Source organism: Euphorbia lathyris, chromosome 4, assembly GCF_963576675.1.
Source record: "Euphorbia lathyris chromosome 4, ddEupLath1.1, whole genome shotgun sequence".
Lineage (NCBI taxonomy): Eukaryota > Viridiplantae > Streptophyta > Magnoliopsida > Malpighiales > Euphorbiaceae > Euphorbia > Euphorbia lathyris.
This window is the reverse complement of record NC_088913.1, coordinates 97,578,725-97,650,813: the sequence shown is the minus strand read 5'-3', so window position 1 is coordinate 97,650,813 and position 72,089 is coordinate 97,578,725. Positions and strand designations below refer to the sequence as shown.

At 35.2% G+C, this 72,089-nt stretch overlaps 4 protein-coding genes across 6 annotated transcripts; 3 read left to right on the top strand and 1 right to left on the bottom strand.

Moving 5' to 3' along the window:
* Window positions 1–21,677: 21,677 nt before the first annotated feature.
* Window positions 21,678–26,538, top strand: LOC136226466 (expansin-A8). The gene is made up of 3 exons (XM_066014963.1): window positions 21,678–21,922; window positions 23,857–24,169; window positions 25,717–26,538. The coding sequence occupies exons 1-3, from the start codon at window positions 21,769–21,771 to the stop codon at window positions 26,018–26,020; spliced, it is 771 nt and encodes a 256-aa protein (XP_065871035.1). The 5' UTR covers window positions 21,678–21,768; the 3' UTR covers window positions 26,021–26,538.
* Window positions 26,539–29,810: 3,272 nt separating this feature from the next.
* Window positions 29,811–44,647, top strand: LOC136227691 (uncharacterized). The gene is made up of 7 exons (XM_066016419.1): window positions 29,811–30,187; window positions 41,105–41,153; window positions 41,251–41,353; window positions 42,608–42,703; window positions 43,069–43,143; window positions 44,149–44,218; window positions 44,387–44,647. Exons 1-7 carry the CDS (start codon window positions 29,834–29,836, stop codon window positions 44,456–44,458), a joined length of 819 nt encoding a protein of 272 aa, XP_065872491.1. The 5' UTR covers window positions 29,811–29,833; the 3' UTR covers window positions 44,459–44,647.
* Window positions 44,648–51,278: 6,631 nt separating this feature from the next.
* On the top strand, window positions 51,279–59,781 carry LOC136227459 (uncharacterized). Of its 2 annotated transcripts, none has more exons than XM_066016139.1 (7): window positions 51,279–51,557; window positions 53,683–53,731; window positions 53,807–53,909; window positions 54,876–54,971; window positions 55,082–55,156; window positions 57,098–57,156; window positions 59,531–59,781. In XM_066016139.1, the coding sequence occupies exons 1-6, from the start codon at window positions 51,393–51,395 to the stop codon at window positions 57,144–57,146; spliced, it is 537 nt and encodes a 178-aa protein (XP_065872211.1). In that variant the 5' UTR covers window positions 51,279–51,392; the 3' UTR covers window positions 57,147–57,156; window positions 59,531–59,781. The 2 variants fall into 2 exon arrangements, with proteins under 2 accessions (XP_065872211.1, XP_065872210.1); XM_066016138.1 differs by having other exon boundaries at window positions 57,087–57,156.
* Window positions 59,782–62,122: 2,341 nt separating this feature from the next.
* LOC136226902 (reticulon-like protein B16) lies at window positions 62,123–68,265 on the bottom strand. Of its 2 annotated transcripts, none has more exons than XM_066015582.1 (6): window positions 68,107–68,265; window positions 67,841–68,018; window positions 64,761–64,938; window positions 64,521–64,662; window positions 62,664–62,733; window positions 62,123–62,549 (listed from the first exon to the last, which is right to left on the bottom strand). In XM_066015582.1, exons 2-6 carry the CDS (start codon window positions 68,004–68,006, stop codon window positions 62,383–62,385), a joined length of 723 nt encoding a protein of 240 aa, XP_065871654.1. In that variant the 5' UTR covers window positions 68,007–68,018; window positions 68,107–68,265; the 3' UTR covers window positions 62,123–62,382. The 2 variants fall into 2 exon arrangements, with proteins under 2 accessions (XP_065871654.1, XP_065871655.1); XM_066015583.1 differs by having other exon boundaries at window positions 67,841–68,013; window positions 68,107–68,250.
* Between the last annotated feature and the right edge of the window lie 3,824 nt (window positions 68,266–72,089).

The window sequence follows — 72,089 nt, the reverse complement described above, 5'->3', positions numbered from 1 at the left end:
TGGATTAAATATTCTTATCTGATACAACTGCAGTAAGATTGAAAATTATTTACAAGTTTATATTTACCAAAAACCTTATTTGTATCCCGAGTTATGCACGGAATCAAAACCAAAGAAATCTAACTTAAGTTTTATTATTATTTTTAAAACAAAACTATTTCACAAACCTATTTATTTATTTTCTATAACTAAGAGAAAATGAATTAATAATTTAATCTGTTATAGTAGTTAATCAGCGTTCTCGGTGGGAACGATATCTTATTATTACTACAAGCGGAGCCGTGCACTTGCGGAATTCGCCTAACATAAGGACTGTATGATTTGTCTTGACTAGGATGGTGGTTTCAGTCCCAATTGTGAGTGAGGGGGCTTCGAGGTTTTGCTTTTGAGGGATCCCTTGCCACTTAGCCTCATTACTTTTAGTTAACTAACTAACCATCAATTTTGAGTCTTTTTCCCTGATAGCCTAATCAGGCTTGATGTTGGGAGATTGAGTGAAGTAGCATACCTTAGTTTTACTCAGATCGGGATTTGATGATATCCCAATGCAGCATCTAACATCAAACAGATAGGGTGCCTGATCGTAGGATCTATGAGCTTGTCCTTGGAGGGAAGCTGGTTTGAGTAATTTGGATGGGCTTTGTTCAGTTCCTTGGAGTCGACATGTAAGCCATGTTTCCCCTCTACAATAGAAAGAATTCCTATTGAGGTCTGTGATGCTTTGTGCTCTATCAGCCAGGTGGACTCCAATGCCCTGACCAGCTCTGTCTCCTCCCTCTCTTCCTTAGCGGGCTCAGCTTCCAATGGCTTTATTTCGAGTGATGGCATATACATTTTGTGTGCTACTAATTGATCTTCCTAGGGAATGTCTATTCCCTCGGATGTGGGGATTTTCCATGCTATGTGCCGAATGGACAAGGCGCCTCCCGAGTCCAACAGTAGGGGTCCTACTACCATATTGTATGGTAGGCCAACATATATAACTAGAAACTCTAGCTTTCGGTCACCAAGTGGTTTGTGAGTCATTGATCTCGAATTTCATCAGCATATTCCCTAATACGGGGACCGAGTGTCCGCTGGTTCCTATTAAAGGAGATTTTATGGGGTTCAACTAGCTTGGTTCGAGGTGAAGTGCCTCATAGGCTTTCTTTGTGATGATTTTGGATGAACTCCTAATGTCCAATAATACCCTACGAATCTTGAAGTCGTCAATTAGGATTTCAATCACTAGCGCATCAGCATGCGATATCATGGAGGTATTCCTTGTTCTACCAAACGAGAAATTCGACCTTAGCGTGTCCGGCTTCTAATTTTTTTGGAGCCTTCTTTTGGATGATTGCCCTAGACCCGATCCACCAGAGATGACACTAATAACGCCACGTGTAGCTTTATTCTTGCCTTGTCTCTACTCCTCCTTGGATGCTGAGCTTTGTCTAAACTTTTTAAGGAAATGGTCTAGCTTTCCCTGGCCTGCCAGTTTATATAGTTCAGCATTGAGTTGCATGCAGTCTTCCATGTCATGCCCTTCACTTTTGTGAAAGTTTTAGTATGCTCCGTTGTTAGGAGAGAGAGAATTCATCATTTTTGGAGGGTAGGTGATGTGTACCATATTCTTCTTTACCAAATCTCTTTGAGTTCTTTCGTTTATGTTTTTTATCTGAGTCCCTGTCGTTTCTGGGTAGCTTGTTGGGGGAGACCTTCTCGCTCAATAAGGGATTTAGCATGTGGGCCTCCTATTTATATAAATTCCTTTCCCATATCATAAAGTCCTTGAAGGTTTGAGGTCTATTGGTGGTTAGTTCTCGAGATAGCTCTTTATTGAGTCAGTTGGCCACCATGATGCTGAATGATCCTTCCACATTCAGTATTTTAACCTGCATGCCTTACCATTAGAATTTTCCACGTAGTCCTTGAGGGTTTCTTTTTCATGCTGGACCAGGTAATTGGGATCTTGCATGGTTGTGCTCTTGGGGATGGATGTTACGAAGTAGTCGGTGAAGAGCCTTGACATCTGCTTGAAGCTGGTGATCGTCTCAGTGCCGAGTTTCTCTTACTAATAGAAGGCAATGCCCTTTAGGCTAGTGGGGAATATACGACACATCACAACATTTGTTGCAGTGGTAGTTTCCATAGCCTGCCTGAAATTTTTGATGTGGATAGTAAGGTCTACTATCCCGTCGTACACTTTTAGTAGTGGGTATTTGAACCCTCATGGCATAGGCTCGGTCATGATCTTCTTGTATAATGGTATTTCTACCTCCGTTATGTTAGGTTTCTTTGAGTTGATCCTTGCTTCAGCGATTGTGCTTTTGAGTTTATCCAAATCTTTTTGGATTGCCTCAAACTTGGCCTCAGAATCCTCTCCTTTTACTCGGAGGTTCCTTTCCTTGGGAGACCATTTATCCTGAAGCCTAGGTTCAACTTTCTTTCATGGTTGACAGCTTGAGACTCGACGAATCTGTGTGAGGTTCTTCTTTAGTTTTTATATGGGGTCCTCCTGTTCTGGGAGGATAGCTTTTCTTCTCTCAACCGTGTTGATGTTTTGGGGGACTACTCATTGGCATTCTTCGCCTTTCTTGAAGGGGGAGTTTGAGATCTGGGACGTCTTATTGGGGAGTCTTCTTTTCCCCTTGACTGTGCACCTGGACCCCTTAACTAATCCTTTGGCGATCCGTCTCGCTGATGATGGCAACTTGACACAGTATGGTGTCCGATTGAGTAGTTGGTATTCTCAGGTTTATTCATGTACCTTCTGCTATCTCTAGCTTCTCTTTGACCTCAACCATTTGAATGACGTGTTCTTCTTGCATGACACTAACCATGTTATGGATAGATCCCAAGCTTTTTGTCATTCATCGGAGATTGCACCTAAGAGCCTTTGATGTTTGGTTTCTAGGGCTTCACTATCTTCTGCTATATCAAGTCACGATCGGCCTGAAACTATCTTTATGCTTCTTCTTCCGCCGCGATCTGGGTTCCGGTTGTAGGGAGTGTGTACTAGAGGATGGAAGTAGGAGGGAACTACTTAAGTGAGTCATTGTTATGTCAGATCCACGCTCATCACGCCAATTTGATGTGGTTGAATCTTGAAAATCCACTTGGAAACTTGCTATTGGACAGAAATGAGGTCAAAGGGGGGCCATTGTCTGGCTATCCACTCTGTCAATTTGAGGTAAGACTTGAGAAAGAGCACAACGATTATGAGTTGAGGAGCAGGATGTGCTACGTGTCGCCTGTTGATAGATGCACGTGTGCCCTTATATCAGGACCTGATATTCCTCAATCCCACTAGACCCGTGACCCACGTGATCAGACGTGATTGCCGTAACAGATAGATCCTTAACTGTGTCTTTTGAGACTTCTCGAGTCGAGGTCTCTAATACAGAGTTATATTGTTCAGTTTAACTATGAAGACACCACGTGTTCTTAAAGTGCTAGTTCAAATCTCTTAAATGTTACGTGACGAGTTTATATTCACCTGATATCATCAACATTAGGGACAAATTTTTTTTTTTTTTTTTTTGCAACCTATCCCTTTATTAATGTCTTCTTGTTATTTTGTCTTGAAATATTCCATGTTATTATGGATGTCATTTTCTAGTTTAAATATGCATTAAAGGAGAATAATAATCTCAAAATCAAGGTCTTATATATATATTGTTTATTTTTATTTTCTCCTTATCTGTTTCTTGATGTGTTCTCTTGACTCGACAAGTTGTCCACTATTTTTAGTTAGGAAAAGCCACAATTCTTGACTTTGCTAGTACAAAAAATTAACTTGATAATTTAATTTGGTTGTTGTAATAATAATAATAATAATAATCAATGGTGAATATATGATTGTTCGGTTGGAGGGCCGAATTTATATGTGGTGTGTAAATTTTATTTTTTTCTAAATTGAACTTGTTCTTTTTTTTTGGTATATATATGTGTTATAATCGGAGTGGTCAAGAACCAATGCGGGAAGACAAATTTACACATGGTGTGTAATTTTTTTTTTTTTTTGCTAAATTGAACTTGTTCAATTTTTTTTAGTATATATACGTGTTATAATTGGAGTGGTCAAGAACCAATTTTTAAGTATTAATGTAAAACTTTTCAAAATTAAACTATATTGACCTAACTTTTAAAAAAAAAAAAGTGTCTAATAGAAAAAATCAGATTTAGGGACGGCCTAATAGGCTAAAAAAATTAGAAATTTGGATTCAAGAATAACCTAATAGACAAAAAAAATAGAATTTTGGATTTAGAGAGGGCCCAACAGGCGAAAACAAATTGGAATTTTTGATTTAAAAATTGTCTAACAGGACTTGTGCCAATTTTGAGGTATCATTATTTTTTAGAAGGGAGACTAGAACCACCACAACCTCAAATTTCGTGGAGATGGAGTGACTAAAATTACTTGTGGTCATGGTGGTTTTGGCGGCCAGAGGGGCTCGGGCCCCTATCTCCACCCCTGATAATAATTATAATAATATGCTTGTTTAAAAATTAACATATATAGCCGAATGCATATTTTATAATATAGCAAAATTAATTAATTAATTTTAAGCATGTATATTAAATAAATAATTGTAAGTTAGCATTATTCAACTCTATATTATATTGAGTTTAACAACTCCCTACGTGAAATGAATTTAATTTAGAGTTGATTAAAATGAAACAAAATATTATTATTTAACAATAAATAAAATAGAGCATGCAAAAAAATAAAATAAAAAATAAAAGTCTTTGCTATTATATTTAGTGACTTATTTGATTTTTTTTATATAGTTTATATAAAAGTATTCAATTAAAATTGAAAAATAACTACTGATTTTTTTGAAAGAAAAACGATTAATATCTATCTGCTATCAATAACAATAATTGATAATTTTAGAAATATTTCTGATGATCAAATCTTTGAATCTTCCTTATTCTCTAGTTACTTCCTGCAAAACAAGATGGATGTCGACAGTTTGATTGGATGCTAGGTTTTTAGCACATATCTTAAAGCCTCTCATAAGTTATGAGTTATAACCCTCTTTTTATAATCCACACATGGTCTCAATTAGGATAAACCTGACATTGTATTGGAGAACCAATATCCCAATAAGAACATACCACATGCACCGTACTTTAGGAGATTCGTCCATGTTGGATCCCGTAAGTACATGTTTTATGACAGTCAACTCTTGTCCAAACCCAAAAATACAGTTCTGGAACATTTGAAAAGTTATATATCCGTTGTTATCCGGATCCATGACATACCGTCATGGGGTATTTGGACAACCTATTATCAGTCTCTGCTTGGATTCACACCATACAGTTTTGAGGCATTCAACCCAGGCTTCTTGTGGAAGCATCAATAGATGACATTCTCTTTTATCTATAAGGCTCGAAATGATGCTTCAATTTTCACACCCAACTGCCCAAGTCGTGGTTCGATGAAAATACCTCTAAGGTGTCTAAATGTGCAACAAGTGTATGGTTTTAGGGATCGGATAACTTAAAGGTCTTTTACTTTTCCGCTTTTCAACACTCTCCTTCTATAAATGGGGGTACTTCTTCGTGTTTTGCACATTTTCCTTCTCTCTTCTTCAATCACTTTCTTTAATTCAAAAATCTTTTCTTTCTCCTCATATTGCTTTTCCACTAGCGATCAACCTTAAATCATTTTGCATGAAATTCAGTAAGTTCTTAAACTATTTTTCCTTTTAGTTTCTTTGCTCTTTAATCCGCATTTGCTTTGTCCTTCTCATTTTCTTCGTTTTACTAAGTAGTTATATCATGAGCCAAAACAAGAAATAATATATTCCATAAAACAAAATTCCACTAGTGTTGACCATATATTCATCGGCCACCTAGTCTAACCATCAAGCCTTACGACACATTGAAAATTCTACCACCTCCCCTGAGCGGGTAGAAACTAGCAAACTTAAAGCCCCCAAAAAAGTATGGTTAGGAATTCAACCCTAATGGTTGAGGATATGTTGATTAAGGTCACTATTAAATATGTCACTGACATGTAAACCACCTACTCTTAACTGAGCATAGTCACCTTCTGGATTTTTCTGTCTAGATCTAGGGTGTATAACGTCCCCTCTTTAGGATACTTCACTATTTACCTAGATAAATGGATCCCATAGTCTCTATCCCGAAGGGACATCATCCTTATCCAAGATAGATTCATTTGAATGCCTAGATAGACATGGTATGCCTCCACTGGTTGAGTGATGGTATGGGTAGGTCTCTAAACCCCCAAAATTTTCGTAACATTTGAAATAGTGGCTTTAGTCATCAACAACCGAGACATTTAACTGTGCGCACATCGCCAAATCTAGGTGGGGATTCATGAGCCCTCTTCCTATGGATGTGGTGTGTGTTACACTGAACTGTCAAATATTCCCCAAGGGTATCAGGGAACAAAAACTCAAGGTTTAACCCTAGGCCAACATGCCGCCTTGAGCACAGGTTTGAAGCGTGCTAACCATCTGCACTCCGACATTGTGCTTATGTATATATGGTGGTGGGGGGGGGGGGGGGGGTTATATATGTTTTCCTCAACTAAGAGGCGATTTGAGAAAGAAACGTAAAAAAGGTAATTGAATCCTCCAGCCTTATGTCGTAAGTAACCAACTGAAGGAATTTGTAGATGGATTTCGGGGCAATGTGGTATATTGAACGATTTTGGAATCTTCATTGTTCGTGATGTCTTCAATGAGCACCTCATTGCTATCGTTATCGGAACCGCCACATATAACTGTTGTCACTAGAGCTGATGAAGTCATAGTGAAATCTTAACTCCATGCTCATCGCACCAAATGAAAATTTTAGGAATTTTTTGGATGATTAAATCCTCGAATCTTCCTCCTCTAATTACTTCCTGCAAAACAAAAGGGGCATTGACGGTCCTATTAGGGACACTCTGATATTTAAGTCATATATCTTCTTAGGAATTGAGAAAAATAGTGAAGGCTAAAGGCTCTTTTAGCCCTCTTTTTATTTCTCACTTTCTATTGGAGGACCAACGACCCAATATGAAGCTACCACATGCATCGCCTCGTAAGGGAATTGTCCACGTTGGAATCTTGCTAACTCTTGTCCGAATTTCAAATATATTGTTCTAGAACATTAGTACAATTCTGTATCAACTGTTATTTGGATGCATGACGTACATCCTAAAAATTCAGACAATCATTTATCAGCTTCCATTCGAATCAACATCATACTGTTTTGGGGGCATTCAGCTTATGCTTTTTCGGAAACCTATAGAGATAACATTCGTTTGTTATCAATAATAATAAAACTGTAAATAACAACAACTGAATCAAAAAATACTAAATATATATTAAATTTTAAATAATTACAATTAAAAATTCCACCTCCCCAATATCCAAATTCAAACGAGAGAGAATTTGGTAACAAGAAATTCTAGGATGTGACTTTTGAGAGTAGAAATGTCAATTTAAAAATATATCATATGATCCATATCACATGAATATTATATACATGAATTCTATTACATAACAAAAATATATGCTCAATGTTACTTTTTCCAATTATCATAATGTCACCATCTTCAAACTATTTATTTTATTAAAAAACTTTAGAATAAAATTTTGTTATTAAAAGTAAAATTTAGCATATGAAAACGATGCACGAATACAAGGGACCTTAAATCCCGGGTATTGCATGTGCATGTAACGTGGTAGGTCCTAATTACATTATCAACCAAGTTTGAAATTTTAAGAGTACTTATCATTTTATAAAATTAAAATAACATTTAATTATTGGGTTAGGTCTTTTTGTGAGCCTCGAACTGAAAAATTAGACAAATTAAAATAACATTTAATATTTTTTCTAATATTTTTTGAATGAACGCTGGGACTCGAGGGCAGTCCGGAGAAATGTTTTTTCTAATATATTTTTATACTTATATTTAATTTTAGGGCTAATTTAAATAAAGGGTAAATAATTATAAGGTTCCAATGTTTTTACTTAACTCGCTAGTTAGTCTACGTATTTTTAGAAAGGATTATATAGTTCTTTGGTTTTTATTTTTGTCAACTGTTTAGTCTTTATATTTAAGTGAATGGTTAAATAAGAGTAAATAAAATTTAAAATACCAAAATTACCCTTTACTATATGGGTTAATAATAAAATATCTATTTTTCCTATTTTATATTTTTTCCTTCGTAATAATAATCTTTTTACTATTAGTTAATTGTTTTATTAATTTTCATATAACTATAAATTTAATTTAGTAGTGTAGAATTTATTCATTAAAAAATGAATAAAAAATATTATAAAAATTATCAAAATAGGAGTATAACTATATAAAATTATTAAAGTTATTTTTTTAAGAGAATAGCAAATATAATTTTTTTTTATAATTAATATACATAAGTATAAGAATTTCGGTGTATATATACTACACAAACTTCATTATAACTATTTTGATTAAATTTGAAAAATAGAATGAGAAGTTATTTATTTGTATAATTAGGGGCAATTTTTTACTTTTATGTATAAAAATAAATAATGGGACGAGTTGATTAAGATAAAACTTAAGGACCTTATAATAACATGATGTACCTACTATAGCGGGTTAACATGATGTACCTACTATAGCGGGTTAAGTAAAAACACAGTGATCTTATAATTATTTGCCCTTAAATAAATGACAAGTAGTTTCACATTTTTTTTACAGATTGGTACATGTGGTTGGTAAATTTTTTATTTCGCTAAATTTGATCGATAACAATCTCAAAATAAAAAAATTCAAAGAATTAAAGTTAATTTTTTTTTTGTAAGAATGGAAGGCTTACAAGCCTGGACAAGCAAACAGAAAACAAAAGCGAAAGCAAGAAAGCGAGGAGAGAAAACTGAGCTAGATACTGATCATTCTAGCCGAAGCTCGGCCAGTCCGATCAACATAAAGAATATCCTGGAGGCCTGCAGGAGGCGCACCACACTCGTGATGACCTAAGGCGAAAGAGCCTGTGAAATTTGCCATCCAGTCAGCTGCTTTGTTTCCTTCCCTGTAAGTATTAAAGTTATTTAGTATCATATTTACTGCGGAATCAAATTACGTTGTAGAAATATAAATAATGTTAAGCAAGAAACATATTTTGTATAGAAATAAAAAAAATAATTTTGTCAATATCAAATAATTATGAAAAGCTCTAAATATATTTGCAGTTTCCAGATAAAATGTTAAATGTTGCAGTTATATAAACCTAACAAAACGCTATATTTTCTGCGGTTTGAAGTGAAATATTAAACGCTTATCGGAAAAACTGAAACAAACCCCTAAGGGTCCGTTTGGTATGACGTAATGCAATGTAATTTAATCAAACTTGTAATGTAATCAATCTTGTAATGTGATGGAATGGAATAGTGATTCCATTACCATGTTTGGTTGACAAACTAAAAAAAGATGAAATTTAATTATCGTTACAATACTTATATTTGCTTAGTTAAAATGTAATCATAAAATTTTATTCATACAGTTAAAATCATCGAAAAACATAAAAACGTGAAAAACGCGAAAAATGAAAACCACGGAAAACATGAAAAAATTCAATAAAAAAAAGACGACCTATATTTCATCACGTTTTTTGTGTTTTCCAGTTTTCACGTTTTTTTTTCATTTTTCGTGTTTTTCTAGTTTTTTTTTTTTTGTTTTATTGTTTAATAAGAATTGTGCATAATAAGTATTAATAATAAAAATGCAAGAGTTAGTCATAATGGGAATTCATGTCTATTCTTTATGTAATGCTCATTACATTAATTTGTAAAGAAAACTTGAGTGATGTATTTGTGATTCCATTACGGCAAAACAATATGACTAATCCAAACATAGTAATGGATCTCCATTGTAATGTGCATTCCATTACGATGCTCATTACGGCATACCAAACGGGACCTAGTATTTACCTTGTTAATTAATTTGACATTTAAGATAAAATTAATCTAAAATAATGCCACATATATATTGTTAGTAGTTTTCTTATACATGTATTTTTTATGATGACACGTGTCATCAATTTTTGACTATATATGCCATATTGAAAGATGAAAGTATACCTAATATATTTAGTTTAGGATAAATTGACCCTTCAAACCAAAATTGAAGGGTCAAACTAATTTGTTATTATCACCTAATTTGGTTTACAATGCTAATCAATATGAATTAAGGCATAAATTAGCAATAAGTAATTACCAAATCATTACGTACATTAATTTAGATTAAAATTAAAAACTAATCTTCGATACATTAAGTGTGTTTGTTTTCCATTTTTCGAAACTGCTTTTTGCTTTTAAATCTAAAAAGAAGACAAAAACCGTTAGGCAAAAATTCGAAACATCTGCTTTTTAGATAAAAAAAACCAATATATCTGCTGCTTATCCGCAACAGCAAACAACAAATAGGAACAGCTGAAACAAATGGGCCCTAACACTGGTTTTCTAAGAGCTAAGTTGAAGAGTAATCCCAGTTTTTTCTTCCGTAGCATAAGGGCGGCCAAAAATAAGGTTAGATAAGGAGCTTGATGTCTAGTTGGGATCAGTGTAAATATTCGAGTTTGGTGGCGATTCTTGGTCTCTTAATGCTGATTTTCCCTTTGTAGAAAGTGATATTCCCCAAATAATGAGTTTTTTTACTGTCTTTAATATTTTTAGTAGCTCTCGATGTTGTTGAACTGTATATATAAATTGCATTGTGTCTTTTTTTTGTAAAGGATACTAATCTGATCCTTCAAATTCATTTGAGTAGACATGCTAGTACTGTAACATCTGGTCCAATACCTTGTAGATATTGTCCATTTTAATCCAAATCTAACATCTTGGCCCTCATAGCTTTAAAACACGTCTGCATGTATTGGATTATCATCTTACTAATAAGTCTCGGTCTCTCTCCCTTTTCGATGTGGGATTCGGTTTATTTCTGCCCCTATCATCATCCCTTAGGGTCGCTCCTTGCTGAGGTCTTCTGCTCCGACGCCACCCACTCCGGACTGGGTCGTTACAAGTACAGATGCTTAGTATTGACTATGAGATAGGGTGTTACACTGTCAATGAAGGATATAAGATTATCTCCAATTAAGTTCAACAACAAGTTGAAGCTAATTCTAGTTTTTGGGGAAAAAAATTGGGAGATTGCAGTCCCCACTCGAGTTCAGGATCTCGTTTTGCAGTCAATTTCTTCATGTCTTCCTATGAGAGCTGCTCTGAAATCACGTCATGTTCCTATCTCTGAGGTCTGTCCTTTGTGCGGTGTTTATGGTGAAACTGCTTATCACATTCTTGTAGCTTGTTCGATTACTAAACAAGTGTGGAGTTTTTCAGCCGTAGGCGATATCAATCCCTGGTGGATTCCTGGTCTTATATTTTGTAAAATATCCATGGTTTTACAATGGTGTTTGTTCTCTGTTGTGGGATTTGGCGAAATCGAAATCAAGTGACCTGGCGCACTCATCATTCACTGGCGGGTCTGATTGTTCAATGACAGCTCTTCTTTCTCACTGGTCTCTCTACCATTCGTCGATGTTTTTTCAAGGTCTCTCTTAATACAAAACCATAACTAACCCGTTGAGAAAGCGGAAAAAAGCAGTGTCAATATTGCACTTGAACGAGCCATAAGGAGGTGGAACCCAATCAATTGTTCTCTGTTGTGGGATTTGGCGAAATCGAAATCAAGTGACTTGGCGCACTCATCATTCACTGGCAGGTCTGATAGTTCGATGACATCTCTTCTTTCTCACTGGTCTCTCTACCATTCATCGATGTTTTTTCAAGGTCCTCTCGAGCTTCTCCAATTGATTGGTTTTCACCTCCTTCTGGCTTGTTTAAGTGTAATATTAACACTGCTCTTTTCCACTTTTTCAACGAGTTAGTTATGGTTTTGTGTTAAGAGACTCTATTGGTTTTATTCACGCTCGAAATGGCAGTCTGCCTTTTACGTCTGATGTGCTTATCATTGAGAGCCTTAGTATCATAAAGCTTTGAGCTGGTTGAAGGATAATGACTTTCAAACTATCATTGTGGAATCGAATTCTCAACTTTTGGTCAATACTATTAATGATCAATAAAATGTGAATTCTGATTGTAGATCTCTTATAAGGGAAATTCCTAACTGCTGTGTTAGGTTTGTCAAGAGATCTGCGGATTTGGTAGCTCATATTTTAGCTAAGACAATTGATTCTATATCAGATTACAGAGATTGGAATGATTTACTCTTTTTTTTATCAGTTTTGAGAAGTTATCAATAATTTTTTTTTTCCTAAATAAATTTTTTAATTCATAGACTTTGTTAAATTAATAATAATTATATTAATAAAATATCATGATACGTGTGGTACATAGATTTTTTAATCAACAATGGTACTATTTTGTGATTGTGAGTAATCATTAAATTAGATAGTCCTTTCTAATCATATGTTTATTAATTATTATTTAAGCAACCGACAATTCATTTGTTTAATATTTAATTGAAGATTTACTAATTAATTTGTGGTCGATACATAGTAACATATATTTATTATGTCTGGAGGCCAAAGATATAATTAATTTTATCACAAGATCAACTATTAAATTATTATGAAGCTCTTAAGTCTTAATTAATTTAAATTAGAAACAAATGTATACAGAAAATCTGAGGGGTGAGCACGTTCTAGTTTGAATTATTTATTATTATTATTAAGGAATAAAATAAAAAATAACGTTTATAACCGACAATTTTACTCGCAGTGTTTAAAATAGTTTCATTTTACCTCTAACGTTGGTAACGAGAAGCAATTTTACTTCTAAAGTTAGCAATAAAGATCAATTTTATTCCGGGTAAATTACACCCATGGCCACTGAACTTTACCCATTTTTACATTATGGCCATTGAACTTCATTTCTTCACAGTATGGTCATTGAACTTTACACTTTTTAACACCGGTGGCCACTCAATTTTAACTAACTTCTCAAAATGGCCGTTAACGACCTCAAAATGAAAATATTCAATAATTAAAGTTGTTCATAACGGTATTTACCATGAAACTACATTTTTTATTTTCGAAAAACACATTTTTTTAGAACTTTCTTTCTCTAAAAATTCACATTCTCTCCCCTAACCAAACAACACCTAAATAACCTCAAAACGAAAATTTGCAAGAATTAAAGTTCCTTAGAATATTATTAACGCTTTGGATTTTTATTTTTAGCTGTCAACGGTCGTTTTGAGGTGTTGAGTGGCCACATATGTTAAAAAGTGTAAAGTTCAGTGACCATACCGGGAAGAAATGAAGTTCAGTGGCCATAATGTGAAAATGGGTAAAGTTCAGTGGCCATGGATGTAATTTACCCATTTTATTCCTAACGTTGGCAAATTTGATCAACTTTAGGCATTATTATAAAGCATTACTATTTTTTTTCCTTATTCTGCACCAATTATATATCAGTTGGTTCTAAAAGAAATTCATACTTTTTTATGATTTAATAATAGAATTTAAGATTAATATTTCTAATAAATTCCGCGAAATATATGAATTTTCTGTGTCCAATCAACTCGTACAAAAGACAGTATTTAAAAAAAAAATTCATCTCTAGTCATATGTTTATTAGCTGTTACTAATAAATGATAAAATGACGCACATGTGAAGTATGAATGACAGAATTTATGACAGTTTGATGAATTATTTCTCAAATTGACTCAATTTGTGAACGTTAGGGATAAAAGTGCTTTTGGCTGCCAATAGGAGTAAAATTGCACAATTTTGAACATTAAGATAAAATTACTCTTGACTGTAAACGTTAAATGTAATTTTGCACCTTATTCTCATTATTATTATTTATATATATATAACAAAGTCAATTTAATTTCATATGTGATACCAAAGTTTGTACTAAGAATATATTATCATGTGAGATGAAAATTGACTTTTTGGGGATAGCTAAATTACTTTTGAATTTTATATACTAAAACTAATTAATCAATACAATATAAAAATTATTGCATAACGCCAGGGCAGGTCCTAACAATTTAGGGGTCCTAAGTAAAATACGCAATAAAAACCCTTTAAAGCGTAAAAATTAGACATATCTTTTAAAAACAAATTTATCAACGGACTTTCAGAAATAAATAGATCTTTCTATATAATTTTATCACTATTTATATTATAAAAAAAATAATTTTTATATATACATATAAGGTTAGAAATTTTTTTAGGGCCCCCTCTAATCCTGGGCCCTAGGCCGTCGCACCCCAGGCCTATGTCCAGGGCCGGCCACGCATAAGGCTTCCAACTTAATTAGTCAAATAGATAAAAATTTAGTAAATTTAATTAATTTGATCCTAATATTATAACAATAAAAAAGAGAATTTTAATTCTAAAATAAGTATTTATTTATATTTTTTTTTGGTTACAAAGGAATTGAAAAACACAACACAGCAGAAAAAAAAAGAAAAAAAAAAAAGGCTACATCAGGTAGCGATTAAACGGGGGAGGCTGGCTCTCATAACGTCATCTTGCAGCAGCTTTGACAGCTCGGGAGGGGGGGGGGGGGGGGAGGGGGGGCACTAATAATATAACAATATATTATAAATCTATGCATTTATGAATCTATGCATTTAAGTATTTAAACATTTAAATATCAATCAATCTTTTGTATTGAAAAACTAAATGAACAATAATAATAGGAATTTTTGGACTTGTAATTACCGAAAGAATAAAGTTTTGTTGCGTGTCCTTCCTTTTCTTTACCGAAAGCCTGATGTTCAATAACTTTTTTTTATATATTTTTTTAGATTTTTTTTATTACAACTAATAACAAACAATTAACAACAACAAACAGCAACCACAAACAGCTAACAACAACAACATTTTTAGTTTCGGTCTCCTTGTCTCTATAAAATTTTAGGTTATGGTGGTTCTGGATCCATATTTCCAAGAAATTTAGATTGGGTGTTGTGCTGAATTAGCATTCTAAAATTGGCACAGGTCTTGTTGGGTATTCTTTAAATCCAAAATTCTAATTTTTTTGGTCTGTTAGACACTCTCTAAATCCAATTTTTTAATTTTTTTCGTCATTACATCCAAATTTCTAATTTTTTTTTTGACCTGTTAGGCCTTTTTAAATCTAAATTTCTAATTTTTTAGCATATTAGGCCTTCTCTAAATCCAATTTTTTTCTATTAGACACCAATTTAGCAAAAAAAAAAAAAAAAAATTTACATACCACATGTAAAATCGACCCTCCACCCGAAAAATCTTGTATTCGTCACTGTCCGCATATGTATTACCCGTTACAATCCCTACTATCCCATTTATTTAATTTTGCATTTTTCAATAAATTAATCTGAAATAACACCCTCAATCACCAAATAACAAATCACATACATTTAACTAGGGCTGTAATCGAGCCGAGCCGAGCTTTGGCCTGTTCAAGCTCGGCTCGCTATAAAATTAACGAGCCCGAGCCGAGCTTGCTATAAAATTAACGAGCCGAGCCGAGCTTTGGCTTGCTCAACGAGCTTGAGCCGAGCTTCGAGCTTGTTTCGAGCCCAAAATCCTCTTTTGAACTTGGTTCATTAAGAAAATTATCTAACCATAAATTGTTTGTGAGTAAATCATTAATTATATTTGTGAAGTTTGCTCGCAAATAACTCTTTAATTATGTACATAAACAAGCTCACAAGCAAAGTTCGTGAATAAATAAACAAAATGTTTACAAATAGTTCGTATATTACTCATTTATTATGTTTGTGAACGAACTCATCTAATAACAAATGAAATAATATTAAGTTTAGATATTTGTGAACTAACACAAATCTATATTGTTTTCTACAAAACTAAAATTTGTTCATAAATGTTCTAATCGAGCCTGCTCACAAGCTTTCGAGCCGATCTTTGGCCTGCTCAAACTTGACTCGTTTACGAACCGAGCCAGTAAATCGTGTTCACGAGCGGCTGGTTTACAAATCGAACCGAGTCGAGCCGAGCTTTTATCAAGCCGATCACCGAGTCGCTCATGAGCGGCTCTGTTCATTTACAGCTCTACCTCTTAGGCCCTCTTTAAATCCAAAAATCTATTTTTTTTACCTATTAGACCCTTCTAATTTTTTTTGACCTGTTAGGCATTTCTTAAATCCAAATTTCTAAAATTGTTTTGCCTATTAAGTCCTCCCTAAATCTGAATTTTTCTATTAGACACAATTGTTTTTTTTATGTTAAGAATCATAAATATATTATAGCTTCATTTTGAAAAGTTTTACATTAGCAGTTAAAAATTGGTATATACGAAAAAATTTCAACAAGCTCGAATTTGCGAAACAAGAAAATTTTACACACGCACGTGTAAAACCGACCCCCAACCGACCAATCCTATATTCGCCACCACTACCTGCAACCTCTCTATAAATTCATTTTAATGTTTTAATGTCCAATCTGGTTCTTATAACATTACAAATAACAAATCACATATATTTAAGGCTTAATATATCATTTGCCTCCTGAACTTGTCTAAAAAGTTTGATTGGCCCCCCGAACTTTCAAAGTGTCCCGATAGCCCCCTGAACTTGTATAAAATATTCAGTTAACGACTTGAACTTGCATAAAAGGTAATCAATTAATCACTCGGCTGTAAAAAAAATAAGTTAAATGTGGAAGATATATTGCACGTGCCTTAGAATGTTTTTACATAATTCACAAAATAGATCAAAACACATTAAAATAGGAGTTCTTACTAGTTCAACTATACAAGTTTTTCTTCTTTAATATTAGAATCGCATACCATAACCTTGGTCGTTTTACTTTTTTTTTTAATATGTGTGCAACATTCTTTCCCATGTAACTTACTTTTTTACAACCGAGTGATTAATTATTACATTTTACGCAAGTTTAAGAGGCTAATTGAACATTTTATGTAAGTTCCGAGGGTTAACGGAACACTTTGAAAATTCAGAGGATGTCCATTCCAAACTAATTTAATAAATATTCATCAAATGAAACATGAAATTAATGATATCGAAGTGTTTATTTCAAAGCAGATGAAGTTGTTGGACATGTCCAAAAAAATAAAAATGAAATTTGTCTGGACAAGAAAAGCAAAAATGAAATTGGGTTGTTGTCTGAAATTAAGGTGGATAGGAGAGATATCACATGAGATGTCAGAAAATGAAGCTATTTATGGAAGAAACGTGAACTGATTCTTAACTTCCCCAACCCAACATTAACATGCTTTCGTCAAATAAAATCCCCCAAAATATTGTACCCTCTAAACTGCCGCAATTTTAGGCCATTCTCAAGGGGAATCGGAAGATCCCCCGTTTTCTGCTTCTACACGTAATTTAAAAGTAGTAATCTGTAGAAATTAATTAAATAATAGGGTAATAAATTTATTAGTATCTATATTTTGACAAAACACACTGTTTAATTTTTGTATTTTCAGAAACACACAGTAAAGTTTTTAACCTTTTTTTCGATGTACTGTTTAGTCCCTAACATTTTTCTCGGTGAACTGTTTAGTCCCTACCGTTAGATTCTCATGAAGATTCTATTAGTCAATTTGAATTTGAGTCAAAATCTATTTAAACTCAGTATTGAGAGTAAGAAGATTTCCACCTTCAATTCGAATAGGAAGAGTAAGCGAGAGAGATTTGAGTCGATTTCTAACTTCAATTCAAACAGGAAGAGTGAGCAAGAGTGATTCGATTATGGGTTAGAGATTCAATCATTTCTCCATTTTTTTGTGAGCGCGAGTTATGAGAGAAAGACATAGAGGTGTGAATTGTTTTTGATTGATAAATAGTAAAGGTTAATTTAGTCATTTCCGAATTCATAAACGGTAAAAAATCTAACAAACAGACGGAAGGACTAAACAGTTCACCGAAAAAAAAGTTAGGGACCTTATTGTGTGTTTTTAAAAATACAGAGACTAAACGGTGTGTTTTGTTAAAATATAGGGATTAATAAATTAATTATCCTAAATAATATGATAAGATCCAAATTTATGTCGAATGTTAATGTAAAGATCCGATTCTAACGCAATTAAAGTTGATTTGAGTCGTTAGAGGTCAAGTCGTTTAAATTAGATTTTAAGTTCGAATTTTAATATACGTAGAAAATTTTAATTGGGTATGATTCATTTAAAGGGTGTCTGACGAGTCTTGAACTGAGAAATCGGACAAACTATAAAAAAAATTCAAACTAATTTTTTTAAGGATAGAGTTCAAAAAAAACTTTGTGCTTTAACTTTTTGTCAAACTGACACTTGGATTTTTTTTTTGTCCAAATAGGAATTAAAGTTTTCGTTTGTGATTAGGAGATGATTGTATTTTTCGTTTTACTAAAAGCAAAGACCTCAAAATTGAAAATTTAAAGATTTTATGATGTTTGAAGCAACTTTTGTCATTTAGATGTTGTTTGGCGAGGAGAGAGAAAGTAGATGTTTTAGAGAGAGAAAGCTATTTTGGAAAATACAAAATTTGCTTCTATAGTAATGTGGTATTAAACAACTTTAATTCTTAAAATTTTCTATTTGAAGGTCTTTAACGATCAGTTTCATAGGGGATAAACTACACCAATGGTACCTGAACTTTACATAGTTTACACTTTGGTACCTAGATTACATTTTGTTCCAAAAATATACCTGAAATAATGATGACCGGACAATTTAGTATATTTTTACCGGTTATGACCGGTCAACGCGAGTTTCATGAGTTAATTACATTAATGGTACTCGAACTTTACCATAATTCACACTTCGGTACCTGGATTTTATTTTATCCTAAAAACATAACACAAGTAAAGGTGACTGAAAGGTTTAGTTCATTTGATCAGTTAGTGACCGGGTAACATGAACTAAACATTGGGACTCACCATACACTCAATTAACATAAAATTATAATATTCTCATTTATGAGCTGAATGACAGTATTATAATTTTATGTTAATTGAGTGTATGATTGATCTCAATTTTTAATTTAAAATGGTCAAACTCGGGTTGATCAATCACTGATCAGTCAAATATACTAAAATATTGAGTCATCTTTACTTGAAGTGTATTTTTTGGACAAAATGAAATCTAGGTACCAAAATGTGAATTCGGGTAAAGTTCGGGTACCATCAGTGTAATTTACTCATCAAAATCGCATTGACTGGCCATTAACCGGTAAAATATACTTAATTGTCCGGTCATTGTTACTTCAGGTATATTTTTGAGACAAAATGTAATCTAGGTACCAAATTGTGAATTAGAGTAAAGTTCAGGCACCATTGGTGTAATTTACTCGTTTCATAGGTGTCAAACTAAACGATCATCGCTTTCAAAAAATAAAAGAAAATAAAACAATCCTCATATTTAGTAAAACGAAAATCTCAATCCATGTTTGATAAAAAAAAAATCCAGATACCAGTTTGATAAAAAGTAAAAACATATGATTTTTTTTTACTTCCTTTTTACATATAACGTGTTTTTTTTAATGAAAGAATAAATATTATTAATAAAAAATCAATCTAATACCAAAAGGGTTACAACTGGTGGGAGAATAATATCCGTTAGTGTCAAATGAAGGGAAGAAAAACCTAGTCTAGCTGCCTCGTCTGCCACACGGTTAGTTGTACGCTTGACGAAGTTGAATTCACAATGAGGAATAGAGTCGGAGACAATCCTCGAGTACTAGATCTGTGTATGAGTTATTCTCCTCCTGCTCATGACTTAACGCTTGAATTATGACTTGCGCGTCCCCCTCTAGGCAAACTGTATGATCTCCACGATCCTTGATCTAACTAAAGGCTTCTCTACACGAGATCGCTTCAGCAAGCATGAGTGAAAATTGCCCTTGGAATGATCCATATCTGATGGCAATAAGGTTAAGTACATGGTTGGCCAATGAACTTTCATAGTTGTTTCAAAATGGTCGCTCAATTTTAATTTATCTCAATAAAATCATTCAACTTTAAATTTTATCTCAATCGAGTCTTTGACGAATTCAAAAGTAAAAAGACATCAGAAAAATGACTTGACTATCACATTAGTGATAGTTAACTTTCACCGCTGACTGAAACAATATTTAACTGCCACCTAGATGACTGAAACAACACATGCCAGCTAAGTGGCAACCATGTGTCATTTCGGTCAGCTAGATGTTAGCTACATGTCGTTTCGGTTAGTGGTGAAAGTTGACTAGTACTGACGTGGAAGCCACATCATATTTCCAGTGTATTTTTTCTTTTGAAATTGTCAGAGTGACTTGATTGAAACAAAATACAAAGTTGAATGATTTTATTGAGATAAATTGAAGTTGAGTGACCATTTTGAGACAGTCGTGAAAGTTCAGTTACCAATAGTGCATTTAACCCAATTACTATAATCATACTTAGGAGTAAATATGTTATTTTAAACAAATTCAGGTAACCAACATATCACTTTAAGCAAATTCGAAAGCGAACGAAACACTGGTAAAAGAAGCGAAAACCCTTTTAACAGTGTCAGAATCACGAGTGTAGAGCGGCAAGGGAGCGACTACCCTCTTGCCTCATCTAGATCTGCCGCGGAAGTATGAATATGTTTTTATCTTTAATGTTTTCAACTTGAAGCAATTCTAATCCGTATTTTATGTTTTTGTTATGTATAATTATGAATATGTCAGTGAAGGGACATGGATCATATCCCAAAAGTCATTCCGACGATTTCGAAAGCAAAAAGAAACTGGAAATATAATGTGGCTTCCAAGTAAACACTAGGTAAACTATATACTTGCATTTGTCATATTTCACAATTTGGTGTACGACCTTCAATTTTGTACACAAAACTGTATAATCTTTTGATGACTTTCCACTAAAGTGTACAACCGGTAATTGTGATCGGTCAGCGCGTCACATCAGCAATTTGACCTCCCTAAAAGTCAAAAGTTGACCGGTCAACACGAATCACGTCTGTAATTTTGACTTTTAAGGAGGTCAAATGGTTAACGTGTTGCGTTGACCGGTTATAATTACCGACTGTATACTTTAGTGGGAGGTTACTAAAAGATTGTACAATTTTATGTGCAAAATTGAAAGTTGTACATGAAAGTGTGAAAAAAGGACAAAGATTATACACCACGTGTATAATTTACCCCGTAAACACTAGTAAACTTTTACCGTTGATTGAAATGATATGTGACCACCATCCAGCTGTCATGTGTTGTTTCAATCATCTAGGTGGTAGTCATGTGTTTGTTTCAGTTAGCGGTAAAAATTGACTACAACTAATATAGCTGCCACATCACCTTATCTTTGTTTTTTTACACGTGAAGTTGTCGAAACGACTTTATTGAAAAAAAAATCAAAATTGAATGGTTTTATTGAGACAAATTGGATTGATTGACCATTTTAAAACAACCATGAACGTTCAACAACATTCAGTATATTTTCTCCCTATTTTATACGTTAAGATTAAATCTACGCTCCCTGGAAACCTCAAAACCATTTTATCCCCTTATCCTTCAAAGAAAATGAATGAAGAAAGAAAAAACAGTTGAAAAGAAGCATGTGCAAGTAGGGTCATAAGAAATAGCAGTTGAAAACATATCCATGTGCATTTTGATTCTATAAACTTACCAGAATCAACTTCTTTTTTATTTCTTTGTCTCTTCTTCCTCATCCTTGTCTCCATCAATCCTATTTTCCCTTTTCCCTCTTCTATATAACTACCCTTTCAATCCCCCTTTTTCTAACCACTAAACCATTAACCACTCCTCTCTCTCTCTCTCTCTCTCTCTTCTTTCTCTCTCTAGACAAACTCAAAATTCAAACAATGGCTAAGTTAGCTACATTCTCTGCTACTTCTTCTCTTTTGATTTTTGCTGTGTTCAATCTTTGCTTTGGAGGTAGTTTTGGTGACTATGGTGGTGGATGGCAAGGTGGACATGCTACTTTCTATGGTGGTGGTGATGCTTCTGGGACTATGGGTATGTTCTAAATTTCGGGTTTTCGGGTTTCAGGTTTCGTGTTTTTCGGGTGTCTGACTCTATTCATTTATAAGTAAATGAATGAGTTGTTTGTTGTTTGATGTTTCTGGTATTAGCTAATTTTTCTATCGGGGTAAGGTATTAAAATGTCTCGAGGTTTTTGGAGAAGTGTGAATTTGCCGTAATGTTTAAAACAAAACTGTTTTATTCCTAATGTTAGTGAAATAGTAATAATTTAGCTTCTAGTTCCGTTCTTCAGGGCTATATTGGTACATTTCACAAATGTTGAGACTAAAATGAAAGTATTTTGTATGTTTGGACTAAATTGATATTTTTTAAAAACTATGAAGGAGTTTTAATAGTTTATCCCTTTTCCTATCAAATTAACGGGTTTTCGGGTTTCTGACCCTATGAGAATCCATTTATAAGTAAATGGACAGTGAGAAATGATTTTAAATAACATTTTCTTAGAGCGTATTTGGTTCATTTATAGTTGTTTATTATTTGATGTTTCAGTTAGTTGGTAGATATTTGCTAATTTTCCTATTAAATTAACAGTTTCTCAAAAGGGATGTTCAAAGTTGACCAGCACCCGAACCGAAACTATAGTTTGATTCGGTTATTTATTTAGTCCGGTTTGGTTTGAATTTAAAATTAGAGTAGTTTGATTAATTCGGTTATTTTAAAAAGATTCAGTGTAAGAAAAAACCGAAACATATATATATATATATATAATATGGATATAATTTTTTATGACGTAAGCATAATTTTTTTCTACATTTTTATAATTTTAGTTAGTTATTTAATATATTTTTTTTTTTTTTTTTTTTTTTTTGGTTAAACCATCCGGTACTCCGAACCACATTGGGCAATGTTAAAAAACAACTATTTTTTTTTTGGTAACTAAAACTACTATTATTTTATTTCATATTTATTACACACTTTTTTTTTAATTTTCTTAATTTTTTAACTTATTGTAATAAATTTTGGCCGATAACTAATTAGAAACCAAACCGAACCGATAAAATTTGGTTCGGTTATTGAACTTTGTTTAGCTCGGTTTTAATTTTTACTTGGTTACTAATTGAACGAAACCGATATTTACCTTATTTCTCAATTATATATAAACTTTTTAATTCAAATATTGATTATTTGCTGTTAGCTAATAGATGTTACCTGATTTTTTTTATAAATTATTTATTAAAACTGTTTCACAATTTTGACTGAACACTTTATATCTACTTTTTAAAGTAGTAAAACAATAAAAATAAGCTATAAAACGGAGAATCGAACACTTAGTTTAAGTCGTGGTTTTGGGTTAAGCTTCTCATGTATTTACTACTTGAAAGTATGGGCCCAATGGGCCTTTGTGTAAAAATGGTAAGCCCAAATCCAACCCAACCCAACATGTTGTTAATTTAGACGAGCTGGGCTGGGCTCAGTAAAATTAAATCTCAAACCCAACCCATATAAATCTACTTAAAAAAAGAATATATAATTTTAATAATAAAAAATAAATTTTATACTGAAAAATAAATATTACATGAAATATAAGAAAGTTATTAATTAATATTAATAGGCAGGTTAGTCTGGGCCAGACTATTTTTATAAATACCAAACCCGTCCAAAAATAGACGGGTTCTAACGGACTGACCGAGCTAGGCCTAAAATCAAATTTCCATATCTAAGCCCAGGCCGGCCCAAAAACAAGTCTACCTAAACTTATTATTACATATACATAATATTATTACGGGTTCCACTTCGCGATATAGTAATTTCCGCGAACACCCTCCAACTACTACGCCTAATAATAAACACATAATTAGGAGTCAATTTTGTCCTCAAAATGTCAAAAACCCAAAATCCCGTAATAACTAGACCTATTCATTGACTCGGGCCGCGTCTAATCGGGTTTTTTCGTCGTTTTTTTACAGGGGGAGCTTGTGGATATGGCAATTTATACAGCCAAGGTTATGGAACAAACACAGCAGCATTAAGTACTGCTTTATTTAACAGTGGATTAAGCTGTGGATCTTGCTATGAAATGAGATGTAATAGTGACCCTAAATGGTGTCTTCCTGGAACTATTACTGTAACTGCTACTAATTTTTGCCCTCCAAATCTTGGTCTATCTAATGACAATGGTGGCTGGTGTAATCCCCCTCTTCAACACTTTGATTTGGCTGAGCCTGCTTTCTTGCAAATTGCTCAGTACCGTGCCGGAATCGTGCCCGTCTCGTTCAGAAGGTAACGGAAATTCTTCGTATAATTCTTTGTAATTACTGATGGAAATATTTCCGTCTGTAATTGGGTCAAATGCGGTATAAATTATAGGGTCAATTATACGTAGTTGGCAAAATTTTCATTTTTCCAAATTTGGTCGATAACGACTTCAAAATGAAAATTTTCAATAAGTAAAGTTGTTTAGTATCATATTTACTATGAAACCACATTTTTTAACACCTAAATGACTTCAAATCTAAAAAGTTGAAGAATTAAAATTGTTTAAAATATCATTTAATTCTTAAAATGTTTTATTTTGGGTAGTTATAGGCCAAATTTAAAAAAATGAAATATCTGTAAAAAAAAAATGTGAAACCATGAGATTTTATTTGAAATTAATTAGATTGTGGCCACAACTTTACATTTATTTTCATCATTGACCCTCAAATTCAAGACTAAGCATTATGGATATTTTTCCAACAAAATTGTTTTTTTTTTAATCGTTGACTAAGTCAAAATGACTAATAACGATCTCAAAATGGAAATGTCCTATAATTAAAAAAAATTATAAACAAAAATCTCATTTAACCACAGTTTACAATTTTAAAAGTCGCTATTTTCGAAACTTTTTTTTCTCTTAAACAAGCAATTTTCAATGACCTCAAAACCAAAAACTTGTTTAGAATATCAATTCTAGACGTGTCCATGGATCGGGTTGGACCAGGCGTAACAAACTCTTATTTAAAAATACTCAGCCTAAGCCCATCCGTTATTTATTTAGACGGGCACATGCTGTGCTAGGCTGGGTTCGGGCTTAAAAATAAAATTCTAAGCCAAGTATATATAGACTCAGCTAAAAAATATATATAACTTTTAATGATAAAAAATAAAATTTATATTTATAAATATATAATTTTATTAATTAATATTAATAGGGCATGTCGGTCTGTGATATTTTTATCACTCAAAACCCAGCCAAAAAATAGACATGTTTAAATGAGCTTGAGCCTAAGATCAATTTTTATTGTCTAAATCCAGCCCAAGAGACATGAGCTTGGGTCGGGCTGGTACTAAAGCCCATGGACATGTCTAATTTTCTCTACAATGACAAATTATATAGGAATGATCATCATAATCAATCCTAATTATGTTAGAAAAATGCAAAATTCAGGGACCATAATGTCCGGTTTTTAAATTGGGCCACAATGAAAATAAGAAAAAGTTGAAGGGTGGATGTAATTTTTCCTGTAAATCCTCCCCTCCTTAAAACCTTACCTATAATAAGTTAACCTTTGTGATTTCAATCTATATTTCACTTAAACCTTACCTATAAGTTAATCTTTATGGTTTCAATCTATATTTCACAGAAACAACAGTAGCGTTCACCTGGACCTGAATGAAGTCATTCAGAGTTCAGGTGAACGGAACCAACACAGAAAACATTATTTTAAGTAAAATATAACTAGAAAATAGAAACGGAAACGAATACAGAAACACTAACAAAGAAAATTTTCCGGGTTTCAAAGCGAAAAAGTTCTAAAGTTTGGTTCTTTTTGTGTTGATCTAAACAGGGTTCCATGCATGAAGAAAGGAGGAATAAGATTCACCATTAATGGCCATTCATACTTCAACTTAGTATTGATAACAAATGTTGGAGGAGCAGGAGATGTTCATTCTGTATCAATCAAAGGAGATAAAACTGGATGGCAAACCATGTCTAGAAATTGGGGGCAAAATTGGCAAAGCAATTCATATTTAAATGGACAATCTCTTTCATTTCAAGTCACAACGAGCGATGGAAAAACTATTTCTAGCTTCAATGTTGCCCCTTCTAACTGGCAATTTGGTCAAACCTTCCAGGGCGGTCAGTTCTGAGATCCAGAATTCACTGACAGGGGTGTTTGGGGTGGGTTTGTGGATGCTGAATTGATATTTTTTGGGTGGATTTACATAAAAAAATTGAAGTATCGTATAGGGTTTTTATAAAAAATTTAGTGTTTTCTGGTGACCAGTGGATGCTAAAGCTCCCTTGGATCTGTTACTGGAGTTTGTGTTTTTAACATTGTAAGTAATATGATTACATTTGTAAGAAGTGGGGTTTAGGGTAGGAGGGACTGAAAATTTCTACAATGGTCTCGGATAGATGATTTGGGTGGTTCTGAGTTAGTTGATTCCGTACTACAGTAGAATTTCTCGACTGGTTGTTGCTGAGGTGGTTTAGAAGCACCCGCTAGGCCTTTATGTTTTTAATTTTATAAAGGTGTAATAGTTTTAATTTTATAAAGATGTAATGATTGTGAGTTTGATTATTTGATCCCTCGACAAGTTGGTATAAAACCCAGTTGAGGGCAATTTATAATTATAATACATATGATCATTTTGGTTGTGTTTCAGTTTTAAGCTTTCATCTTTATGAACTTGTGCCTTTTATTTGATGGAAAGACAATTTTAGCTTCAATGTTGTCCCTTCTAACTGGCAGTTCGGTCAAACCTTCCAAGGCGGCCAGTTCTGAGCTCTAGAATTCACTAATAGGGGTGTTTGTGGTGGTTTTATGGATCCTAAATTGATAATTTTTTGGGTGGATTTAGATAAAAAAAAAAATTAAAGTATCGTATACGGTTTTCATAAAAAAAATTAGTGTTTTCTGGTGACCTGTAGGTGCTAAAGTGTCATTGAATCTGTCACTAGAGTTTGTGTTTTTAACATTGTAAGTAATATGATTAAATTTGTAAGAAGTGGGGTTTAGGGTAGAGGGACTGAAGATTTCTACAATGGTCTCGGATGGATGATTCGGGTGATTCTGAGTTAGTTGATTCCATACTACAGTAGAATTTCTTGACTGGTTGTTGCTGAGGTGGTTTAGAAGCACCCGCTAGGCCTTTATGTTTTTAATTTTATAAAGGTGTAATATTTTTAATTTTATAAAGATGTAATGATTGTGAGTTTGATTGTTTGATTCCTCAACAAGTTGGTATAAAACCCATTGAGGGCAATTTATAAATTATAGTAATACATATGATCATTTTGGTTGTGTTTCGGTTTCAAGCTTTTATCCTTATGAACTTGTGCCTTTTATTTGATAGGAAGACAATTTCTAGCTTCAATGTTGTCCCTTCTAATTGGCAATTCGGTCAAACCTTCCAGGGCGGTCAGTTCTGAGATCCAGAATTCATTGACAGGGGTGTTTGGGATGGGTTTGTGGATGCTGAATTGATATTTTTTGGGTGGGTTTAGATAAAAAAATTAAAGTATCGTATAGGGTTTCCATAAAAAAAATTTAGTATTTTCTGGTGACCAGTGGGTGCTAAAGCGCCCCTGAATCTGTTACTGGAGTTTGTGTTTTTAACATTGTAAGTATGATTAAATTTATAAGAAGTGGGGTTTAAGGTAGGAGGGACTGAAGATTTCTACAATGGTCCCAGATGGATGATTCGGGTGGTTCTAAGTTAGTTGATTCCATACTACAGTAGAGTTTCTCGACTGGTTGTTGCTGAGGTGGTTTAGAAGCACCCGCTAGGCCTTTATGTTTTTAATTTTATAAAGGTGTAATATTTTTAATTTTATAAAGATATAATGATTGTGAGTTTGATTATTTGACCCCTCGACAAGTTGGTATGAAACCCAGTTGAGGGAAATTTATAAATTATAGTAATACATATGATCATTTTGGTTGTGTTTCATTTTCAAGCTTTCATCTTTATGAACTTGTGCCTTTTATTTGATGGAAAGACAATTTCTAGCTTCAATGTTGCCCCTTTAACTGGTAATTTGGTCAAACCCTCAAGGGCGGTCAGTTCCGAGATCCAAAATTCACTGATAGGGGATGTTGTGGTGGTTTTATGGATGCTAAATTGATATTTTTTGGGTGGGTTTACATAAAAAAAAAATTAAAGTATTGTATACTGTTTCCATAAAAAAAATCTAATGTTTTCTAGTGACCAGTTGATGCTAAAGGCCCCTAGATCTGTTACTGGAGTTTGTGTTTTTAACATTGTAAGTAATATGATTACATTGGTAAGAAGTGGGGTTTTGGGTAGGAGGGAAGTTGGCCATTGTGGTCTGGAAAAATGTCTAAAGTGGTCTCAGATGGATGATTGAGATGGTCCTGAGTTAGTTGATTCTAATAAATAATAATAAATAATATTTCATTAATAATTGTACGGTACGTATTATTACGTTTTGTCAAATATACCTTTGTTTATCTAAAATCAAAAAATATTTCACAATTTTTTTTAAAATTAACTACCTATATTAACAAAAAAATGGTAAAAAATATTATTAGGCTCCCGATCTTTCATTTTTAGTTCATTAGGCTCTATATCTTTTATTTGGATACATTAAGCCCATGATCATTTATTTTTGGTCTCATTAAGCCCTTGATGACCAAATTAATAAGTTGTGAGTATTTAATTCTGTTAAAAATATGTTATTAACTTCATCTGTATTTGAAATTATTAAAAAAAATATTTTTTACAGTTTGAATTAAGGTTTATACAATTTTCCTATAAACACATTACACATCCAAAATTGCTTTCAAACAGTTAAAAATTACAAATTTCGAATGCATGTACAATGAATAACAGTTTGTTAACTAAATTTTATGTTCAAAATTACTTTTTTTGGTCACCAAGAGCTTAATGAGACAAAAAAAAAAGTGATCAATAACTTAATATATCCAAATAAAAGATCAATGGCTTAATGAACCAAAAAAATAAAAGATCAGATGTCTAATGATGCTTTTTACCTAAAAAAATCAATTAGGCTTTTGAAGTCTAAAATGTCAATTATTTGAGCTATTTAAAAGTTAAATGTATTAATATATCTATATAAAAAATACTCTATATATTTATAGATCTATTTTTTTTGGGCCCACTGTAGCCCTGGGTCTAGGCCGTGCACTCTCGGCCTAGTTCTTCCATGTATGTAATAATTCGGATGCATTTTAACTACTGAAAGCAGCGGAGTGACCAATTAAGATAAAATTTAAAATTGAATGATTTTATTGAGATAATTTGAAGTTGAATTACCATTTCGCAACAACGATGTAATGATGCATTTAACTCCAAATTGAGGTGTCAATTCATGGGTCTATTGCCGTTTTTGGACAAGTTGGAAGATCGGTAGTTAGGGATGGCAACGGATAGTATACCCGCGTACCCTTTTATTTTTTAATTATCCGTACCCGTTCCATTACCCTAATGGGTATACTTTTTGCATCTCATACCTGTCCCATTTAATTCAAGGATACCCACGGGTACCCTTATCCGTTAAGAATCATAAATAAAACAAAAAATATTACAAATTTAACAAAATATAAATTTAATAAATCATGAACTTTAATTAATAAGAATAAAATAGCTTAGTTGTATCACTCGAAAAAGTTGAAAAAAAAGTTTGGGTTCAAATCTCACGTCTTACATCTAAAAAACAATGATATTTATTAATATCTAAAAATGTTATGATGGTTAACGAGTATCCTAGGGGTATTTCTATACCCATCCTATTATCCTAACGGATAATGGTTTTAATCTCATAACCATTTATATAAGATACGGATAATTCTATTAGAACCGGATAGTGCCGGATACCCAAGGGTACAGTACCCGTTGCGGTAATGTTATCAGGCCAGAAAATAAAACAAAATTTCAATACCATTGGTTTAAAGCAAAAATGAAAAAGCCCCAAATATGAGTTCACTCTGCAGAGGCCTATTGAGAATAGTAGGAGGCAGACAATCTTCTCAGCGATTCCTTCCTCATTCTTGTTACGCCATTTTCCCTTTTAAAATCCCATTCCAAACGAAATCACTTCACTGTTATCATCATTCTCAGCTCTTCAATTTTCCCTTAACATCATCATCGTTGCCGTCTTCTTCGTCGTTTTTATCTTCATCTATAATGGCTAGGATGGAAAGCTTAGCTGGGGTTTCACCACCGGGAGACAAGAGCGACACCGTTTTCCCTTTGTCTTCATCCTCTGTCCTTAAAATCAACAGAGGAGATATCACTAAATGGTTCATCGATGGCTCTTCAGATGCTATTGTAATTACCCATCTCTCTTTCGCTTTTTTAGTTTTAGTAACATGAACTGTTTTTGTTTAAGTATTGATCCAGGAACAAATTGATTGATTTACTTTGATTTTTGTTCTGTTTTATGCAATTTTGTTGATGAAATTGATCAAATATGATGATAGATTCTTTCATTTGGGTGATTTGAGTAATAAGTATTTTGCAAATGAAGCACGTTAGGGTTTATAAATTCAAGCTCTTACATTTTGGGGATCTGATTCCACCATGTGAGATTGAAAGTTTTTTGTCTTGAAATATACAATGTAGGCCTAAACCGTAAGAGTCCCTAAATTTGTCCATTTTGGCCCGAACTTAAGGGACAATCCATTAGCCACTCCAACTCCCTCAAAATGACATAACTCGCCCTTTACTTTTCCTCAATCAGAGAAGATGTTGACCATTTTCCCTTTGTCTTCATGCTCTGTCCTTAAAATCAACAGAGGAGATATCACTAAATGGTTCATCGATGGCTCTTCAGATGCTATTGTAATTACCCATCTCTCTTTCGCTTTTTTAGTTTTAGTAACATGAACTGTTTTTGTTTAAGTATTGATCCAGGAACAAATTGATTGATTTACTTTGATTTTTGTTCTGTTTTATGCAATTTTGTTGATGAAATTGATCAAATATGATGATAGATTCTTTCATTTGGGTGATTTGAGTAATAAGTATTTTGCAAATGAAGCACGTTAGGGTTTATAAATTCAAGCTCTTACATTTTGGGGATCTGATTCCACCATGTGAGATTGAAAGTTTTTTGTCTTGAAATATACAATGTAGGCCTAAACCGTAAGAGTCCCTAAATTTGTCCATTTTGGCCCGAACTTAAGGGACAATCCATTAGCCACTCCAACTCCCTCAAAATGACATAACTCGCCCTTTACTTTTCCTCAATCAGAGAAGATGTTGACCATTTTCCCTTTGTCTTCATGCTCTGTCCTTAAAATCAACAGAGGAGATATCACTAAATGGTTAATTGATTGGTTCTTCGGATGCTATTGTAATTACCCATCTCTCTTTCGCTTTTTTAGTTTTAGTAACATGAACTGTTTTTGTTTAAGTATTGATCCAGGAACAAATTGATTGATTTACATTGATTTTTATTCTGTTTTATCCAATTTTGTTGATGAAATTGATCAAATATGATGATAGATTCTTTCAATTGGGTGATTTAGGTAATAAGTATTTGGCAAATGAAGCACATTAGGGTTTATTAATTCAAGCTCTTACATTTTGGGGATCTGATTCCACCATGTGAGATTGAAAGTTTTTTGTCTTGAAATATACAATGTAGGCCTAAACCGTAAGAGTCCCTAAATTTGTCCATTTTGGCCCGAACTTAAGGGACAATCCATTAGCCACTCCAACTCCCTCAAAATGACATAACTCGCCCTTTACTTTTCCTCAATCAGAGAAGATGTTGACCATTTTCCCTTTGTCTTCATGCTCTGTCCTTAAAATCAACAGAGGAGATATCACTAAATGGTTAATTGATTGGTTCTTCGGATGCTATTGTAATTACCCATCTCTCTTTCGCTTTTTTAGTTTTAGTAACATGAACTGTTTTTGTTTAAGTATTGATCCAGGAACAAATTGATTGATTTACATTGATTTTTATTCTGTTTTATCCAATTTTGTTGATGAAATTGATCAAATATGATGATAGATTCTTTCAATTGGGTGATTTGAGTAATAAGTATTTTGCAAATGAAGCACATTAGGGTTTATAAATTCAAGCTCTTACATTTTGGGGATCTGATTCCACCATGTGAGATTGAAAGTTTTTTGTCTTGAAATATACAATGTAGGCCTAAACCGTAAGAGTCCCTAAATTTGTCCATTTTGGCCCGAACTTAAGGGACAATCCATTAGCCACTCCAACTCCCTCAAAATGACATAACTCGCCCTTTACTTTTCCTCAATCAGAGAAGATGTTGACTGTTTTCCCTTTGTCTTCATGCTCTGTCCTTAAAATCAACAGAGGAGATATCACTAAATGGTTCATCGATTGGTTCTTCGGATGCTATTGTAATTACCCATCTCTCTTTCGCTTTTTTAGTTTTAGTAACATGAACTGTTTTTGTTTAAGTATTGATCCAGGAACAAATTGATTGATTTACATTGATTTTTATTCTGTTTTATCCAATTTTGTTGATGAAATTGATCAAATATGATGATAGATTCTTTCAATTGGGTGATTTAGGTAATAAGTATTTGGCAAATGAAGCACATTAGGGTTTATTAATTCAAGCTCTTACATTTTGGGATCCAATTCCACCATGTGTGATTGAAAGTTTTTTGTCTTGAAATATACAATGTAGGCCTAAACCGTACGAGTCCCTAAATTTGTCCATTTTGGCCCGAACTTAAGGGACAATCCATTAGCCACTCCAACTCCCTCAAAATGACATAACTCGCCCTTTACTTTTCCTCAATCAGAGAAGATGTTGGCCGTTTTCCCTTTGTCTTCATGCTCTGTCCTTAAAATCAATAGAGGAGATATCACGAAATGGTTCATCGATGGCTCTTCTGATGCTATTGTAATTACCCATCTCTCTCGCTTTTTTGGTTTTAGTAACATGAACTGTTTTTGTTTAAGTATTGATCCAGGAACAAATTGATTGGTTTACTTTGATTTTTGTTCTGTTTTGTGCAATTTGTTGATGAAATTGATCAAATATGATGATAGATTCTTTCAATTGGGTGATTTAGGTAATAAGTATTTGGCAAATGAAGCACATTAGGGTTATAAATTCAAGCTCTTACATTTTGGGGATCTGATTCCACCATGTGAGATTGAAAGTTTTTTGTCTTGAAATATACAATGTAGGCCTAAACCGTAAGATTCCCTAAATTTGTCCATTTTGGCCCGAACTTAAGGGACAATCCATTAGCCACTCCAACTCCCTCAAAACGACATAACTCGCCCTTTACTTTTCCTCAATCAGAGAAGATGTTGACCGTTTTCCCTTTGTCTTCATGCTCTGTCCTTAAAATCAACAGAGGAGATATCACTAAATGGTTCATCGATGGTTCTTCGGATGCTATTGTAATTACCCATCTCTCTTTCGCTTTTTTAGTTTTAGTAACATGAACTGTTTTTGTTTAAGTATTGATCCAGGAACAAATTGGTTGGTTTACTTTGATTTTTGTTCTGTTTTATGCAATTTTGTTGATGAAATTGATCAAATATGATGATAGATTCTTTCAATTGGGTGATTTAGGTAATAAGTATTTGGCAAATGAAGCACATTAGGGTTTATTAATTCAAGCTCTTACATTTTGGGATCCAATTCCACCATGTGTGATTGAAAGTTTTTTGTCTTGAAATATACAATGTAGGCCTAAACCGTAAGAGTCCCTAAATTTGTCCATTTTGGCCCGAACTTAAGGGACAATCCATTAGCCACTCCAACTCCCTCAAAATGACATAACTCGCCCTTTACTTTTCCTCAATCAGAGAAGATGTTGGCCGTTTTCCCTTTGTCTTCATGCTCTGTCCTTAAAATCAATAGAGGAGATATCACGAAATGGTTCATCGATGGCTCTTCTGATGCTATTGTAACTACCCATCTCTCTCGCTTTTTTTGGTTTTAGTAACATGAACTGTTATTGTTGAAGTATTGATCCAGGAACAAATTGATTGGTTTACTTTGATTTTTGTTCTGTTTTATCCAATTTTGTTGATGAAATTGATCAAATATGATGATAGATTCCTTCAATTGGGTGATTTGGGTCATAAATATTTTGCAAATGAAGCACATTAGGGTTTATAAATTCAAGCTCTTACATTTTGGGGATCCAATTCCACCATGTGAGATTGAAAGCTTTTGTACATCGTAGGCCTAAACCATAAGAAGCCCCTAAATTGGCCATTTTGGTTATTTTAAACTTCCATGACAGCCCATTAGCCACTCTAACTCTCTCAAAATGACATAACGCCCCACTTATATTTCCTCAATCGGAGAAGATGTTGACCCGTGAGTACCACTAGCCTTTCGATTGATTTTTCATATGCAATGTGTCTTTTCAACAACAACAACAACAACAAAGCCTTAGTCCCGAAATGATTCGGGGTCGGCTAACATGAACCATCATATAAAACCGTGAAATCAAGTCGTGTCAGCGACACAAATTCGCTTCCTCCACTCCGTCCTATCCACTACCATATTTTCCGCAATTCCCAGTAAACTCATATCACTCTCGATCACCCTCTTCCAAGTTTGCTTAGGTCTTCCCCTACCCCTCACCACTACATCCCTTTGCCACTCTTCGGTTCTCCTAACCGGCGCATCAAGCGCTCTACGTCTCACATGGCCAAACCACCTTAATCGGTTTTCTCTCATTTTATTCTCAATAGATGTGACCCCTACTTTTGTCCTAATTATTTCATTACTCACCCGATCCTTTCTCGTATGACCACACATCCATCTCAACATACGCATCTCGGCCACCGACATCTTATGGATGTGGCAGTGTTTCACTGCCCAACACTCCGTACCATATAACAATGTTGGTCTAATTGCCGTCCGGTAGAATTTCCCCTTCAATCTATTAGGCATGCCGGGGTCACAAAGGAAACCCGCAGCACTCTTCCACTTCGACCAACCAGCTTTAATCCTATGAGCAACATCTCCATCTACTTCTCCATCCGTTTGGATAATAGATCCTAAATACCGGAAGCAATCCGAGGCCTGAACAACTCTCCCATCTAGGGTGATTGTCCCTGCCTCCCTACTCCTATGGCCGCTAAACTTACACTCCAAATATTCTGTCTTACTTCGGCTCAACTTAAAGCCTCTAGATTCTAGAGTTTGTCTCCATAGTTCCAACTTCCTCTCCACTCCTTCTTTCGTCTCATCAACCAACACAATATCATCTGCAAACAGCATGCACCATGGTATACCATCTTGAAGTGAACTTGTTAGTTCATCCATAACGATGGCAAAAAGAAATGGGCTTAGTGCGGAACCTTGATGCACTCCAATCGTAATAGAAAACTCTCCAGTCTTCCCAACACTAGTACGTACACTCGTGCATGCTCCCTCATACATGTCCTTTATGATGTCAATATATTTCCGCGAAATGCCTTTCCTTATCAAGGCCCACCAAAGTACTTCCCTTGGTACCTTATCATATGCTTTCTCCAAGTCAATGAAAACCATATGCAAGTCTTTCTTCTTATTTCGGTAGTGCTCCATTTAATTGTCTCATTAGATGGATGGCTTCCATAGTTGATCTTCCCGGCATAGTTGATTTGCAACGTGGTCTTTCGGGATGATATTTCAAACTATCTATGAGTTTAGAGATGCTATTGCAAAATATGCTCTAAGGAGGGGTAATTTTTTTTTCTTGAACGAAAAAGTCACATTGACTATGGGAAGTCAACCGAAAGGCGAGTTGTCAATAGGCTTACATTGCATATGGGAACTCACTTTTTGGGAGTTGGAGTGGCTAATGGGTTATCCCTTAAGTTCGGGGGCAAAGTGACCCAAAATGGACAACTTTAGGGGCTTCTTATGGTGTATAGGCTTACATTATATGTCTAAAATCCTAATTTAATCTGGGAATAAGAATTGAAAACTTCCTCTTTAAAGTGAATCTATCATGCATATGTGTGAGCTTTGGGTGTAATTCGGTCTCATGAGTTTTGAGAGTTAGGGACTTTAGTACCAACTTGTCGATCACTAAAGGATTATATGCTGCTGTTATGTGCCCGCGAATAGGATCTCGTCACAGGTCTGTTCACCGGAAAATTCCTTCGAATTCCCTTGTTGCTCCTGTTCTTCGTAGAACCTATTTTGAAAAACTCAATAGCGATTTGTGAGAGATCGCTAAAACTCCCTGTATCAATTTCTGATTTAAAATTCTCGATGATATTAATCGATAGAAAATCCCCTTTTATAAAGAGGTACAATGATTCCTAATGATTCCTAAACACCTAAAGTATCCTTAGCCAAAAGGATCCTACCACAATTAGGATTCTACTACAACTAGGATTCTACCAAAATTAAAAAGATAAAAGCCTAATAAATACTACCAGCAAATAGACGCAAACTGACCTAAATAATAAGCATAAAATAATAAACATTAAATAATAAAAGACTCTTAAATAAATAAAAAACCCTAAATAATATAACCTAAAATAAGACAACCGTAACATGTCATCCCTCTTCGACCAGAGCTTGTCCGCAAGCTCGAATTTAGGAAGGAAATCATATTTGTCATCCTCCTTCATCCTCCATTTCGTCCATCAAAAGGCAGAAGAGTTTCTTACACTTATGTCTTGGTGAGTAAAGTTCATCACAATTAAAACATAGCCCTCGAGCCCTGCAGTCTGCCATTTCAATTTGGGACAGCCTTTTGATTGGAGGCGGAGTGTTGTTACTCGTGTTTGATGTTGTTGAGGTGTTACTGGCACAAGTCTTTTGATCGATGACTGTGGTTTGAATCGAGGGTGATGACTTGAGCCCCTTTGAGACTACCCATGAAGAAGTGGTCTGCCCCATGCTTAATCCTTGGCTGATTAACAACTTTCTCTCAAAAGCCCTGGCAAAATTCATGGCAGTAACAAGATTTGGAGGATTTTGCATCTCCACATCCATCCTTAAGGTTTCAGATAATCCAGCAGTAAAGAAGTCTACTGGTTGCTCAGCCCTCACCGACACAGCCCTTGCCAGAAGGGTCTGAAACTGTTCTTGGTACTCTTCCACGGTTCTCGTTTGTCGGAGGTTAGTTAATTCACCTAATGGATTACTGCTCAATGGTGGCCCAAAACGCAGTAAACAATAGGACTTGAACTGATCCCAAGTGAGTCCGGACTCCTCTTGTTCGAGTCGGTAGTACCATAATTGTGCTTCTCCCGTCATGTGAAAGGCAGCTAACCCTACCTTCTCTCTTCCGTCTGTATTTTGATTGCTGAAAAATTGCTCACAGCGGTACAACCACCCTAAAGGATCCTCCTTTCCATTGTAAGAGGGAAACTGAAGTCGGGTATATTTTGGAACGGTGTTTGAATTTCGGTGACCTGTTGTCTCTGATCCTTTGCTCCCAGTTGCAGCTCCACCTTCAGGCTCCTTTCCCTTTCCCAAAACGTGTAACTCCAACATACGTTGGATTCCTTTCATGCCTTCTTTTAACTCTCGCAACTCGTGGCTAAATTTTTTTTCAGATTCGGTTAGCCGGCGATCCAGATCCTGAACCTTGGCCGTCCATTGCTCAAAATCACCCATGACCATAGGCTCTGATACCAATTTGTTATGTGCCCGCGAATAGGATCTCGTCACAGGTCTGTTCACCGGAAAATTCCTTCGAATTCCCTTGTTGCTCCTGTTCTTCGTAGAACCTATTTTGAAAAACTCAATAGCGATTTGTGAGAGATCGCTAAAACTCCCTGTATCAATTTCTGATTTAAAATTCTCGATGATATTAATCGATAGAAAATCCCCTTTTATAAAGAGGTACAATGATTCCTAATGATTCCTAAACACCTAAAGTATCCTTAGCCAAAAGGATCCTACCACAATTAGGATTCTACTACAACTAGGATTCTACCAAAATTAAAAAGATAAAAGCCTAATAAATTCTACCAAATAGACGCAAACTGACCTAAATAATAAGCATAAAATAATAAACATTAAATAATAAAAGACTCCTAATCTTAAATAAATAAAAAACCCTAAATAATATAACCTAAAATAAGACAACCGTAACAGCTGCTCCTGGCAAGTGGGTGTAGGCAAAAATAATCGAACCACGTAAATTTCGTGTTCGTGTGATTGTATATCTAATTTCTTGTTCTGCATATCAAGCTTATTGTAATCAACAACCGATCTAACCGATCTAATTCCTTGTATTTGATTGCTGTACTTGGATTTGTTTTATTTTATGCAATTTTGTTGATGAAATTGATGACATGAATGTTATGTGCCCGCGAATAGGATCTCGTCACAGGTCTGTTCACCGGAAAATTCCTTCGAATTCCCTTGTTGCTCCTGTTCTTCGTAGAACCTATTTTGAAAACTCAATAGCGATTTGTGAGAGATCGCTAAAACTCCCTGTATCAATTTCTGATTTAAAATTCTCGATATATTAATCGATAGAAAATCCCCTTTTATAAAGAGGTACAATGATTCCTAATGATTCCTAAACACCTAAAGTATCCTTAGCCAAAAGGATCCTACCACAATTAGGATTCTACTACAACTAGGATTCTACCAAAATTAAAAAGATAAAAGCCTAATAAATACTACCAGCAAATAGACGCAAATTGACCTAAATAATAAGCATAAAATAATAAACATTAAATAATAAAAGACTCTTAAATAAATAAAAAACCCTAAATAATATAACCTAAAATAAGACAACCGTAACATGTCATCCCTCTTCGACCAGAGCTTGTCCGCAAGCTCGAATTTAGGAAGGAAATCATATTTGTCATCCTCCTTCATCCTCCATTTCGTCCATCAAAAGGCAGAAGAGTTTCTTACACTTATGTCTTGGTGAGTAAAGTTCATCACAATTAAAACATAGCCCTCGAGCCCTGCGGTCTGCCATTTCAATTTGGGACAGCCTTTTGATTGGAGGCGGAGTGTTGTTACTCGTGTTTGATGTTGTTGAGGTGTTACTGGCACAAGTCTTTTGATCGATGACTGTGGTTTGAATCGAGGGTGATGACTTGAGCCCCTTTGAGACTACCCATGAAGAAGTGGTCTGCCCCATGCTTAATCCTTGGCTGATTAACAACTTTCTCTCAAAAGCCCTGGCAAAATTCATGGCAGTAACAAGATTTGGAGGATTTTGCATCTCCACATCCATCCTTAAGGTTTCAGATAATCCAGCAGTTAAGAAGTCTACTTGTTGCTCAGCCCTCACCGACACAGCCCTTGCCAGAAGGGTCTGAAACTGTTCTTGGTACTCTTCCACGGTTCCCGTTTGTCGGAGGTTAGTTAATTCACCTAATGGATTACTGCTCAATGGTGGCCCAAAACGCAGTAAACAATAGGACTTGAACTGATCCCAAGTGAGTCCGGACTCCTCTTGTTCGAGTCGGTAGTACCATAATTGTGCTTTTCCCGTCATGTGAAAGGCAGCTAACCCTATGTGAAAGGCAGCTAACCCTACCTTCTCTCTTCCGTCTGTATTTTGATTGCTGAAAAATTGCTCACAGCGGTACAACCACCCTAAAGGATCCTCCTTTCCATTGTAAGAGGGAAACTGAAGTCGGGTATATTTTGGAACGGTGTTTGAATTTCGGTGACCTGTTGTCTCTGATCCTTTGCTCCCAGTTGCAGCTCCACCTTCAGGCTCCTTTCCCTTTCCCAAAAGGTGTAACTCCAACATACGTTGGATTCCTTTCATGCCTTCTTTTAACTCTCGCAACTCGTGGCTAAATTTTTTTTCAGATTCGGTTAGCCGGCGATCCAGATCGTGAACCTTGGCCGTCCATTGCTCAAAATCACCCATGACGATAGGCTCTGATACCAATTTGTTATGTGCCCGCGAATAGGATCTCGTCACAGGTCTGTTCACCGGAAAATTCCTTCGAATTCCCTTGTTGCTCCTGTTCTTCGTAGAACCTATTTTGAAAACTCAATAGCGATTTGTGAGAGATCGCTAAAACTCCCTGTATCAATTTCTGATTTAAAATTCTCGATATATTAATCGATAGAAAATCCCCTTTTATAAAGAGGTACAATGATTACTAATGATTCCTAAACACCTAAAGTATCCTTAGCCAAAAGGATCCTACCACAATTAGGATTCTACTACAACTAGGATTCTACCAAAATTAAAAAGATAAAAGCCTAATAAATACTACCAGCAAATAGACGCAAACTGACCTAAATAATAAGCATAAAATAATAAACATTAAATAATAAAAGACTCCTAAATTTTAAAGACTCTTAAATAAATAAAAAACCCTAAATAATATAACCTAAAATAAGACAACTGTAACAATGAATCATAGATTCCTTCAATTGGGTGATTTGGGTAGTAAGTATTTTGCAAATGAAGCACATTAGGGTTTATAGATTCAAGCTTTTACATGATTCCACCATGTGAGATTGAAAGCTTTTGTCTTGAAAACACACATTTATTGTATAAAATCCTATTTAATTTGGGTTCTAGGAGTTGAAAACTTCCTCTTTAAAGTGAATCTGATTAAGAAAAGCATTATATTAGACTTTTGGAGCTTGTGCTATAGGGCTGTAAATGAGCCGAGCCGCTAGTTCGAGTCGAACTTGAGAACGGCGAAACTCGGTGAGAAAGCTCGCGAGCAATGCTCGATTATAGGTTCATGAACAAGCACGATTATAATATTCATGAACACATTCGTTTGCAAACTTGGTTGGATTATATAAAACTACCTAGTTTTGTAGGTTCCAAAATTACGTAGTTTTGTGCAAGCTTGGTTCGATAATAGTAGCTCTATAAAGGTGGAAATGTTAAACTAAGCAGTTTTATGTAAACTTTAGTTTTGTAGGTTTCAAAACTATGTAGTTGTGTTAATGAAATTTCAAATGGACATAATTAATGAGTTGTTGGTGAACGAAGTTCATGAACAGAATTAACAAACTGCTCACGAGCAAAGCTCATGGACAAGCTCACGAACAAGATGTTGAGCTCAAGCTCGTCAATTTTCTAATGAGCCGAGCATGAGCAGGCCAAAGCTCAACTCGATTACAACCCCAGTGCTATTGTGATATACATATGTGTGAGCTTTGGGTGTAATCCGGTCTCATGAGATTATATGTTGCTCCTGGCCAGTGGATGTAGGCAAAAATAGTCGAACCACGTAAAGCTTTTGTTATTGTGATTGCATAACTAATTTTCTGTAAGCTTACTGTAATCAACAACCGATTCAATTCCTAACGCAATCTACTGTAGGTAAATCCAGCAAATGAGAGAATGCTTGGAGGCGGAGGTGCAGATGGAGGTAGTCTTCTCTTTGTGTAATCTCCTTCCATTTTTATCCAAGCATTGTTCTGAAGTTCTTCTAAACTTATGTTAAATTTTCAATTGTATTTTGCTAGCAATTCATAGAGCTGCTGGACCCGAACTTTTAGCAGCATGCTATAAAGTCCCTGAAGTCCGACCTGAAGTCCGTTGCCCAACAGGAGAAGCAAGAATTACTCCGTATGATTTTCTTCCTTTGCTTTTCTTATAATGAAGCTACTGAATAGAGGTGTCAATTGTGTACATGACTAGACAACACGACCCAATCAAACACGAATTTAGTGGATTAGTGTTTTAGTAAGCAGATAATTGGTCATTGTTGTGTTGACATCAAATTGATACGCAACTTTGAGTTAAGTTAGGATTGACCTGCTAACTCGAAAATGGCACGATATTTAAATTTATTATTATATTTTCTCATGTTTTTACATGTTATTCTTAATAGAGATAGTAAACTTACACGTGACGTGTGAATAGGGCTGTAAATGAGCCGAGCGGCTTGGTGTTCGGCTAGATAAAAGATTGACTGTGTTCGCTCGATTTATAAACGAGCCGAGAGCATGGCGAAACTCAGCTCGAAAGCTCGCGAGCAGGCTTGGTTGTTCATGAACATGTTCGTGAGCAAGTTTGGTTTAAATGAGCTGAGCCACTCATGAGTGGCTCGGCATTGGGCTCGACAAAAGCTTGACCATGTTCGGCTCGAATTATAAACAAGCTGAGCTTGAGCACAAACGAAACTTAGCTCGAAAGCTCGCGAGCAAGCTTGGTTATAAGTTCATGAACAAGCTCGATTATAATGTTCATGAACACACTCACGAGCAAGCTTGTTCAGTAATAGTATCTGTAAAGGGGAATGTAAAACAGCGTAGTTTTGTTGGTTTCAAAACTACGTAGTTTTATGTTAAAGAATTTTCAAATGGACATAATTAGTAACTATAGTTAATGAGTTGTTCGTGAGTGAAATTTTAGAATAGAATTAACGAGTTGTCCGCGAGCAGCTCACGAACATGATGTTGAGCTCGTCAATTTTCTTACAGCCCGAGCATGAGCAGCCCAAAGCTCGCACGGCTCGATTACAGCCCTACCTGTGAATACATTACACGAACTCAACATAATATAAGCGGATTAAGGGTTTCTTAAATAGATTTTGTGTCAAACTTTTGGACGGTCATAGTTAATCTTCTAATCCAAAAACAACATAAATATTTATAAGTATTATCCTCCTATATTACTAAATGTCACCATTTGCAGAAGTTGTAAAATTACATTTGAACCGTAAACATGAGTCCATGACACTAGAACGACACTGACCCAATTATGACACGGAATATTTTGGGTTGGCTTAGGCTTGGTTCATTTGACACTAACTTGATAATTGACACGACACGAACATGACTCACATACACGATTCGTGACAATTTTGAACAACTTCAGGGGCTTCAAATTGCCGGCATCGCATGTGATTCATACAGTTGGTCCGATCTATGATGCTGATTCAAATCCCGCTGCCTTATTGAAAAATGCATACAGGTCTATATCGAAGGATTGATTTTGATTCTCTTCTTTTATGAGTAGCTATGTTGCACGGAAACTCTTCTCATCAGCGTTTCCGCGTTTCATTTCTGTTTCTTTTCCATTTCCAGAACCGTTTCCTAGCTATATTTTTTTAGAAATCCCCGGTGTTCGTTTCCGTTTCAGATTCCGTTTCCGTGCAACATGGATAACTAGTGTTAGGCTATGTTGCATGGAAACAGAAACTGACACGGGAAATGTTATTTCTAAAAAAATATAGCTAGGATACTGTAATGGAAACGGAAACAGACACGAAACGCAAAAACGCTATTTTATATTTTGGTATGAATAACATCTCACGTTTTTACTCTTCTTGATTACAGGAACAGCTTGACAGTTGCCAAAGAAAACAACATTATGTATATTGCATTTCCCGCTATATCTTGTGGCGTTTACGGGTCAGTCAGTTAAATAACAAACCAACAGTTTTCTTTACAAAATTATGAAGATTCGGGGCTGAGTTCTTAAATAAGTTATTGCATTTCCTTCTATATCTTGTGGCGTTTATTCATTAGAAATAGGCTGAGATAGTGAACTTGATGCGAACCCACGAGAAACAGAGCTTCAAAAACCCACAGCGAGATTTGAATCTCCGAAAAAGCTAATGAACTAGGGTCAAATCGACAAGAAACCTTGCAAAACAAAGTTGCAAAAACATAAATCCGGGTGTGATCAGAACTTTTGCACACTCAAAGCTCGCCCCAAAAGCCGGTCCTCAACTTCGGGTTGTCATGAATCATGATCAGTCCCCTAGCCGTTTTACAACTATAACCGGTCCCTGTTCGACAGTTTTCTTCTTTCTTTCATTTTAAATTTAGCTCAATTTGTAGGATCATCGAACAAAGGAAATGGATATACAATCAAATCTTCATTTCTATCAGAACATTGAATTTCTGGAACCTGCTATATTTTGTGGCGCTTACGGGTTAGTGAGTTCTTAAATAAGAAACCAACAGTGTTCCTTAAGAAAGTATGAAGATCCAGAGTTGAGTTCTTAAATAAGTCATTGCATTTCCTTCTATACCTTGTGACGTTTATTCATTAGAAATACGTTGAGATAGTGAACTCGATGCGAACCAACGAGGAACGGAGCTTCAAAAACCCACAACGAGATTTGAATCTCCGAAAAAGCTAATGAACTAGGGTCGAATAGACAAGAAACTTGCAAAAACATAACTCCGGGTGTGATAAAACCTTTGCACATCATAGCTCGCCCCAAAAGCCGGTCCTCAACTTGGGGTTGTTATGATAAGTCCCCTAGCCGTCTTACAACCGGCTCTAAAACCGGTCCCGTTCATTTTAATTTAGCTCGCTTTGTACGATCATCGAACAAAGGAAATGGATATATAAATGATAATAATCTCTCATGAGTCCGGTTGTTTTACTCTCTACTCTCGTTTCAGGTATCCTTACGACAAAGCAGCTGCAGTGGCCATATCTACTGCTAAAGAATTCTCCGAGGACATAAAAGAGGTATCATTTTACTCTGCGTTCTTCTATACTTCATTCGATCCTTGATTCATATCTCTAATCATCCTCGGTCTTGTGTTCTGCTGCAACAATAGAAATATTCCATGACAAGATAGATGAATTATAACATGTTCATGAACTTACTCGTTTTAACTCGCGAATTGTTGGCAGGTGCATTTCGTTTTGTTCTTGGATGAAGTCTTTAATGCTTGGTTGAAGGCTGCGAAGGAATTGCTTACATAAGGTTAATGGATCGGTCGATTTAAGAACATTCTGTGAATTGAACAAGGATTTTAGATACTTGCTTAAATCGTAAATGGAGTAGATGAATTCCGTCAATCGTTTTACGCATTTTCTCGAATTTTCTACGTAAACGAGCTCCTTTTTGCTCTTTGTTATTTGGCTATATTGATGAAATCTGCATTTTTTTCTCATCAGCTAGTGAATTTTGTTTCTGGTTGCAAATGCAGCAATTTACAAAGGGTGTTGTTAAATCCAGTCCCAATTTCCCACCTCTAGCCCCGTGAAAGGACGAAAGTACCCTTTCAGGCTTTGAGGTGGGAAATTAGGGGAAAAAATCTCTCCCGGCACGCGGGTGAGGTGAGGCGTGAGACTATCACGTTTCACGTCCGCACCTACGGTGAAGCGTGATAGCCTCACGCCTCACCCTGTGGTGAGGCGTGATTACCTCACGCCCGCATGAATAAATCACAAAAAAATTGTTCATAATTGTGTTAACTCGAATTATCCGTTTAGAAATAAAATTACGGCATTTTAACTCGTATTACCTTTTAACAAATAAAATTTAAAAACATAAACATTAAAATAAAAATTAATAAACATAAAAATTTATAAACATAAGAGTAAATATAATACCAAAAGTATTAAAATGTATGAAGTTTTACAAAAATAATCTAGTTCGCCCGACGCCAAGCATCCATAAACTCATCCATCTCCCTCTTAATGCGTGGAGCATCCTCGTCAGATCGGTGGGTAGCCGCTAGTTGGGTGACACGTCACAACCAGCTAACCTACTGCAAAAAAAAAATTAATAAATAAATATTAAAAAATAAACACATATAAACTAATACTAAATAATAATATTAAATAATAATAAACTTACAAATTCGCTGTTGGCGCGAGCATGCTGTACCGGTCCAGCCTGTGGTGCATGAAGGAGATGAGGATGCGAATATCGCATATACCAGTCCATATAAGCAGGATCACAGGCAGTGGGATCGTATCCAACTGGTCGGCATCTCCTCTGATCAATGCCCTGAGCCGATGGAAATCTCCGCCAGGTATCCTCAACTGTGACTAAGGAATGCGTGAGCTTATACGCTAAAGATCTCCATGGTCGTACTGCTTTATCAGGTCTAATACGCTCAGCTGGGATAGGCTGAGTATATCCGACCTGTCGCAGCGCTCGATCGGGCATATACGGCTCGACGATGTCTCTACACCGTATCCAACCGGCGTAGGACACTCGAAGCCGATCATCATCCGGGACAGGACCATAAGGCAACCACGTCACCTGAAAAAAATAATACTCAATAAAAAATAATAACATACTATAAATAATACTTAAATTAATTCTAAAATTTTATAAAATACCTCTGCTGCTGTCATACGGTCCAGCAGCCCGCGTATGGTATCTAGTCGGGCGGTCGTCTTGCCTGGTACCCCGACCTCCCATCTCAGTGCACGGGCATGGTCAGCTGGGATCAAGTGAGCTCCTCTATGCTGCCGGAACACCGGAAAATACTCGTATATCCATGCTTGCAGTAGGGTCAAACATCCGCATATACCTGAACAGTCTCCTCTGCTCGCTATCCCCAGCTGCCGGTACAACATGGCAAGTGTAGCAGACCCCCCTGAAAGTCCAGCTGCCTCGATGACACCGCCGGAAACCTCAGCAAGATGGCCGGCCTAATCCTATCTCCACTCTTGTCAACAAACAGAGTGGATCCAAGCATAAGCCACATCCACGCTGTGGCCCGAGTAGCGTCATCCCTACCCTGGATGACAAGCCTGTGTACAGCCTGAACAAATACACCTCCACCGCCCTATAAATGTCGGCTCGGCAACAGAAGCTGATCCCGATTCACCCCAAACATCATCATGCACATGGCATGAAGCCCGTCAGTAGTGGGAGACTCGGACACCATCGGACCGTCGATCGGGATCCGAAGAATCTGCCACACATCATGCAGCTGGATAGTCATCTCCCCGAACGGTATGTGGAAGGAGTTCGTATCAGGCTGTCACCGCTCAACGAACGCAGTCAACAACGGAGTGTCGAGGTTCTTAATGTGGAAGGTGAGACAAACCAGTCTTCTCGATCATCTCCTTCAGCTGTAAAATGACACATATACAATTTATACAATTACTGAATGTTTTTGATGTTTATAGTTAAAAATACAAATTACAATAAATGTTGACAAACTATATTATTCTTACCTCGGGTGACGCACCAGAAAACCACTGACACAAATCTCGGCATGCTCATGATCTGTTGTAGCATGTTAGAAACGACCGAATCTCTCCTCCCAGCATCCGTGAGGCAACATGACCTAGAAAACTAGGAATCACGGAACCATCAACGGGGCCACCATCCACTGGTCCACTAACTAGCCAGCTCTCGTCCTCACTAGCTTTGGGACGTTTGCTTGTCCCTGAAAGTTATAAAATTATACTAAAATTATACTAAAATACTAAAATTATACTAAATTATACTAAAATTATACTAAATTAAAAATTATACTAAATTATACTAAAATACTAAAAATATACTAAATTATACTAAAATTATACTAAAATACTAAAAATATACTAAATTATACTAAAATGATACTAAAAAATACCTGTAGTCGCAAAGCGACCTCCTACGCGCTGGGTCGGCTGTCTCCCCGGGGTCGGCTGCTCATCGCTATCCTCAACCTCGCGATCACGTGCAACTGCAGACTGTCGCACTGCCTGGGCTGCCACATCCAGGTAGTCCTCCACAGTATCGCTATCAGGCTCTCTGTCACCAAAATCCGTCGCCCCCCCCGATCCATCAATGTCGAGCTGCTCCACAATTGGTCCCCTCCTCAACTGGTCCGTCGCAGCCCCTCTCCGCCTACGACCGGATATATCAATACCACGCAATCTCGTATGGCGTGGTGTATCATCCTCGTCGTCCATATCTAGACGACGAGCAGATGACGGGATGGATTTCACACCCCTAGTAGGCCGCTCCGTCTACAAAAAAATTACATCTAGTTAATAAAAAATGGTAACATATAAATTATAAATTACACTAAATTAATAAAATTGTAAATAATGTAAATTATACTAAAGTTATAAAATTATGCTAAAATTATACTAAAATTATAAATTACACTAAATTAATAAAATTGTAAATAATGTAAATTATACTAAAGTTAGAAAATTATGCTAAAATTATACTAAATTTATACTAAAGTTATACTAAAATTACACTAAATTAATAAAATTGTAAATAATGTAAATTTTTTTAAAAAAAAAACCTTGGGCGTATGCAAATCACGCCTATACCACTGGTCGGGCGTATGAATATCACGTCCGAACAGTGGTTCGGGCATAAGCGCATCACGCCCAACCTGTGGTTCGGGCGTAAGCGCATCACTCCCAACCTGTGGTTCGGGCATGTGGCTATCACGCCCGCACCACTGGTCGGGCGTGATTCCCTTACGCCGGAACCACAGGTCGGGTGTGATGTTCATACGCCCGACTGCGATTCCGGTGTTTTTTTAAAATACCCCACAGATCACAAAACAGAGCGAAAATCAACGAAATAAAACCGTAAATCTTATCATTTTGTCTTTCCATTTACGGCCTCTTTCACGATCCATGATTTGGTTCACAAACGAGTCCGGATTTGATCGAAGAGTGTATAGGGTATTTGAGAGGTTTTGGTTTTTTTCAATTTTTGGGCAAAGAGTAGTTCGGTCAATTCCCGAGACTAGATGTAGGAATTTGTGGCTAGGTATAGTAAATCACTTTACAAAACTAGTGGTGTAATATAATTAGGACAGAAGACAACAATGTGGAACATATGATTAAAATTTTGCTTACATAGGAATTATTTTGAACTAGGTGGTAATTCGGGTTATATATATGTTTCATATATCATATGATATAAAAGCAATAAAATGATAATCATGTCGTGTTAGTTGGATTATCTCTGGAAGAGCATCCAGAGACTCCTATTCCACTTTCTAAAAATAATATAAACAATTGACTCTTAGGGCCCATTTGTTTTATCTACTGTTTGTTGTTGCTGTTTGCTGTTACAGTTTGCTGTTTGCTGTTGGAAAAAGCTTCTTTTCCAAAAAACAGAGATTCTCTGCTTTTGTAAAAGGCTGTTTTTCAGGGGGTTACAGACAAACTGGAGCTCATTAACCAAACACCTAATACTGCTTTTTAGATGTAAAAGGCAAAGAGGAAGTCACTAACCAAACACCTAAAACTCTCCATTTCGAAGTGAAAAGGCAAACAAGAGCCTGTAAAGGAGTAGCCAAACACCCTTTTAGTTATTTGAAGAGTGATTAAGACATCATTTTCAATAATATTCTTCGTATTCATTCCTTATTTATTTTTTTATCATTAAATTAATAAGTATTGTTATATTTATCGATAGTGAGAAGAGACTATCGATAAATAAGGAGGCACTAAGAACTTTTTAATAATAGAAAATATGGAGAAGCTCTTAGTGATTTGAGGGGTTACTAGGAAGTTGTTGGAGTTAGTTTTTAATACAGTCTCTTTAAATTTTAACTTAAGAGTCCAACTAAAAGACTGTTGTAGATGCTCTAAATCGTGTAAAAAATTGTCGATACCCTACCTGGCACGTTGACATTTTAGGGTTTTAAAGAGGAAATGACAATGCTCTTTGTGGGTAGGTCTATAAATGAGCTGAGTTGTTCAATAAGCTAACTCGATGTTTGCCTCGATAAAAGATTGACTAAGTTGAGCTTGATTTATAAACCAGTCGAGTTTGAACACGGTGAAACTCAGGCTGAAAAGTCGCAAGCAGGTGCGGTTATAGGTTCATGAGCAAGTTTGTTTTGATTATTTTGTTTATTAATAGTATTTTTTTTTATAAAAACAGAAATTTTTGAAGATTATGAGCATATGCAAAACTAGGAAAAAGTCAAATGGTTAAAAGAATAATATTAAATGTATTCATATAAAATAGTACTAAAATGAAAGTTCCATTTTAATAGGGATAAGGGTAAAATATCAAGCGTTATGCAAAATTCAATTGAGGATGAAGTTGAAGATGATTTGGTACTTTTAAAACCAGACACAGAAAGGAAACAATTATAGTATCATCCACTCTTTATAATTTTTTGTTAAAATTTGACAAGATACATCGGAACTTTTGAATGCACTGAGAATAGTTAGAGAAAAAATTCAATTAGATTTAAATTTCAAGAAAAAACAAAATACTAGAGATTCATATTTTGCTAAATTATCCTAAGTATATATATATTTCGCATATGTATTTGAGAAATTATTAATTTATAGATGTAATAATACAATGTATTTATAAGGGGTTGTTCCAAAAATTATTATCTTATTAATTTATTAAAATTGATCATTTTTTGAACTGGTCCAAATCGGGACCAGAAGAAATTATTATTTTAAAGAGTTTATTAATTTATCGAGTATTAATTTATAGAGATTTTACTGTATGTTATTGGAGAATATCAAATATGGCCCCACCGGGAAAAAAAATAGAGTGTAAACAGATCCCTAACATGAACAGTCAAGAGTAATTTTCATCTCTAACTTTAGCAATCAAAAACAATTTTACCCTTAATATTAGCTGATTTGATCAATTTCAAACATCATTAAAAACCACTGATATTTTATTCACGTATTTTGCATCAGTTGCATATTACTTGGTTTTAATGTTTTGTTAACGTTATTGAAATTTCATAATAGAATTAAAGGTTAATATTTTTAAATTTGATGAAATATTTAATTTTTTTTTGTCTAATCCGTACAAAACAAAGTGTATTTTTTTATTTTTCTTTTACATATATGTTTGTGATCTGTTACCAATGAATGACAAAATGACGTACATATGCATTAAAAATGATAAGATTAATGACTGGGATCAGAGACGGAGCCAGCCTAGGGCCCGGGGGGCCAAGCCCCTCCCGGCCATCGGCTTCACTATTGAGTACGGGTCGTTTTGCCCCTTGTATCCCCTAATATTAGTGTATATAGACTCTATTTAGTATTATTTCAATGTTTAAAGGTAGATAAAGTGGTTAAATAAAAATGTATGTCCTAGTTCAACTTCTACCAACCTCATTTTATTTTTAAAATGTTTTTATTTATAACTCTATTTTTTAATAATTATAAAAATGTATTACCATTATTAATTAATTTAAATGGACTTTTTATCTTTTGAACTCATTTTTATTATATCATTTTCATTAAAAAATAATTTTTTATTTTTAAAATTCAAATAACTTAATTTCTAAATTAAATTTTAATTTACGAAAAATATAAAATTTTAAAATTAAAATTAAAAAATGTTATAATTTTTTAGAAACTAGTATTGAACTAATAGGAAAATTAAATATGTTTACTCTTTTCACGTTGGACACTTTTAATGTTTTAGCAAACACACCAAAACGACGATGTTTTAACGCGTTGGAGACTAAAATTTTTTTGCCCAACCCTAACAGGTTGGATTTTGAAAATTTACCCTCAGCCATACAGCTAAAATTAGTCCCCCCAAATCTAAATTCCTGGATCCGCCACTAGAGATGACACAGTAGTTGATGAAGTATTTATCAAATTGACGTTAGAGGTAAAGTTACTCATAGTTGCATAGTTGCTAATGTTATGGATAAAATTGCATCATTTTAAAAGTTAGAGGTAAATTTGCCGCTAATTGTAAATATTATGAGTATTTTAACACTTTATCCCAAAATATATCAAGTTTTTTTTTAGAGAAACTACGTCGTATTGATGGAGTGCATGGAGTAAGAACTTTTTAGAAGTTGAGAAAAATGCATTCATTCATTGACTTGTTCCATCTGATTTTTTCCATTACTATTTCTTTTCTCCTCTCCTCTCCTCTCCTTCTTCTTCTTCTTCTTCCGATAAACATCTCCTTTTTTCAGCCGATGATATGATCAACATGCCGGTAGACATCTCTGCTGCTGTTAATAATTTACCAGGAGAATTAATGGATGTTGGAATCACTCATGTTTTTCAATTGTCATCTTCGTCTCTTCTCAAAGTGAAGAAAGGAGATATCACCAACTGGTTCGTCAATGGCCGATCTGATGCTATTGTTAGTTTCCTTCTCTCTTTTCCCCCAAATTTCAATACCTTTTTAGACTTCAATTTTGTTGCAGAAATTACATGTTTATATGAATTCATTCACATCTCTAGTATGAGGAGAATCCTATTTAGTTTGGTTTTTCTAGAATCGGAAGTTTTAGAGGTAAATTATATCCATGGCCACGAATCTAAATTTACTGCACTTCGCATTTTCTAACATTATAGCCATTAAATTTTAATTAATAATTTAAAATCAGACCATCGTAAAATAGAAAATTCTATAAGCAACTTTAATTCTTTAAATTTTTTATTTGGCATAACATATATTTGGATCTCTAAACTAAAGTTTCAAAATCGTCAATTAGGTCCCTAAATTAAGCAAAAATCATCAACTTAATCCTTGTTATATCCTAAATCAGAAACCGCAATTATTTAATATAGACTGTAATAATCTCTGATTTGATTCAAAATGAGTTTGGGGAAAAGAGTCTGAAACTGTTCAACCAAATGATTTTCGATGAGGCTTTAATTGATGATTTTTGTTTATAATAAGGACTAAATTGATAATTTTTGGTTAGTTTAAGGACTTGATTGATGATTTTAATAGTTAAGATCTTAATTGACTTTGAAACATTAGTTTAGGGAGCGAAATGAGATTATGCCTTTTTGTTTTGCTAGAATAGACAAAAATGTATTTTCAGAGAGAAATAGTTGAGAAATTCTTTGTTTTGTTAGAATAGACAACCGTGCATTTTTTTCCTAATACCAATCATCTCCCAATAAGGTATCATGATTCTCTTTTTTTAATTGGTTGGGTCTATTGCACCTGGTCCATGGTGTGCTCCCGGTCCATTGGACCTTACTGATAGAAAGGTGATAATTGTGTATCTTTTTTTTACACCAATCATCTCCCATTGAAGTGGCATGATTCTCTTTTTTAATTGGTTGAGTCCATTGCACTCGGTCCACTATAGAAGTTATCGAAATGGTTAGAGAAATAATGATTTTGAAAAATAAAAAAAGTGGTTTCATAATAAATATCATTCATTTTGAGGTGTTGATTAAAGTTTAATAGTCATAATGTTATAAAATGTAAAATTGAATGATTTGTATGTTACATTTTGAAGTTGGCAAAAAGCATCATTAGGTCTCTGATCTTTCATTTTTTGGTTCATTAAACCCTTGATCTTTTATTTGGATATATTAAACCCCTGATCATTTATTTTTTGGTCTCATTAAGCCCTTTATGACCGAAAACATTATGTTATGAACATTTAATTCTGTTAAAAATACGTTATTAACTTCATCTGTATTTGACCAAAAATAAATGATCAGGGACTTAATATATCCAAATAAAAAAATCAAGAGCTTAATAAACAAAAAAATGAAAGATTAGAGATCTAATGATACTTTTTGCCTTTGAAGTTTAATAGTCTTATTATAATATAATAAAGGGTTAACAGTCTTGTTATAAAGGCTTAGTACATCATTTGCCTATTTAATTTGTCAAAAAAGTATGATTGGCTTCCTGAATTTTTAAAGTGTCCAGATAGCTCCATCAAGTTGCATAAAATATTTAATTAGTCTTCTGAATTTGCGTAAAATATAATCAATTGGTCACTCGGTTGCAAAAAAAAGTAAGTTAAATATGAAAAATGTACTTCACGCATCTTAAAATATTATTACATAATTCAAAAATAGATTAAAAGGAAGTTATTATTGCTTAACTATAAAATTTGTCTTCTCTAATATTAGAACCGCATGTATCCCGATCTTGATCGTTTCACTTTTTTTTTAAGACGTTTGCAATACATTTTTGCATTTAACTTACTTTTTTGCAACCGAGTGATCAATTGATTATTTTTAAGCCTGAAATAATATTACAAGGTTAAATATAAACCAATTTTAAGGGGCTAATGGGCTACAGGGTCGAAATCACAGTTACTCAAAGGTGGAGCTGGTGGCCGGGGGCTCTGGACTGCCTCGGCCACTGAACATGATTATGTGCGCCTTCTCGTTTTATTGATGTAGAACCGAACCATGTAAATATCTTATGATTATATGTTTAATTTCAAATTCCGCGTATCAAGCTCGTTACAGTCAACACCGATCTAATTCATAACGTTTTCGTACAGGTTAATTCGACTAATGTACTAATGCAAGGATATGGAGGCGCAGATTTAGGTTCTTTTCGTACTGTCTTTAACTCTTGATTTTGGTAGTTCAAGTTTTGACAGATTTGAGTTCAAACTTTGGCAGCTATACATAGAGCTGCTGGACAACAACTACGACAAATGTGCTATAATTTCCCTCAAGTTCAACCCGGTGTTCGCTGTCCGATTGGGGAAGCAAGAATTACTCCGTATTACTTTATATCCCTTTATCATACTCATTTTCAGGAGAATAGGTTGGGCGCGGATCTTTGAGATATTATATTGGATCGAATATTCGTGGAAAAAGATTCAGATTTGGAATAAAATGTTGACTTAAGTCAATTGTTTGGTCAAATTTTGGATCTTTTTTCTCGAATATTCAGTCTAATTCAGTTTATTAAGTATTAACAGAATTAACAGAAATAACAGAAATTTCATTCACTAGATGTATAATATCCGTCGGTAATTTCACTATATTTAAGCAGATTTAGCATCATTGACGGAATTTTGAAAGGAGTGATATCCGTCATTGATGCTTTTCCCGAAAATATAGGAATAAGGTGCAAAAATGCCCCTAATATTTACAGACAGAAGCAATTTTATTCCAAACGCTGACAGCTAGGAGTAATTTTATCCCTAATGTTGTGAAGTTGGGTAGTTGAGAAATAATTTATCAAACTGTCTTTTCGGTTATGAATCTTGCCATCTACGCTTCACATGTGAGTCATTTTATCACTCATTAGTAACGGAGCATAAACATATAATTAGGCGTGATTTTTTTTTTTCAAAAAACATTAAAAAATATACTGTCTATTGTACGAGTTTGATAAAAAAAATTCAAAATATTTTGCTGGATTTATAAATATTAATCTCTAATTTTATTATTAAATCATAAAAAATATGATTTTTTTTAAACGAATTGATATACGATTGGTGCAAAATAACCGTTTTATAATAATATCTAAAATTAACCTAACTTGCCAACGTTAGGGGTAAAATTGCTCTTGACTACCAATGTTAGGGATAAAATTATTCCTAACTGTAAACGTTAACTTATAGTTATTTTTACATCTTATCCCAAAAATATATATAATTTTTAACATATTTTCATCCATTGATCCCGACTATATGATTTTATCTATTGTGAATGTATCGAGAGATGATTATGTGGACAGGGCTTTTAAATTGCCTGCATCGCACGTGATTCACACGGTCGGTCCCATCTATTTTGCAGATGAAAACCCTGTAGCTTCCTTGAGAAATGCATACAGGTTTGTAGCTTTCGTAATATATTACGACAGTCAATTTCTAACACGAAAACTCGATTTTATGCGGAGAAATTAACTTTTGTCTGAATCTTTTGTTTAATGGAAATATGCAGGAGCAGCTTAACATTAGCTAAAGCTAATAAGATTCAGTATGTTGCCTTCCCTGCAATCTGTTGTGGTGTTTATGGGTAAGCTACTAAATGAAGCTTTCAATAAGGACCTTATCATTTTATTTCATTTTTTTTGACAAAATGCAAATTTGAGATGGCCTAATAAACAAATAACCTCGTGAACTTATTCAAATGTTACAACTGTTCTTCCGAACTTTCACTTGTAACAACTTACCCCTCAAACTTATCCAATTATAAAACATAACTCTCAAACTTGTCAAATTGTAAAACATAACCCCAAATTACTGACATGGACCGCAATTGAAGAAACACTTGAAATATAAAAGCTGCAACGCTCGTGGAGTGTGATAATCAGATTTTTGGCGTGCTATGAATTCGGGGAAACGTTTTTACGGTTGCTTTAAGTATGGGGTAAAAAAATTTCCAATTTGGGATTATGTTTTACAATTGGACAAGTTTAAGGGGTAAGTTGTTACAATTGAAAGTTGGAGGGAGCAGTTGCAATATTTGGACAAGTTCAAGAGGTTATCTGTGTATTAGGCCTAATAAAATCAATCAACTTTGAGTTTTATCTCAATTAAGTCACTCTATTGATTTCAATGATTACAATGCATCAGAATGATGTTATGACTGATACATGAGCATGAGTTAGCTCAGATGTCTAACCGAAACATGTGGCAATCACATGTCAATTATTTTTATGAAAAAAACTAAATTTTGTTTTTTTTTCATAAAAATAACCGACACTTAGCTGTTAGGTGGCGCATAAATGGATGTTAGGTATCGTTTCGATCAAAGTTGACTCATGTTGATGCATTATTCATCTCATCATTCTGATCTATTTTAATCACTGGAATCACCGTAGTGATCTAATTGAGACAAAACTCAAAGTTGGATGATTTTATTGAGACAAATTGAAGTTGAGTGACCATTTTGGGATAACCATCTAAGTTCACTGACCAACGGCATATTTAACCCCTCCCTGAACTTACACAGTGTCTACTTAGCTCTTTGAACTTGCTTAAGCTGGTATAATTAAGTCCCTTAATCTTGGGTTAAATGCATCATTGGTCATCGAACCTTCATGTTGATTCAAAATGATCACTCAACTTCAATTTGTCTCAATAAAATCAATTAACTTTGAATTTGGTCTCAATAAAGTCACTTTGGCGACTTCAAGAGCAAAATGACACCAGAAATATGATGTGACTTCCACTTTAGCAGTCAACCTTCATCGCTGACTGAAACGACACGTGACAAACATCTAGCTGACACGTGGATGCCATCTAGCTGGCCGAAACAATCCACGTGTCGTTTTGGTCAACTGTGAAAATTGATTATTGCTGATGTGACATTTTTCCGATATCTTTTTGCTCTTGAAGTCACTTGAGTGATTTTATTGAGACAAATTCAAAGTTGAATGATTTTCGTGAGACAAATTAAAGTTAAGTGACCATTTTGAGACAACCATTAAAATTCAGTGACAAATAGTGCATTTAACTCCCTTAATTTGTTAAAAGACACTAAAGGTCATAAAAAAATAGAAAGCTAATTTATTTTGAAGATTTAAAATCACAAATTAGATTTTTATTTTTTAATTTTTGAATTTGTTTTTATAGATTTGGACATTGAAATGTATATACCTTTAAACAAGTCTAGAGGGTTAATAGATCAGGTAAGCAAGTTCATGAGACTAATATGTCACTTTAAATAAATTCAGGGTCCGTTGTCATGTTTTTAAGATAAGTTGAGGGAGCTATTGATGTATTAACGCCTAAAATCAATGAAAGTTTATTAAGGGTCCGTTGTTTAGTTCTCCTGTTCCTATTTGATAAGTCGTAAATGTTAGTTGATTTTTCTATTAAACGCATTTGTTTCGAAATTTTATTAAATACTTTTTAACTTCTGTTTAAAAATTAAAAACCAAAAATAATTTCAAAAAATGGAAACAAACGTACACTAACCTTCCACGCTATTCATGTTTAAGGTATCCTTTAGAGGAGGCAGCTACAGTGGCTATTTCTACTGTCAAAGAATTTGCACATGATTTTAAAGAGGTGAGTGAGTACATATAAGGAAAAAAAATATCTTTTAAGTCCCTGATCTTTTCAATTTTTTGTTGGTTGAGTCCCTTTCTCAATTTGACACATTAAACCCGGACCAATTATGATCGCACACATTAACCCCTACTTGCCATATTAGTAGCAGCTTTAAATATACAATTCAGTTAAAGAGTGTATGTAGAACAAAAAGTAAATTGGTTTCCGAACTTGTTTAAAATGTTCTACCGGGCATCTAAATTTATTTAAAATTATATATTAGTCTCTTGATATTGCTTAAAGTGATATATATTCGTCCTTGAATTTGCATAAAGTTGCATACTTTTTCAATTTATCCAAAATTCATTATTGTTCTTCTGCCATTCGGCAATTCATTATGTCACTTTAAGCAAATTCAAGCAATTCAGGAACTAATAAAACACCTTCTAAGTTTAGAGAGCTCCTAATGTATTAAGTTTATATTTTACATTTCAAAATAAAGTTTTACAATTTCTCTATAACCACGTGAGACAAACAAAAAAAAAATGTTTTTGAACTCAAATCTATTTTCTATATATGCAATTATAATTGATTAAAGGATCAATGTGTGAAATTGAAAATTAGGTGTAACCATCTAGTCCTATACCGAGATACAGTAATTTTCACCTGATCAGTGACTGACCAAGTAAATTTGGTTAGCCAACGTTAGATCTGAACTTATTAAGATTTTATGGTAAAGATTAAAAGTATCGTAAGGCTTAAATTCACACCTTCTAGATCTAATGGTGACTGACCAAATTCACTTGGTCAGTCACTTACCAGGTGAAAACCACCGTACCAAGATATTCTCCGTTTTGTTTTTTCCACCTTACTGTCATGGAACTAATTTAACTAACAGCTCAAGTTTATAGTTAAGACCCAATCGTCGATCGTATATTAATTTCTGACACACCCTTACACACAAATGTCCATTGGGTTTACAGTGCGTACAAGGCGGGTCTATCCCACCATGTGTTTTTAATTCCACAAATTAATGAGTTTGTCAGGACTAAAACCCTCGACCGTTTGATCCTAGATGCTCTAATACCATGTCATGGAATCAATTTAACCAACAGCTCAAGCTAACAGTTAAGGTCCAATCGTAGATCGTATATTAATCTCTGACACTTACTAATAAGCCTCAATCGCTCTTACTCCATTTTTTACGTGGGATTCTGTTCATTCCTACATCCATCGTCATCCCTAATGTCGCTCGTTGCTCATGCCTTCTACCTCGACCCCACCCACTTCGGACAGGGCGTTACAGGCCCACCAGCTTCTGGCTGGTTCATCCCCGAACTGTGCACCGTGCATGAAGAGTTTGCTATAATATCAATTGTAACAATCTGACCCAATTGAAGGACCCAAAAGACGGGTTGCCAATAACACGCGGAATACGAATAACAACACAATGATCAATCTCACAAACAATCAACCAAAGCACAACCCAAGTTCCAAATCAAAACAACAACAATAACCACAAGAATGAAAATCTAAACCACAATCAACAACACGAGATTTATACGTGGAAAACCTCTTCAGTGTGAAGAGTAAAAACCACGGGACGTTTGAGGAGTCCACCCTTCTTCTCTTATTATGATAAAATTGAGGGCAAAACAAACCCAACAAAGTCTTACAAAGGTTTATAACCCTCCAACAACAATCATAAACTATAAGAGATCAAGAAGTAAACAAATACCACAAAGAGAAGAAACTTATCTAAAATCTTCCCCAATCCCGAACAGACCTTCCCGACCTCCGAACGACAATCACAACGGTGAGAACAAGGAACAATATGTCAAAAAGCTCATGTCCAAAAATCGACAAAAACGTGAACTGGCCTAAAGAGAGAAAGGCCAAAACCGAAAATCTTCTTTTGTGTGTCTTTTCTTCTTCCTTCACTTATCTTAAAATAAAGACAACTCATAGACTTAAATACACATTAACCTAAGCTTCTCAAAGAAGCCAAAGTTAATAATAAATGGACCTTAAATATGGGCGGGACTCATAACAACAATACTATGTAGATATTATCCTTTTTGGCCCAAAACCAACACCATAGACCTCACAGTTTTAAAACGCGTCTGTATGTATTGGATTCTCATCTTGCTAATAAACCTACATCACTCCCTCCATTTCCAATGTGGAATTCAGTTCACTCCTACCTCATCGTCACCCTTTAAAACCGCTCCCTGCTTAGGTTTTCTATCCCCGAGCCTTCCACTTCAAACCGGGTCATTATATTAGGGATTCAACAAAAACCGAAAAGATCAGGGGCTCAAAATGCGTTTTTCCTTTATACTACATCAGGATTATATGAATAACCTATTTTATTTGAAAATTGTGGTAGCAGATTCATTTTGTTCTGTACTTGGAAGAAGTCTTCAATGTTTGGTTGGAGAAGACAAGTGAATTGCTTCTGGATTAGTGTTTTTTGCTTTGTGCCTTCTGGAAGTTTTCAATATATGGTGTTTTTACAAATACGATGATCGTGAAACTTCAAAACGTAATATAAAAATCATTCAACTTTGTAATTTCTAATATTAGCCACTAAATTTAATTAACGTGGAACCCCCTAAAGTTGTCCATTTTTATAACTTTGCCCGCGCCTCTTATTTTTTCTCAACTGGATAAGATGTTGACTCTTGAGGACCACTTGCCTGACTTCCTATATGAAATGTGTATTTTCATCATAAAAATTTGCAATGTGGCATTTTGTGATGGTATTTCAAAGTGTATATTAGTTTAAGGAGGATATTGCAAAATATGCTCTAAGAAAGGTAAATTTTTTTAAGGGAAAAGTCATATTGCATATGGTCAACCAAAAAATGAGTAGTCAGAATCTTTTCTTTTGGTTAAACCATCCAGTACTCCGAACCACATTGGCCGACTAATCCAGATTCGAGGCGGATCCAAGGATTACGGTATTTAAACCCCTCCCAATCACCGTTGTGGGGGATCGATCCTGAGACCGCCCTACCAAGCGCAGCCCCATGCTACCACTGTGCCAACCAACAATTGGTAGTCAGAATCTTTTCTAATTAAGAAAGAATAAGAGACGCATTATATCATTTTTTTTGGGAATTACAGTGGTTAATGGGATGTCCCTTTAAGTCAGACCTACAAAAATCTATACTCTGAACAACTTTAATTCTTCAACTTTTTTATTTTATGAGCATTTATGTGTTATTTGATTAGAAAGGAGAAAATGAATAGAAAAATGTAATTTTGGAAAATAAAAATATGGTTCCATGGTAGATATGATCCTAAACCACTTTAATTATTCGAGATTTCTATTTGAGGTTGTTAACCATTATTTCAGACATTAATTGAAATTTAATGGCTACAATATTAAACAAATTTAAAGTTGAGTCATTTTTATATTACATTTTAAAATTTAATGTTTTCATTAAAATTCAAGTGATCATGTGTGTTACCCTTGACCAAGACACAATTTTAAGCTATTTAACTTTACATGTTTATGCTATTAAGATCCTTATTCAGCTTGTAAATTTTATAAATTTAAATATGGCTTTAATGCATTCCTATGTCTTTGCATTTGTCCACAATTCGTTTGTCTTCCGATAATCGTTATGTTTATCTTTTAAATTTGTTTAAAGTGATATATTAGTTTTTTTTTATTTTTTTTAAATGTTTTATTGACTTTCAACTTATTTATAGTCATCTATTAATCCCTGAATTTATTTAAAGTGATAAACACTTCAGCTTGTTGAAGTCTAAAAGGACTTCCTCCCTCTCTCTAAAGGACTTTCTCTCTCTAAGAATTTGAAAAACTAATACGACTTATAATCATTGCTTTGAACTTTCTCTCTAAAAATTCATTTTCTCTTAACTAACTAAACAACACCTAAATAACATCAAAACGAGAGTTTTAATATATTAAATTTGCATAAAATATCATTAATTCTTAGAATTTTTTTTTAATTTTAAGATCATCAACAGTCATTTTGATGTGTTGATTGAAGTTTAGTGTTATAATATTAAAAAATATAAAATTAACTTTTTTGGGATAAAATGTAAAAATACCCCTAATGTTTATACCTAGTAGCAATTTTACCCCTAACGTCTAAAATTGTGCAATTTTACCATTAATATTGACAACAAATAGCAATTTTATCTTTAACGTTGACAAGTTGAGTAGATTGGACCTCGGTCCTAAATTTTGTCATCTACATTTCATATGTAGATCATTTTATTGCTCTTTAGTAACAGATGGATTTTTTTTAAGAATATACTGTATTTTGTACGAGTTGGATTAAAAAAGTTCAATAATTATTTGAATTTAAAAATATTAATCTTAAATTCACTATTAAATCCCAAAAAAAATATGATTTTTTTTAGAATCAACATTGAACAAAATATCTGTTTTTTTAATACTGTCTAAAATTATCCAAACTTGCTAACATTATGGGTAAAATTGCTTAAAAGTAAAATTACTCCTACCTGTACACATTAAGAATATTTTTACACCTTATCCCTTTTATTCTATATTTTGAGTTTAGTAACCCTATTGTGAAAATGAATAGAACTTAAAGGCGAAAGGTATAACTTACCCAATTTGAATGTTTTGAAAGTAAAACGCCCATGTGGTGTCTTGGATTCGACGCCAGCGACTCACTGAATCCAGCAACCCTCTTGGTACTGTTACGTTTACAAAACCACTATAATTGCTCGAAGAACTATTTCTCAATCATAACCAAACACCTTTTAGAAAGTATAATAAAAAAACACTACAAAAAAAGATCACTATATTAGTACCCGTTTATTTCCATTTTTCAGATCTGCATTTTACCTTTTAATTCTAAATAACAGATCTGCCTTTTGTCTTTCAAAACAACGGTTTTTAACAGAAAAATCAACTAACATCTACTACCTATCAGCAAAACAACTAACATCAACAAGTAAACAAATGGGCCCTTAGTGCTACAACGAAAGCACGAACTCTTCACGGGGATTTAACTAAGAAGACAAATGTACATTTCATCCCATTAACAATTTAAAATACAGTGATTCAAAAACACATACAAGCTCATGAGGGCAAAGAACTTAGCAGCAGCATCTACTCATGTTCGTTGAACGAATTAACCCGGATGACTCCGACGACTTCACTAATTTCCAAACTCTGCAGATTTCTTTACAGCTTTCGATCTCAACAACGCCAAAGGAGTGAGAATCGGTATACGCTTATGCATCTTTCTCCTTAGATAAACTCTGGGGGATTCTACTGATAACACTCTCATCGACTATCTTATAATGGTGCGATAATGTCCTATGGATCATCCCGCAATATTTGTCGACATGCTCTTCATATCTGCTATACAATGCAGGAATTGTAATGGATAATACGGTTCCTGTTACCAGTAACAAACTTATTATTCGAGTTCATCCAAGTATGTTACTCGAGCAATTCGCGAGACACAAGTGAAATTGAGTGTTTTATAAACGAAATTAAAGCGACTCCTTACCTACATAGGCCAGGGTAAAGAATGAGAAGTAACTCCCAATTGCAGAGAGGAGCCATAGACAAACAACCACCTGTTCGATACAAAAAGGCGTTCGAATGAGATAGAAAGATCAGCTAGCAATAAGATGCATAATATCAAAGGCAGGGAAAGTAGCGTCTTTGGCATAGATCGTAAGGACAAGTTTTAAATCGTAAAAAGATTCATCAGCATGGCAATGACTGTCCCGGAAATATACAAATAAGCACGCATCCAATTCGAATTCCACTTCTATCTTGTTTTGAAGTTAAAATAGAGTTGTCAATTTCTGACATGACAACACGATTTACAGAAATAACCAGCTTGACACTACTTGTTTGATTACAAAAAAAGGCATTTGAATGAGATCGTAAGATCAGCTAGCAATAAGACGCACATATCGAAGGCAGGGAACATAGCATTTTTGGCATGGATTGTAAGGATAAGTTTTAAATCGTAAAAAGATTCATCAGCATGGTAATGATTGTTCCGGAAATATACAAATAAGCACGCATCCAATTCGAATTCCAATTCTATCTTGTTTCTAACACCACGACAACACGACAACACGATTTCTGACCTGTTTGACACAATTATCATTTTTGTTGCATTTATACCATACATAATTATATAATGGTATCGAACTTATATATCATATAACACGAATATGACATGATAACCCGTTCCGACACCCCTAACTTAAAAGGAAGTCATTTAGAACTCTAATTTGTATTTTGATGGAAATCCTATGCATCTGTGAAAAACGAACTCTATCAAATACTTAACTCGAATTTCAAAGTTATATAGATTATAAAAACTTTCAGCACGGAAATATAGGGTAAATTACATCCATGGCCCCTAAACTATAGTGCTACCTAGTAACATTATAGCCTCTAAACTTCATTTTTTGACATACAAATCCTTGAGCTTTACATTCTGTAACATTATAGTCCAAATCAACAAAAACCCGTTCAACACTTCACATAATAATGGAGGGTAAAATAGGTATTTTACCATATTTTTTTTTAAGCCCAAACCATACGGAGCCCCCTAAAGTTGTCCATTTTGGTCATTTTTCCCCCCGAACCTTAGGGGCAAGCCATTAGCCACTTCAATTAGCTAAGCGTGACATAAAACTCCCCTTATTTTTCCTCAGTCAAAGAAGATGTTGACCCGTGAGAACCACTCACCTTTCGGTTGACTTCTCATATGCAATGTGGCTTTTCCTTTTACAAAAATTTTGCAACGTGGCCTCTCGGAATGGTATTTCAAAGTCTGTATGAGTTTAGAGAAGCTATCGAAAAATATGCTCCAGGAAGGGGTAACTCTTTTTGAAGCGAAGAGCCACAGTACATATGGGAAGTCAACAGAAAAGCGAATGGTCAAAATCTTCTCCGATCGAGGAAAAATAAAGGGTGTTTTATGTCACTTTCAGAGAGTTGGAGTGGCTAATGGGTTGTCCCTTAATTTCCGGGAGCATAGTGACCAAAATGGACAAGGGCTCCGTATGGTTTAGCACTTTTTTTTATGACATGATTAAAAAAGTCAATGATGTAGTCAACTGTCAAACTTATTCAGGACAATATTTCGTAAAAAAAATTTACGATTTTTTTGTTGATTTGGACTTTAATAATAAAAATGCAAAGTTCGAGGTTTTTTATGTCAAGAAATGAAGTTTACAACCCATAACGCTAGCAGCACTATAATTTAGGAGCCGTGAATATATTTTAGCCCAGAAATATACGACAAATCAATATCACGTCAAATAATTAGGCTCGTAAAGCTTCATCAAACAAGCAAAACCCTTGCATCTTTTTAAGGAGATGGATAACGGATACTTACCATGAAAAAGAGTCGAAAATCCTTGCCAATAGTAATGTCGTGAGCCATAAGAAGCACATTATTGAGTTTAACACGAAAAGATGCTGCGGCATTATTAACCATTTCCTCCGACAAAACTAGCTCCGGTAATGATTGCGGTTGTCTGCATAAGATTAAGAAAAAGGAATTCCCATAAAAATGGATTCAACAATAAAAGTAAAGGGATAATAAATCAATATATGTAACGCAAATAGCACATACGTATTTCTCATAACAGCAACGTTGGCACGGGCGTATAATATTACAGTCACAACCAGCAAGACGTCTGAGAAAATTGTTAAGAATGGTAATTCCGATTGCTCGAATATAAACCAAGCAACTGTTGCGACAACAATGACACCAAAAGAAACATGCCGCTTCCACAAAAGCACATCAGCAGCTGCGAGCGGAAAAAGGAATTAGGCGAACAAATAAAACACACGAAACCAAATATACTAGCAGGCACAATAGGTTTATCAAAGATGTAAAATTGACTCAACTTGCGAATGTTACGTTCTCAATTATATCATTAATGACGTTAAAGGTAAAATTGCTCGTGGCTGGGAGTGATAAGGGTATTTTTGTAACTTATCCCTTTAATTAATGGAATATGGACGCAGTAGCCAAGCCACAAAAAAGGTAGTTTCCGAGAGGTCACTTCGAGTCTTAGGAGCGGCCTCTTGCCAAAAAATTGGCAGGGGAAGGCTTGCCCCCCAATACACCCTTGTGCGTGGGACCCCTCCCCGGACCCTCGCTTAGCGGGGACGCGTAGTGCACCAGGCCGCCCTATTGCAATATGATGAGACATATGGGCTCAAGCCTACACGTGTACAGCTTAGGCCTCTCCGCCCCATGCAAGGGACTTGGGCTGGGCCCACATCCAAGTGGGACTAAGCCCGATGTCCGAAAGTAAAAGATCAACGTAGCTTGCGCCTAGGACGAGGGTGTCAGGTCGCCAAATCAGATCTAACGCCTATAGCGTGCCAGGAAGCTAGGGGTGTCCCACAGGGACCCAAAGCCTATATAAGGCCCTCACGTAGTCAAAGAAAGGGACGTTTGGACTCTCTCTCTTTCCCTACTTTACTATCCTCTTACTCCGTTATCCTACTAACTTGATCGTCGGAACTTACACAGGGGACCGCTCCCAGCGCAGGTCAACCAACTCCAACAATCTCGACGTAGAACAGTGCACACGTCTCATTACAATATAACCACTATGCATCATTAATTTAGGTACAAAAGAGTAAAGAAGATATAGTTAACATATCAGATAATAAGCAGAATATAAGTTTTAACGCAGTAACAGCGCCTTCGCCTTACGAAGTTGCGGGCTCAAACTAATTTGCAAGGTCGTAGAGATCGCTCTATCGAATTTCGCTACAGAGGAAATATACACTACTGGATAAATGGGAATCAGTCCACACTTACTGACCGACAGATAACGAACCCAACGAAGCGTGCCGCCAACATTCCTACCAAAGCTAGGGATCTGTCCATACGTGAAGCGCGCCGCCAACATTCCTACAAACAAGGTGAACCTCCTATTTTGCTACAGACCGTCCCAACACATCCCCATTCCTTTCGTCAATCATTTCATAGCCGAGTAGGAACTCCACAGAAAAAACCGTGATTCATTCTAGAAATGTCATCTCAAACGATTGATGAACTCGTCTGATTTCCTTAATTCAAGCATCTCTCATTTTCTCAAACAAGAGGGTATTCAATTTCAACCTTCATTCCTAATTTCCTCAAACTTTATCTATCTTAGCACATAATATTAGGTTTTTATCAGTAATACACTGTGCAAGTAATGAGCCCGGTCCTCGATACCTCATCGATCAAATTCCTGCCTTTTCTAGAAAGCATCCAGGAACGAGAAACCATATAGCATAAGCAAATGTTAGGAATTGGATCGGTGTTGACTACAACAATGTTAAGAGCCCGGTCCTCGATACCTCATCGAGCAAATTCCTGCTTTTTCTAGAAAGCATCCAGGAACGAGAAACCAAATAGTATAAGCAAATGTTAGGAATTGGATCGGTGTTGCCTACAACAGTGTAATGAGCCCAGACCTCGATACCTCATCGATCAAATTCCTGCTTTTCTAGAAAGCATCCAGGAAGGAGAAACCAAATAGTATAATAAGCAAATGTTAGGAATTAGATCGGTGTTGACTACAACAAGCTTGACATAAGGAACAGGAAATTGGACAGCAATCACAATGACAAGAGATTTTCGTGTTTCGGTTATTTTTGCCTACATCCACGAGCGTGGAGGAGCACATAATTCATTAGCAATCCGTAAGTTGGTACAACACTAAGAAACTCTCATTCTATATCCAAATCCCAAACTCTCACATCTCACGAGACCCAATTACACCTAAGCTCACATATATGCGTATCCCAAGAGCACAAACTCTAAAACTCTAGACGCAAATAAATAAGCAAGTGATCCTTGCTTACATGAAACTAACCCTTTTGTTTGGATCCGGTGTTATTAAAGTAAGGTAATGTAAACTAACATTACCATGAAAGTACTACAATTTCGTGTTAGAAAATAGGGATAAGGTATCAAAATGAACTCAACATTATCGGGGAAGTGTCAATTTGACCCCCACATACAAAATAACACCAATTTAACCCCAACGTTTATGAAACAGTGTCAATTTAACCCCAACGTTTATGAAATTGTGTCAATTTAACCCCACATTTATGAAATGGTGTCAATTAAACACTAATTTTCTTCAACGATGCAGTAAAACGAGGCTATAATTACACAATTTCATAAACGTTGGGGTTAGGTTGATGCTATTTTGTACGTGGAGGTCAAATTGTCACTTCCCCAATAATCTTGAGGTCATTTTGGTACCTTATAGCTAGAAAACATATACACAAAACCTATGTTGCATGACTCTTTTTCAGTAGCATTTCAGAGTTTCGTGTCGGTTTCCATTCCATTTTCTTTTCGGTTTCCTCCGGATGTTTAAGTTTCCGCACAACAAAGCATAAAACCCACCAATTTACCATCAAAACGCACTAATTACCATCAAAACAAACATATATATTTACAACACCTACAAACAAAAGTATAATCTCTTTTCCTGATAGGATTTACCTAAACAAAAAGAATTCAATTCCTATTTTAATTAGTAAAACCAAACTAAATAGAATTCCAGACATGTATACAAGAGAATCCAATTGAAAAACATCCAATTAGCAATAAAAATCACATTTAGCAGCTTCTAAATGAACTTAATTAAAACCCCCAATTCAAGAAAAATAGAAAGGCGGAAAGCTCTTTACCTTTGCCGCCACCCATAACCTGATGAACTGAAGCTTTCCGACCAAATAATCGATACCCAGAAGTTAATATCGACGAAGAGCTAGTAGTAGAAGAAGCTGCGGCGTCATTCCTCGCCTCTCCTCCATTAATCTCAACTCTATCGACAAATTCACCTGAATTTTCCATTTCAATTCTTTACTGCCAAATAAGAACGAACCCAATCAGAAGATAACGATCGAAAGCAAATTAAAAACCCTTGCAATTGAATTGAACACAAGAATCTTACCGTTCTGTTATAGGTGGCCGGATCTGTTAGTTTGAAAATAAGGGTTTTTCTCGGTTTTTGAAATGTCTTCTTCATGTTTTTCTAGAAGGAATTTGGGGAGAGAAGAAGAAAAAGAAGACGACAAGCCAAGTCATAGAGGTGGCGATTACCTAATTCGTTCGTTCTTACCCAATTGGTGGTGGCCCCTCTGATACTATCATGTGCACGATTGGAGGGGAAAAAGATTACAACTTTACTTGAATTTTCCAATAACTTTGTATAAATATCTTTTTCTTATCCGTAAAGTACCAAAATACGAGTATATTTTTTTTAGTACGCTCTACGTATATAGTATCATTAATTTAGAAATTGTTGAGCTATACTTCGAACGATCAATCAACCACACAGATAAACAAAGTTCACAAAGATCACAGATTGGATCTTGAAACAGCAATCAAAAGAATACACACAGAATTTACCCTGGTTCGGCTTAACTGCCTACATCCAGCAACTTCACTAATCAATGGAGATTACAACAAGATTGAAACAGTTTCCTCTCTAGAAACTCTCGTGTTTTTCCAATCCCCAACTCAGTATATCATAGTGTACACTAATGACTTAGTCTAAGAATAATCTCACGTATGAAACTACTTCCCAACCCAGACCTTTTATAGCCTTTACAAGATTGTGAAAATACCCAAAATATCCTTACTCAAAATGTACTAACTCAGCAAGACCTACTGACCAGTGGTAACACAGCAAGACCATGTTGTCCTGAACACAGCACGAACATGTTGACCTGTATTAACACCTCAGTACCATGCTGACCACAGCCATGCTAACTTGTTGAAATACTCATGCTGACTGGTTGGCTTACAATTATGCTGACTTGATTACCCAGCATCATTCTTGTAATAGAAAACAACAACGACTTACAATGCTGACTTGTTGACTCAGCATCATCAGCAAGTGATAGAAAACAACGACTTACAATCTCCACCTTGTCTTTCTAATCACTCCATCAACTAGTGAAGAAAATACACTCAAGGACCACTGACCATCCTAACCAGTTTCAAGCAATGTTCAAATTTATTACTTGAAACAGATTTGGTCAGCATGTCGGCTGGGTTATCCCCAGTTCCCACTTTCACCACCTGAACAGTACCAGTGCTAATCACATCCCTGACGAAATGCATTCTCACATCTATGTGTTTGGATTGCTCGTGAAATACTTGGTGTTTTGACAGGTGTATAGCTCCTTGACTATCACAGTAAATCTTCAAACCATCAATCTGTGTCACTCCAAGTTCCGCTAAGACTCCTCTCAGCCACATTGCTTCCTTTACTGCCTCTGTGACGATAATAAACTCTGCCTCGGTTGTTGACAGAGTCACAACTGACTGTAGACTTGCCCTCCAACTTATTGTTGTTCCAAACACAGTGAATACATACCCGGTTTGGGATTTTCTGGTGTCAATGCTACCAGCATAATCAGAATCAACAAAACCCGCTACATCATCCACTAGGGCTTCAGCTCCACCATAACTCAAACCTTTACTCAGTGAGCCTTTGACATACCTCAGCACCCACTTCACCGCTGACCAATGTGCTCTTCCTGGATTTGCCATGAACCTGCTAATGAGACTCACAGCATGAGCCAAATCTGGACGTGTACAGACCATCGCGTACATTAGACAGCCTACAACACTAGAATATGGCACCCTCTCCATGTCTTCCTTTTTCTCATCAGTTTGAGGACTTTGCTTACTGCTCAGCTTGAAGTGACTTGCAAGTGGAGTGAGAACGGCCTTTGAATTCGTCATACCAAAACGTTCTAACACCTTGCTCAGATAAACTGACTGACTTAGGAACAGCTTCTTTCTTCCTCTGTCTCGAGAAATTTGCATCCCTAAAATTTTCCGTGCTGACCTGAGATCCTTCATCTCAAACCGTGTGTTTAGTTGTGCCTTTAACTGATTTATGGCTGCTTTGTTGTGACAAGCTATAAGCATGTCATCAACATATAACAAGAGATAAATCTTAGAGCCATCATTAAGGTCTCTACTATACACACACCAGTCATAACTAGACTTATGTAAGTCCTGACTTATCATAAACTCATCGAACTTCATATAGAGACTTCTTAAGCAAACATACCCGCTGGTCTTTATCTCCTATTTCAAAACCCTCTGGTTGTTGCATATATATGACCTCATCCAGGTTTCCATGAAGAAAAGCTGTTTTGACATCTAACTGTTCTAATTCTAGATCAAAACGAGCTACAAGAGAGAGAATAATCCTTATAGACCTATGTTTAACAACCGGTGAATAGATTTCATTAAAGTCTATACCTTCCTGCTGAGTAAACCCTTTGGCCACCAACCTAGCTTTAAACCTAGGTTTCTCTACACCAGGTATCCCTTCCTTTCTTTTAAACACCCACCTTGAACCGACCAACTTCTTATCAGGAGGTTTATCTACCAAAATCCAAGTTTCATTTTTATCAAGGGATTTTATCTCATCCTTCATAGCGTTAAGCCACTGTTCCTTGTCAACCGAATTCACAGCTTCCCTATAGGTTACAGGTTCAGATTCTTGAACTTCCTTAGCAACACTAAATGCATAAGCTACAAGGTCCTCAAAACCATATCTAACCGGGGCCCTAGGGACTCTTCTTTCACGGTCTCTAACAAGTCTATAGCTTTGACTGGACTCAGTAGAATTACCATCACTGACTTCTTGCTCGGTTTTACGGGTGTTTTCACTATTTTCTTCAAGCTCCACCTCATTCTTAACACTCTCAAGGTTTTGAATGGACTCAGGACTACTCGGTTCTAACTGAGTTTTCTCTTGGTTTTTCTGATAAGGAAAATCCATCTCATTGAACACAACATTTCTGCTGACTATGGATTTCTTATAACCAGGTTCTAGGCACCACAACTTATAGCCCTTGACTCCTATAGGGTAGCCTATAAAAACACATCTTAGAGCCCGAGGTTCTAATTTTTCCTGTCTAACGTGTGCAAAAGCTGAACAACCAAACACTCTAAGTTTTTCATAATCCTCAGGGTGATCAGACCACATTTGCATAGGTGTTTTAAAACCTATAGCAGATGATGGGCACCTATTGATTAGGTAACACGCAGTTTGCACTGCTTCAGCCCAGAAAGACTTAGGGAGACTGGATTGGATTAACATGCACCTAACTCTCTCTAGGATAGTCCTATTATACCTCTCTGCTAGGCCATTCTGCTGTGGAGTTCCAGGAACGGTGTGATGTTTGGTTATACCGGACTTCTTGCACAAAGTGATGAAATCTTTGTCAAGAAACTCCAAACCATTGTCGGTTCTCGACCTTTTGATTTTCTTTCCTGTTTGGTTTTCCACTAGCACTTTCCAATCCTTGAACGTTTGCAAGGCCTCATTCTTATGAGCTAGAATATAAACTCATACTCTTCTAGAGTAATCATCAATGAGGGTCATAAAATAGGTCCTCCCACCATGAGACTTAGTTCTTGTTGGCCCCCATAGGTCAGAGTGAATGTACTCAAGAATGTCTTGGGTTCTATGTGTTGCTGACTTAGGAAACTTGACTTTACTTGACTTCCCTAAGACACACTTCTCACAGAAATCTATCTTTCCTATGTGATCTTTACCAAAACAACCCTGCTTCCTAAGTTCATGTAAACCAACTTCACTCACGTGACCTAGTCTAAGGTGCCAAAGATTGGTTCTATCAATTTTAGACTCGGTGAGATTTGCTGTAGAGACTAACACAGTACTACCTAAGAGTGTGTATAGGCCATTACTCATGGTACCTTTCATAACAACTAAAGATCCTCTAGCTATTCTTATGATACCCCCTTCGGCTCTATAATTGTATCCTTGTTTATCAAGCGTACCCAAAGAAATTAAATTTCTTTTCAGTTCTGGCACATACCTCACACCGGTCATAATCCTTTCTTGACCATCGAACATCTTCAGCCTAATGGAGCCTTGACCCA

Excerpts from the sequence above, each read along its gene's own strand:
- LOC136227459 (XM_066016138.1), top strand. The coding sequence starts at position 51,393 with ATGATCAACATGCCGGTAGACATCTCTGCTGCTGTTAATAATTTACCA. Across the intron at positions 51,558-53,682 it reads ATGGCCGATCTGATGCTATT|GTTAATTCGACTAATGTACT; the intron begins GTTAGTTTCCTT and ends GTTTTCGTACAG. Across the intron at positions 55,157-57,086 it reads ATCTGTTGTGGTGTTTATGG|GTATCCTTTAGAGGAGGCAG; the intron begins GTAAGCTACTAA and ends TTCATGTTTAAG.
- LOC136226466 (XM_066014963.1), top strand. The coding sequence starts at position 21,769 with ATGGCTAAGTTAGCTACATTCTCTGCTACTTCTTCTCTTTTGATTTTT. Across the intron at positions 21,923-23,856 it reads TGATGCTTCTGGGACTATGG|GGGGAGCTTGTGGATATGGC; the intron begins GTATGTTCTAAA and ends GTTTTTTTACAG. Across the intron at positions 24,170-25,716 it reads GTGCCCGTCTCGTTCAGAAG|GGTTCCATGCATGAAGAAAG; the intron begins GTAACGGAAATT and ends TGATCTAAACAG.
- LOC136226902 (XM_066015582.1), bottom strand. The coding sequence starts at position 68,006 with ATGGAAAATTCAGGTGAATTTGTCGATAGAGTTGAGATTAATGGAGGA. Across the intron at positions 64,939-67,840 it reads GGTTATGGGTGGCGGCAAAG|CTGCTGATGTGCTTTTGTGG; the intron begins GTAAAGAGCTTT and ends TTCCGCTCGCAG. Across the intron at positions 64,663-64,760 it reads GTTGCTGTTATGAGAAATAC|ACAACCGCAATCATTACCGG; the intron begins GTATGTGCTATT and ends AATCTTATGCAG.
- LOC136227691 (XM_066016419.1), top strand. The coding sequence starts at position 29,834 with ATGAGTTCACTCTGCAGAGGCCTATTGAGAATAGTAGGAGGCAGACAA. Across the intron at positions 30,188-41,104 it reads ATGGCTCTTCAGATGCTATT|GTAAATCCAGCAAATGAGAG; the intron begins GTAATTACCCAT and ends AATCTACTGTAG. Across the intron at positions 43,144-44,148 it reads ATATCTTGTGGCGTTTACGG|GTATCCTTACGACAAAGCAG; the intron begins GTCAGTCAGTTA and ends CTCTCGTTTCAG.